This window comes from Lathyrus oleraceus, chromosome 3 (genome assembly GCF_024323335.1).
Source record: "Lathyrus oleraceus cultivar Zhongwan6 chromosome 3, CAAS_Psat_ZW6_1.0, whole genome shotgun sequence".
NCBI lineage: Eukaryota > Viridiplantae > Streptophyta > Magnoliopsida > Fabales > Fabaceae > Lathyrus > Lathyrus oleraceus.
Window position 1 is genome coordinate 130,594,883 of NC_066581.1, and position 72,089 is coordinate 130,666,971.

General features: G+C 35.2%; 4 protein-coding genes across 5 annotated transcripts; 3 read left to right on the top strand and 1 right to left on the bottom strand.

The window, feature by feature from the left end:
- Positions 1–8,463: 8,463 nt before the first annotated feature.
- Positions 8,464–12,334, top strand: LOC127125763 (E3 ubiquitin-protein ligase RZFP34). Its single transcript, XM_051054585.1, has 12 exons — positions 8,464–8,703; positions 8,806–8,893; positions 8,982–9,041; positions 10,431–10,463; positions 10,601–10,678; positions 10,768–10,811; positions 10,916–10,956; positions 11,093–11,175; positions 11,270–11,361; positions 11,456–11,525; positions 11,659–11,700; positions 11,789–12,334. The coding sequence occupies exons 1-12, from the start codon at positions 8,630–8,632 to the stop codon at positions 11,933–11,935; spliced, it is 852 nt and encodes a 283-aa protein (XP_050910542.1). The 5' UTR covers positions 8,464–8,629; the 3' UTR covers positions 11,936–12,334.
- Positions 12,335–21,210: 8,876 nt separating this feature from the next.
- LOC127125764 (tryptophan synthase alpha chain) lies at positions 21,211–25,676 on the bottom strand. 2 transcript variants are annotated; one of them, XM_051054586.1, is made up of 10 exons: positions 25,510–25,676; positions 24,946–25,159; positions 24,547–24,693; positions 24,403–24,468; positions 23,612–23,720; positions 23,167–23,243; positions 22,725–22,802; positions 21,958–22,035; positions 21,727–21,786; positions 21,211–21,643 (listed from the first exon to the last, which is right to left on the bottom strand). In XM_051054586.1, the coding sequence occupies exons 2-10, from the start codon at positions 25,129–25,131 to the stop codon at positions 21,509–21,511; spliced, it is 936 nt and encodes a 311-aa protein (XP_050910543.1). In that variant the 5' UTR covers positions 25,132–25,159; positions 25,510–25,676; the 3' UTR covers positions 21,211–21,508. The 2 variants fall into 2 exon arrangements, with proteins under 2 accessions (XP_050910543.1, XP_050910544.1); XM_051054587.1 differs by having other exon boundaries at positions 24,946–25,156; positions 25,510–25,674.
- A 17,567-nt stretch (positions 25,677–43,243) lies between these two features.
- On the top strand, positions 43,244–44,854 carry LOC127128984 (alpha carbonic anhydrase 7). The gene is made up of 7 exons (XM_051058324.1): positions 43,244–43,400; positions 43,496–43,698; positions 43,776–43,882; positions 43,969–44,083; positions 44,169–44,333; positions 44,445–44,501; positions 44,614–44,854. Exons 1-7 carry the CDS (start codon positions 43,304–43,306, stop codon positions 44,707–44,709), a joined length of 840 nt encoding a protein of 279 aa, XP_050914281.1. The 5' UTR covers positions 43,244–43,303; the 3' UTR covers positions 44,710–44,854.
- Positions 44,855–62,081: 17,227 nt separating this feature from the next.
- Positions 62,082–63,518, top strand: LOC127130031 (alpha carbonic anhydrase 7). Its single transcript, XM_051059113.1, has 7 exons — positions 62,082–62,175; positions 62,282–62,484; positions 62,572–62,678; positions 62,767–62,881; positions 62,967–63,131; positions 63,243–63,299; positions 63,420–63,518. Exons 1-7 carry the CDS (start codon positions 62,082–62,084, stop codon positions 63,516–63,518), a joined length of 840 nt encoding a protein of 279 aa, XP_050915070.1.
- The last annotated feature ends 8,571 nt before the right edge of the window (positions 63,519–72,089 follow it).

Genomic DNA, 72,089 nt, shown 5'->3' on the forward strand with positions numbered 1-72,089 from the left:
TTTAAGATGCCTCGGATGAGGATTCATGCAAGATGTGTGTTTAAGCCATATAAGAATTACATAACTTTGTTGAGTCTGTATCGAATACGCAGTCAGGCATGGAATGCATTTAAGTCATAACAGAACTGCATAAATGTGTTAAGTCTATAATGGATACACATTCATGCAAATAATGAATTTAAGCCATATCAGAATCGGAGAAATGCATTAAGTTTGTATCAGATACACATTCATGCATTTTATCTTTGTTACCTTTGTCTTGAGTATTATAAAAGAAAGAGAGACAAAAATCATTATATATATATATATATATATATATATATATATATATATATATATATATATATATATATATATATATATTATATGTTCTTATATTAATAAGTAATTGAATTCGTTACAAAGAAACAATGAGATGACTAGGTAGATAAACCTTCAATGGTGACTCCTATGTGAACACACGGTGTCTTAGGTCTTTGACCGTTGTCTTTGTTCGGGGCTTTGGGATGGGTGCACATTCTAGCTTCAAGGCGTATTCTTTGGTTGGACGGGGTGCCGAGGTACCTCGTTTTGTATTTTCCTGCCAACGTATAGTTGGATGGTCGACTTCTATGGAGATGTAGTTGTAGGGAGACCGTCGGAGTCTTAAGATCCCAAGACAACCTTTGTTTAATGCCCCTAAGAGGTTCTTTTTTGGTCACCTGGATGAAACTTCCCTGCTCCTTTCTTACTTCAAAGCGAGTACCTACCTTAAGTAGCTTATATGTGTCTGAAGGCCATTTTATGGGTGATCCAATCTAGTGATCAACTTTTCCTAGACATATGAGGAAGGTTGAATGTAGATGGTGTTCCTTGATAGGTCTGGCCCTCCAACATCGGTAGAAGAAGTAGGGGTTATTCTTCTCGTCCAGTCTTTCCTTTGGAACAGGGATGGCGAGTGGTGGTCGAAGGTAGTTCTCGAGCGATCTCCTTGCAACTAGAGTCCGGGGTGTATTTCTTAGGGGACTCTTGGCAAACCTCTTCTCTTTAATTCGGCCTGAGGAGACCCTGATGCATCAAGTGGAAATCTTTTTGTGCCTATAAGAAGCACTCTGATACTAGATTAATGTTCAACGTTAACTATGAGTTGTGGTATCTGAGCATCATTAACTATGAACTTGTAGTATCTTCTAGGTCGCCACGGTAGTACCCCGGTGATGGTGAAAAGTCCAGGTGATGTTAGATTGGAAGAAGGGATGACAATCTCCGGAATAACCTTCATATAAATTACCCCTAGACCCCGGTATAAACATAGATATGGATCTGAGATCCTTCCTTTTGCTACTTTATTGGGTTCTCTAGAGAACCATATATCCGGATTTCGAGGAATTCAAATCGATCGAATCATTTGCGAAGAATCTCTGTGTTTGCTTCAAAGCCACTACTCCAAATAAGGGAAAAGAGGGCGCTTTTTTTGGCCTATAACAGCGCTTTAAAGCGCCCTCTAATCTGGCGCTGGCATAGGTAAAGACAGCGCTTTTTTTCCTGGTGAAAGCGCTCTCTAAAGTGGCTCTTTAAGCCCTTTAAGGGCCACTTTAGAGGGCGCTTTTTAAAGAAAGCGCCCTCTAAAGTGGAAACTTTTAAGGGTTTAGAGGGCGCTTTTACTGGAAAGCGCCCTCTAAAGTGGAAACTTTTAAGGGTTTAGAGGACGCTTTTACTGGAAAGCGCCCTCTAAAGTGGAAATTTAAAGGGTTTAGAGGGCGCTTATTTTGGAAAGCGCCCTCTAAAGTGGGTGGTTATTTAATTTTTTTTTTTTAAAAAGCGCTATATTTTTTTATTTATTTTAGACAACCTGTATATTGAAGCAGTACACCTAAAACTGTATAATTTGAAGCCCTTTTTCACACATTGCATTCAACAAGCCTTATATACAACAATCCATACATATACAACAATCCACTGATATATAATCGTTTAACTTCTAAAGATTCTAAATATACAACCAATTCATAACTTAAAAAGAAATAAAACTAAATAGCAAAAGCATCTCTGAGATGTATGTTTTTTTTGCTAGCCGCAGTCTTCTTAGCAACAACCTCTTTTTGTTCAATATCAATAGCATGAACCTAAAATATCATAAAATTAGTTAGGTGAAGTATAAGATCAAGAATTAACATTTTCTATGCATAAATATCATATAATTGTGTTTATACCTTTTTTTTTATGCAACTGACTCGATTTGCTGTAATAAAAGCCATTTTACCTGTAATAAAGAAAACAATTAAAATCATTTGACCTGTACCTTTTTCACTAAGTTCTCTTTCTTTTCTTGGTTGGAATATGTTCTACATGTCTCTTAACAACACGGACGGTTGGATTGATCCAAACACCCTCATTATGATCATTTCTAATATATGAATCATTTGATATAATATTCTCATCTTGATCATTTCTGGTAAACGATTCAATCTCAACATCAATATCACCTTGATCTCCAGTGTTTTCATCAATTACTTTGTTGGAAAAAAGAACTATAGACCATTTCGTACTTTTCGGATCATTGACATAGAACACTTGTCTAGCTTGAGAGGCTAGAATAAAAGACTCATCTTTGTATCCCACCCTATTAAGATCCACTTGCAAAAATTCTGACTTATCCATTCGAATGCCGTTATTATTTTCAACCCACTTGAAACCAAATATAGGAATCTGAAACTTCTCATAATCAAACACCCAAATGCGCTCGATAACACCAAAATACGACAGATTTGCAAATTTGGGGTTTAAGTCCTTCACACTTGATATGTGCATTGCTTCAGCTACCACGGTGACACCACTATTCTGCATAGTACTTTTATCATCTTGTTCTTTGGTATAAAATGTGTATCCATTAATCGCGTATGCGCTATAAGAAAAAACATGGAAACTTGGACCATATGCTAAGCATCTCAACCTTTGTGTTATTGAAGCGGGATCTGAATAATACTTTGAATAAATATGATCCTTAAACCAAGGTATAAAACATCGATTGTGCTCTCGTACTATCCAATTTTCATTTCTATTGGGATTTAAACCTCGGAGAACATCCTTGTGAATTTCAACATACGGCTCAACCTCATTCTCATTGTGCAGAACATACAAATGCACTTGATCCCGTTCGACCCTTGATACTGCCACGATTTTATTTCCAATTAGATTTTTTCCTTCTTTACAAGCTGAGACTTGGGGAGTCCGATTGACTGAACATTAGACAAATATTCAGTACAAAACTCAATCGCTTCTTCAACAATGTATCTTTCAACCATACAACCTTCTGGTCGACTTCGGTTCTTCACGTACCCTTTTAATATTTTCATATAACGTTCAACAGGGTACATCCATCTCATATAAGCTGGTCCACACAATTGTGTCTCTTTCACAAGATGAACAACTAGATGTACCATTATGTCAAAAAATGATGGAGGAAAAAACATTTCAAGCTCACACAAAGTAATAACGATTTCTTTTTGCAACATTGGTAAGATCGCAGGATCAATCACCTTACTGCAAATTGACTTGAAGAAAGAACACAACTTAGTTATAGAGCTTCTTACTTTTTCTGGAAGAATAGAACGTATACCTATTGGGAGAAAATGTTCCATTATAACATGGCAATCATGGGTCTTTAAACTCTTTAACTTGAGGTCTTTCATAGACACAAGTCTTCTAATATCTGAAGAGTACCCTTCTGGAACTTTAACTTCACTTAGAAACTTACACAATGTTTGTTTCTCCTTTCTAGATAGAGTATAAGCAGCAGGCGGTAGATATGTTCGTTTTCCTTTCTTCAAGGGTCCTAATTCAGTTCTTATTCCCATCGCTATCAAGTCCTTTCTTGCCTTAAGGTCATCCTTAGACTTTCCTTGTATATTGAGTAACGTGCCAATAACACTTTCAAATACATTTTTTTCAATATGCATAACATCAAGAAAATGTCTCACATACAAGGACTTCCAATACGGCAATTCAAAAAAAACTGACCTCTTCTTCCACCCACTTTTGACAAGTGTGTAGGCAAAAGGCTTGCCAAACTGAGTATCCAAATCTTTCACCTTTTCAAAAATTTGATCACCCGTCAATATAGGTGGAGCTCTGCCTTGTTCTGTCTCTCCATTGAACGCCTTTCTCCATCCACGGTAGTGATGATTTGAATTTAAGAATCTCCGATGACCGAGAAAGACATTCTTCTGACCAAACTCCAAGCGCTTCCAATCTGTTATATCTTCACAAATAGGACACGCACATTGACCTTTTATGCTATACCCTGATAGATTTCCGTATGCTGGAAAATCATTAATTGTGCCAAACAACATCGCCCTCAAGTTGAAACTTTCTTTCCTATATCCATCATAAACCTCCACATCGGTCTCCCACAAAATCTTTAAATCTTCGATTAAGGGCTTCAAGTACACGTCTATGTCATTCCCTGGTTGTTTAGGTCCAGAAATCAACATAGACAACATCATGTACTTACGCTTCATACATAGCCATGGAGGTAGGTTATAAATCATAATAATCACAGGCCATGTACTGTGTGAGATACTCTGGATACCGTGTGGGTTCATTCCATCAGTAGATAATGCCAAGCGAAGGTTTCTTGATTCTTCTCCAAATTCAGGATAATCATTATCAATTTTCAACCACTGTGGTGAATCTGCCGGATGTCGATACTTTCCATCTATAATTCTTTCATCTGCATGCCAGGTCAAGTGTCTTGAATCGGTTTCACTACGAAACATGCGTCTAAATCTCGGAATAACAGGAAAATACCACAAGACTTTTGCTGGAGACAACTTGTTCTTATATCGCGAGACACCGCATTTAGGACACTCATTTAATGATGCATACTCATTTCAAAACAAAACGCAATCGTTTGGACATGCATGTATCTTATCATAGCTCATGCCAATAGAGCACAACATCTTTTTTGTCTCATATGTTCGATTGGGAAGAACATTATCCTCAGGAAGCATATCTTTCAAAAGGGCTAATAACTCTGTGAAACTTTTATCCGACCATCCATTGCCCGCCTTTAAGTTGTACAACTTTAATACCACAGACAATCTTGTGAATTTAGTGCAACCATCATACAAAGGTTTCTCTGCATCACTTACCAACCTCTCAAACATTTCGGGACAATCCTTAAGATCTCCTTCAAGTGCTTCTGCAATCTCTTTAACTCGATCACAATCGTACGTATCTGCGCCACTATAGTTTGAGGCATAGGTCGTACTATCCCCCGGTTCAACATTCTCGTTACTTTTCTCACCATGCAAATTCCAACATGTATAACTTCGATCAATTCCATGCCTCATTAGATGCGATGTCAACTGAACTGCGTCAACCCGTTTCCCATAACAACAACCCAAGCAAGGACATATCATTCTACTGGGGTCTTCGGCGTGCGTAACGCCAAACTTAACGAATTCTGATACCCCATTCTCGTACTCTCTCGACAATCGATTGGAAGACATCCATGTATTATCCATTACTAATTAGAATAAACAAAAAACAATTTCAGAAGAGAAACCAAAAATGGGATGAGACAAAACAATTTCGCTTTATTGAGTTAGTCTCTGTGCAGGGCATTCATGTCTCCAACAACAACCCAAAACCAAAACAATTTTGGTTTATTGAGTTAGTTTCTCAACATTTTCAGATATCTCTGACTTCAATAGCATGAGAATGTATGAACCATGCATTAAGCATTAGTGGTATGCACTAATTTGTAGCATAGTTATATATCATCATATAGTTTTTACAAAAGATAAACATTGACTAGAAAATATATATGTAGAATTGTATAATGGTCTAACTGAAAGCTAACAGAAGAATAGTCGACTCTAATTTACTCTATCAAATAACATCCATACCTAAACTTCTTAAGTTACTAGCTACGCTATGTATGCTAGAATAAATACACTCATAAGCTGCATAGTGTACCTTTGATTGGTAGAAGGTGTTTTAGATATTGCTGCCTCCTTTTTCTACATCGAGAAACAAATGGAACAGTTGGTGAAATTTAACCCATAATGCCTAGTCTCCATTGCTAGCATTGCAACACAATAATTATTGTTGAGAATACTCAATAAATGTATGAACCAAGAAAAATGAAACCAAAAATGAACAATAGCGAACGTCAGAAGAGAAACCAAGTAATATGAAGATTAGAAAAATACCTATGGTGTCAAAATCGAACAGCTAACAACGAATTAATAGAAGGAGGAAACGTCATAGATCTAACAGAGGTGGAAGGAGAACGCCTTAGAAGTAGCGAAAATCGTAGCAGTGAGAACCCTAACGTGAAAAAGAACGAAAATAACAGAGAGTGAAATAACAAAACGCGCAGTATGTTATAATTTTAATGTTTACTAAAGGGGACCTTAAAGGGCGCTTGTGGAAAAAAAGCGCCCTCTAAAGGGGGCCTAAGAGGGCGCTTATGAAAGCGCTCTCTAAGGCTTTCCAAAAGCGCTTTATAAACTGGAAATGCACATGGACTTATAGAGCGCTTTTTTAAAAGCGCCCTCTAAGGGTAACCTTAGAGGGCGCTTTCTAAAAAGCGCCCTGTATTGTTGTCCCTCTATCTCCTCCTTATTTTTTCGCTTCACCTTAGAGGGCGCTTTATTACAAAAGCGCCCTCTAAAGTGCGCTGTCTATTCCAGTTGTTCGCTCCTTATTTTTTCGCTTCACTTTAGAGTGCGCTTTTGTAATAAAGCGCCCTCTAAGGTGCGCTGTCTATTCCAGTTTTTGGCATAGTGAGCGCTTCTCGATTCGGAGATCTGAGGAGGCTGTGAATAATGGAGTTGGAAAGCGAATGCAAATTCGTGGAAAATGTATGAATCAAAGGTTGATTTGCTCTTGATTCAATGACCTAAGAAGGTTACGAATTGGTAAATCGGAGATTAATATATGAAATTAAAAGAATTCAGATCTAGAACTTTTATGCTCACTCGATGGTGTTGTGAAAAGAACATGTGTTTTGTGGAAATCGTAGGAATCAGAAGTCGATTCCCACAGACGGCGTCACTGCTCCGTTCAAGAACTAGAAATGGATGTAGTTAGAAAACTGGTGATCTTGAACGATGGCTCTCATCTCCTTTATGGTGGCGCATGGTGGACATGCATGTTTAGCACTTTAACGCCCAAGTCAGTTCAAGATTTAAGATGAGTGTAGTCAAAAGCGGAGATCAGATATTGTACTTTCCTCTTAGTGTGTGAACTGATTTTATACCTTGGGTCAAGTGGAATGGATTTGAGGTGGATTGGGCCTTAGTTATTTAGGCTTTTAGTCTATCTAAAACAGAAGGTTATTTGCTCAACTTTGTCTAAAAAAGGTATTGGTCTAGAAGATATTAAGACAATAAACAAAATTGGTTGTTGATCTCTTTGTTGGAAGTTATTGACGATTAATAAATCAATGGTATGCTTATTAGTAAATACTTCAGGAAAAAACCAATCATGTATCATATTTCTTCTTCAATATGACATGACATTAAGCATTTCTTTTCATTTCTTAAGGATCATAGTAGATGGCAGGTTGGTAATGGGAAGAACATTGACTTATGGACTAACAATTGGTTGGAAAAAAAATAAAGATTTACACATAGTATGGATATTCAATTTATACAAACTACTAAGGTCAATTCAATTATCCAATACATCAATTAGAATATTCCTCATGGGCTTATTCCTTTTGCCTCCTCAATTTTTTGAAAACATTTTGAATATTAACTTGTCATTTGATAATGTTATTGCTGATAAACCCATTTGCACAAGATCTCCAAATAATGATATATCTTTTAATGATGCCTACAATTGTATTATGAAGGATCATATTGAGTCTTATTGGGAAAATTTCATTTGACATCCCTACATACCACCTGCTTAGTCACTAGTGACTTAGAAACTAATGCACATGTTATTGCAATACAAGGCAACCTGATTCGAAGAGGAATGCATATGGTTTCGAGGTGCTCATTATGCAATCATGATGTGGAAACTACATACCACTTATTTCTTAAATGCATGTACACTTTACTTTTTTAGCATTGAACATTGATAGAACTAGTTACAAAAGCGTATTCAAATTTACTGGTAGAAGTTGAAGCTCTCAACTACAGAATCCGATCATGACTCTCATAATAATAATTATTTGGAAAATTTGACACATAATAAATGATATCATGTTTCAAAATGAAAAAATTGACTTTAATAGAAACATTATTTATGTTGAACAATTATTCTATATGACATCTACTTCTTTCAAGAACACATATACTCTTCAATTCATGAATTTAGAACTAGTAAATATCTTGACATCAAATATTGTTCTTCTCTCTTATTCAGAATCATATTATTTAATTAATATTTTTCTAATCATAATTGGGTTAAGTTTATCATTAGATAGTGAATGAAAGTATTAAAAAATTGTTAATTGTTGCATTGAAAATATGAATAAGTTTTATTTTCTGAATCCGATGGCGACGTGATGGCCATAGTTTATCTACTTTAACCGAACTTCCTCGTTATCAAATCAATTCAAAATCAATAGTCACTTTATTTCTTCTACCCACTCTCATCATTCTGAGCCATTCCATTTTCGAAGATCAAAATGGAACCTCATAACCACCATCTTCATGTTGATGTTGATGTCTCTTCATCTGAAATCGGTTCTGAGCATTACGGGTATTTCATAATTTCCTTCTCTTTTTTCGTAACAATCTATTTTATTTATCGAAATATCAACAAACCTGATTCATGAAATTATTATTATTGTTATGATTTGAGGTGCTCGCATTATAAAAGAAGATGCAAAATCTTAGCGCCGTGTTGCAATGAAATTTTCGATTGCAGACATTGCCATAACGAATCTAAGGTTCTTTAACATCTTCTCGTTATTATTATTCTTTCCTTTTCAATTATTCCAATACGACGTCGTTTTTAACTCTTTTCCTTTGCCGCAGAATTCGATTCATCTTCATTCTGAACATCGCCACGACATTCCTCGCCATCAAGTTAACAAGGTACGCACCTAACACTAGGAATTATTATTAACAACTACAAAATTTTCTCTAATCTTTCATTTAGTATCTACTTTTTTTAATTGTTTTGGATCATGATAAATATGCTTATATGAGTAAATGTTGTAAGTTTTTAAGATAAGAGGTGAAAATATTTAATTTTAAACAATGTCAAATACATACTATCGTCCTTTAATTTAAGTAGGTTGTTTTAAACAAATTAGTCATTTAAGTTTTTTTTTTTTTACAATTTAAATTTTTTGGTTATAAAAGTTTATATCAATAACTTTTAAGCACTTGTTACTAAAAAAAACTGACTTTTTTGTTATTTACCTTACATTAGAATTAGGGTCTCTCTTTGAGGGTCCAACATGGGATATATATAGCACATGGCTTTAAATTTTCACCGATTAAACGGCTGATAAAAAAGGTCTCTTAATAGATTTGTCATGGTCAGTGTAGTCAAGATTGAGTGTTGAGTCTTAAGATCTTACGTGTTTAAGTTGTCTTTTAGTGCTACGATTTAAAAAAAACTTTTTCGTGCACTTTGTAGTCAAGATCGAGTGATGGGTCTTAAGATCTTACGATCTTGACTATCATGATATGAGAATACATAATATCTTAGATGATTAGACTTGTTTGTTAGATTTATGTGTGTTTGTGTGTGTCAAATTACCATTTTACCCTTCGGTAAGATCTTAAGTGCCGTGCTACGATCCTAGTTTTACGATCTTTCACATGCCGTCTGATCCTAGTTAAGATCTCGTGCTTGACTACCTTGGTCACGGCTAAATAGGACCTCTAGTTATTTTGTTAAGGTTGAACGGTGGCTAACGGACCGCAAATTTTCTACAGATAAATTGTTGCTAATAAGGCTTCATAATAGATTTGTCTAACCTACGTAGGGCTTCCAAAAACTTAAGACGACTCTGGTAAGAATGATGTGTTTAACTCATCCTATGTGTACAAGCATTAAACTCTATGACTGAATTACATATTTCGAAACCCTTTTTACATTGATAAAGACACATAAATCCTTTCAAAGTTTGATAATAGATTAAGTCCTTACTTCACATTCTTCTTCTTCATGTATATCAATCACATAAATCCTTTCATAGGACTTGATGAATTAGATGTACATGAAGAATGATTAAACACATTGTTCTGGAAAAAATTAAAATAACAATTGCTTCAACTTTTTTGTAACAGAATTGCTTAAAAGGTTAACGACGTCTACTTTATACATGCTAAAAGGACTGACTTGTTATAAACGTCTAACTTAAAGGACCGCTTGATGTATCTGGTCTTTAAACAAACATGTCTGATCTTGAATGGAAAAGCTAGTATTTATTTACCACTGATGAGTATATTGTTTCTGCAATTCATTTTCAGGTCATCTGTTCCTTGTGTAGCACAGAGCAAGATGTAAGTGTTATACAAATGACGGTTTGCGATTGGTTCACACTATCAGTGCATCATAACTAATTTATTTTTGTATCAGCGCTGCAGCCATGAAACAGACACTTTTAATCCTTTTTTACATATATATTTGTACTTTGCAGGTTCAACAAGTTTGCATTCAATGCGGTGTTTGCATGGGTAGATACTTCTGCTCCAAATGCAAGTTCTTTGATGACGATGTTAGCTTCTTTTGTCTCACTTTATTCACAAGATCTTTAGTTTTTCCTTCTATGTTCTGCATAACTGAGTAGTTGTTTTTGTTTTCCAGGTATCGAAGAAACAATACCATTGTGATGAATGTGGCATATGCAGGTCTGAAATTTTCCTATTCTTTAATGCTAATTGTTACATTTTGGCAACCATAACTGCACTTTATCATTTGTATTTTGATGGTTTATGTTTTATAATAATCACAGAACTGGAGGCAAAGAGAACTTTTTCCACTGTAACAAATGTGGTAAGTTTTTCATTCAACATTACTTGTTGAAAACAACAAACCCTTTTATCTATGTCAATCCAGTGTTTAAACTTAGTGATTCTCTAACGAAATACCCTGGCAATTGTCATGAATCATGATCTCTTACTGTTGGTAGAATGTTGCTATTCATCGTCGATGAAGGATTCACACCATTGTATAGAAAAAGCAATGCATCACAATTGCCCGGTTTGCTTTGAGGTAATATTGGTAGAGCAAGATCCATGATTTTCTCATGGTAGATTTCTTTTTCAGATTGTAAAAGTCGATTAATCCATTATTTTCATCTGTGCAGTTTCTTTTCGATACAACAAAAGACATCACTGTATTGCCATGTGGTCACACCATACATTTGGGATGCGTGAGAGAAATGCAACAGCATTTCCAGTTAGTCTTATACACAACTAAAGGGTCTTCAATGGATATATGAATGTTGAGAATTACCATCTCTATCTTTATTTAAATATTCACAATTTTGCAGGTATTCATGCCCTGTTTGTTCAAAATCTTTTTGTGATATGTCGCGTGTGTGGGAGAAAATGGATGAGGAGGCAAGCCTTTATTTGCGTCATAATCTAGTTTACCAAGTTATCATAATTTACAATAATTTCATTTCTAAGTAGTTATTTGGTTCATTAATCAGATAAGCATAACCTTTAACCTATTTGCATCATAAAATTTCAGGTTGCATCAACACCTATGCCTGAAATGTATCAAAACAAAAAGGTATATGAATTTTACAAATGATATTTTCCTATTTCTGCCAAAGTGGTTAGCCTCCAAAACACTTAATGTATGTTATGTGTGACACAAGGTTTGGATTCTATGCAACGACTGCGGTGAAACATCTGAAGTAAGATATCATATTGTGGCACACAAGTGCCTTAGATGCAAGTCCTACAACACCAGAAAGACGCAATCTGCATCGTGCTTGTCAAGGATGGAGGAGATGGTTGAATGAACGACTCTTAAGATTAAGTTCGTGATGCTTATTTGAAACAGGTGTTGAATATTTCAATGTGATTTCGTTCTTGCGAGAACAAAAGCAATCGTGCAGAATAATCAGCCTCTAAGGATATATAAAACAGAGATGAAAGCTTATTGTTAAACTTGCATGAATGCAATTGCAAGGTTATCGTTTATGAGACGAGTGCTGACTGCACGAGGTTACTGCAGATTTGGGTCAAACTTAATGTACTTGACAAAATTCAAATTGTGATGATGTGCTAATTGCGTAGTGAATACAATTCACTGTCTCCTCAAATGCCTAATCCTAGCACAAAGAACTTAATCCTCGCGCGCACAATTTTTCTCAGACATGAGATTTGAATTTCTTTAAATAACAATTTGATTTTGGGCTTTTTTGGATATTTGATTTATTTTCGTCCAGAATATTAGTTGATATTGTTGGATTTGAGTTGTTTCATAAAAACCATCAACAAGAGCTATGATTTGTTGTATTTCAAATTCAAATTTAAATATCCAATTAAATCTGATTTGATCTTCAACAACTATTAAACAAATAACACAAACATTACTAAACAATATGCAATAAATATGATTGAATCTCAATCAAAAAATTTGCATCTAACAACATACATCATGGTTTGCTGTCAAAGGTCAGATGTTGCACTGCATACATCGTGGAACATCGTGTTCCACATGTTGCATAAGAATATTCAAGTTCTTTCTTCGTGAATGGTAAAAAAAATTTGAACAAAAACTGCAATAATATTTGTTGTTGTCAGAGACCGGATGTTGTAGCTCACATGTTGGAACATTATGTTTCACATATGTCCCTTCTGCACCAGAAACAACTTGATCATACTCCATATTATTTTGCATAATGCAGACAATCTAAAAGGAACAACAAACACCTAATATTTAAAGGTAAAATATTTATATCCACAAAATATTTTCAGATTTACAGTCATCTAATTATATTACATTTATTCATAATTGTGCTAAAGATATTTTAAAGATAAAAAAATATTTTGTAAAGAATTATGTTATTTTAAACATAAAAATATGGACCCAAATTTGTTAAAATATGGATCGAAGATGAATTTCTGATAATTTATAACGGTGATTCTGTATATGCATCTTTGGAATATCTCCTTAAAGCATTCGAGAGTTAATAACATTTGATAACAAGTGTCTCTAATTGATATTTTTTAGGTCATTTACACTAAAGATATATTAATACCATGCTAATTATAGTGATGTAATTCAAAAATGTCATATATAAATTCAAATTCAAACATTAATCAATTAATCAAAAATATTACCACGATACATAATTTGTTCAGAAAATACAATTGTTACCAAAATACATATAAAAATAAACTATCGTGTGTTTCTAACCCCTACTTCTCCTCTGCCACCGCTTGTACCCCCAAGGCATTTTGTGTCTCGAGTAAGATGGTTTGTAAAGCGGCCATACCAGGACTACCTTCTGCAATGTCTCCTCTCTCTATGGCATTTCTTGCAATCCTCGCAGTACAATACATATTAAAAATAGGTTTGATGTGTGGTCATCTCTAGTCTGCTTTTCTTCTAATATCTCCTGATGAGCAGGTTTAAGTGGTGCTCGTACGACATCTGGTGTCATGTAAGGATGTGACACTTGATAGAACCAATTGATGTAATTTTATGCATAAGCTCATGGATCAGGAACTGGCACACTGTGTGCCTCATCTGGTACCAGGTGACTATAGAAATCATCAAGTATGACATCAAGATCTCTGCGGCGGATTGTTAGAGGAGTAGACATGGAGGAATGTCTTAGAATAATCAGAAGAAACCCGAACTGGCGCATAACCTGCTCAGGCAGATGTGGATACATCAGACGCACCCACAAGCCAATCATTTAGAGTACAAAACTATGTCATCCAATGGACGCGCCTGACGGTGGCCTTCGTATGGACATATGTTGGGATATACGATCATGCATCAACCTGTTCTGGTTTTCAATCATTATTCCCACAAAACTGAAAATAATATCAAAATCAAGGCAAGTAAATTTCGAGATGCATCTCCATAAAAACAGAAAAGTAAAATCTAGGAAATTTCAGAGATGCATCTCCGTAAAACTGGAAAGGCAAAAAAATCCAGAAAAAATCGGAGATGTATCTTTGTAAAAATGTTCAATAGTAGAAAATCCAAAAGATGGAGACGATGCCCTAAACACCTACAAATTTGAATGCAACTGTAAGACTCCAATTTTGACCCTAAGATCCCTCATGCTATCTCTCATTTGCATTGGTTTTGGTATCACTTTGGTATCCTCCTTACTCCTTATTCATTGGATTTGCATTGGGAGAGATCACCAAGCACATTTGATTGTATCATACTTTATTTTTCTTTGTTTACTAACCAAAATACCAAAAATATGTCCATGTATAGCTTTGTTTCTTTTGTAGGTAGTGTGTGCATCCACCTATGCCTCATCAAGCTCACCACTAGGATTTGAGACCCTCATGACAAGAGATAAATTAAGGAATGATCCACAATGGTTCTAAACATCATATATGGATCCCCATGTTCTTAATTTATCATTTTGATCAAGAATTCATCAAGGGTTTGAAGCTTGTTTGTCTTGGAAGCCATAATTCATCTAGGTATCTTGTGTGACTTCCTCAACAAGAATATTTCAAGGAATACTTCATAATAAATCATCTTGTGCATATATGATTCTCCATGAGTCCCAAAGATCAAGATAACTTCAAGTTTGCAAGTTGATTCAAAGAGGTTAACCAGAGAAAGTCAACTGGTCAAAACTGGGGTTCCCTAGACCCTATCTCCTATACTATTTGTCATATGAAAATGATTCCAAGAGCATGGTTACTCTTTATGACATTCCAAACAACTTTCATGTTGACATCAAAAGCTAGTTTTGCTTGGAAAGTAATATTTTATGGGGAAATATTATAGATCATTTTGTTTGTGCCCTAGTTAGGAGGTCAACTTCCAAGGATAATAACTTGATCAATTTTTTTGAGATGAAGGTCATACAAGTTTCATGATCAAATTCAAAATGTCCTCTCCAACTTTGATTCTTTAAGAAATGTCAAAATCAACTTGCAAGGGCATGTGCCAAGAGGAAACATTATAGGTCATTTTGGGCCATCATCATTGAACAAGCAATTTTCCTCAACTTCTAAAATGCATAACTCCCTCTTGCCAAATCCAAATGATGTCAAATTTATGACCAGATTTAAAAGGGATGAAAGATCCACAACTTTGGTGAAGAAACCATTTTTATTTAGAGCTCATAGCAAAATTTATTCAAGGTGGAATAAATGGTCATTTGACTTGGTACTTAGAAGATTTTCAATTATGTTTGATTTCTCAAACTTCCACCTCAAAATTCATCATGATTCAAGTTCCAAATGGAAAAGTGTACAACATCAAAGTTGTTCCCCTTGATGTCACCTTTCCAAAAAGTCCAAGATCGCATAATTTGGACAAGGATTGAGGGACCTGCGTATGGTTCCTTTTACATAGGTTTGTTTTGGCAAGTTTTGAATTCAAATACCATTTCCTATTGCATGCTTACATGTTATTGTTTCAATACTCATTATGCACGAATTGGAGTGAGACTACATCATGAATTAGGCCCAAATCAATGCCCATGCATCCATGCATCAAGGTTGCTAAATTTGGCAAAATTTTCAAGTGTGTGAAAAGCAATGCATAACCCTATAAATACATGGCCATTGTGATCAGAATGGGGATCCCTTCTGCCCAAGCTTTGAAGCATTGCATCCCTAACCTCCATTAAAGGATAAACTTGAAGATTTCACTTGAAATCGAGTTTCAAATCTCCTTCTGTTTTGAGATTGAAACTCCAAGAATCCAAGCCTTTCTTTGATCCATTTCACTTCCTGCAAGCTTCTAGAGTCAAGCCAAGGCACATTAGAAGCAAGATCAAGCCAGATTCAAGCTACCCGAAGGTGAATTTTCAGAAACTTCGAGCCTTCGATTCTCTCTCAATTCTTCACCATTCTCTTTGAGTTTTGGTTGGTTGAAGTCCTACCAATGTAGGCTACACGATTGAGTTTCTTTGAGGTCAAATCGAAGCAATTAAGATCATGCACCTCAAATTTCAAATCCATGTATCTATTAATATACTTGGAATTGGATGAAATGGAGATCAGATTCGAGCTCCTGAGCATTTTTCCTTTAAAAACATGTCCTTACTTTTTATTTTGATGGTGGTTTGTGGTGGACCAGTCCGGTGAGGTCCACCGGAGAAGATGACCGGAGCTAGGGCCCCGGTGATGCGCTGGAACATCCCAGGCCATCTGTTCTCACATCCACGTTTTAATCCTAACCCTCCTTCCTGATTACCGCTCGTGTACACGCGTTGACTGTAAAACATGATGGAAGCACGCGCTTGGCCATCAGATCTGCCACCTCAACTAATGAGGGAGGTCTGATGACCCTTGTTTTTTCTCATTTATTTTAATTTCTAATTTTATTTTTAAATAGCCTTGTTTTGTTTAATTCATAATAAATCCACTTTTTATCCAAAAAAATATGGGACCTTCATCAAAAATCTTTAAATATTTTTCTCTTCCATATTTCGAATTGAAATTATTTTTTGGATTAATTTTGGTATTTTTCATGAATTAAATGTTTTTGTACATATTTTTAATTATTTTAAAATACTTCTGACTTTTCAGAAATTGTGAAATTTTTTGTCTAAGGTCCTTTGACCTTGTTTGACCTAGGATAAATCCCTTGGTCATTTATTCGGTGTTTTGAAGGGATTTGAGATTTTGTCCAAATTAAAATGCATTTTAATTCACTTTTAATTTGATTTTTAATTGATTAAATGTTTAAAAATTATGTTGAGCCATTTTTATGGCCTTGTGATGTTTGACTTTCTGTTTAGGTCTTGGTCATGGTTGATTTGACTTTTGTTTGATCAAAACCATTGGATTTAGGGGATTGATGAAATGTACATTTCATCTCCCAAAATGAATGGATGGTATTGATCAAATGAAATTCCTCTCACGGTCAATTTGTGTTTATATTTCCCCTTCCTTCTTCATCTACATCCCTATTCTTCCTCATTCCCTCATTTGACCAATGATTTCTCTAATGTCTAAATGCTAATTGAGTCATCAATGACCTTGTGTCAAATGAATCAATACAAGTCTGACTGAGATAGGTCTCTCCCATTTTCTTTTAGTGTGTGGTATGTTTTATGAGTTTGGTTCTTTGTACCAAATCTCTAACATGCATTAACACCTATATTTTTGTTGTCCGGTCTCAGATAGTTGTTACTTCTACATAAGTCCAATTACGATTGCTTAACATAAAGCTAAATTTGATCAAGAAGGCAGAGCATTCTAGTAAGTGAGATTGCAAGTCTCCCATTCTTCATGATATTGTGTGGAAACTTGACATTTTTTCCTTTCATGAGAGCTAGTGGCATACTTGTTGAATTATCCAAGTTGGATCCCTTCTCATGGAAGATGTCTTGGTTTAAGGATTCATACTTGTGAATGAATGGTTGAGTATTCTCCAAAGAATGACTTAATCAATTAAAACTCATCACTAACATTTGACTAACCATTGACTAACTTCTTAATTAATATTGCTTTACTTTCAAGTCATTTACTTTATACACTTTAAATTTCAAGTACCTTTACCATTCATTGTCATTTACATTTCATGCAATTTGTTTATGTTTCAAGTCATTTTCACTTTGCTCACTTGAGTCATATCTTGTGATTGTATATATTGTTTGCTTGCTTTTGTTTTGTTTGTGGTCTTGGGACCCTAAAACACCTAATAACAACAAAAACCCTAAAAAAAAATTGTTGGACTGTTGGGACTTGATCTGAACTTCTAGACTTAGGATTGGGCAACACTCCATATGCTAAAGGACTTGGCCAGTGCCAACATCTGAGACTGAACTATTCTTGACTGAGTCTTCATCTGATGCAAGACCTTGGATCTCTTTGATTCATTTGCTACTTTGTCTCTATGCTTAATTCTTATTTTGTTATTATCGTCTATGTCTAATATTTTGTTCTGAGTTGATCAAGGAATATTTCATTTGATACATTGGAAGACACTGAAGACTGCTAGCTATTGGAGTGCTTACTTGAATATGACTATCTTTATTTGATGTTTTGGTTTTCACTTGATGCTTGGATGTTGCTCATTGCTTATTTCTTATAGCATATCAAAGTCCAAAGGAAAATGAGTTTCTATATGACATTCTTCTCTGTTGGATTGCATCTCATTGGTCAGATCTTCTCAACTCTTAAACTTTTAATTTTTGCTTAGGGTAGTCTCTTCATCTCCTCCCACTTCTTAAATTTCAAAATATTTTTCCCCTTTCAAAAAACTTTATTTGCTTGTAATTTTAAACTTAGACATATTTTAATGATTAGAAACTTTGGCCTTATGTCATTCAATTTTCAAACATTTTCTTAAATCAAAACTTGTAAATGAACTTAACCATATTGACTTCAATTTCAAAAAGACAAAAAGAACTAACAACCCCATTCAAATCTTTGGTATTTTGTACCTCTTTTTCTTGTTAAACTTTTTGTTAAAATTAATTCACCAACTTCCTTGAAATTTTTACCACGAACTACGGGGTTTTGATCCCTCATTTTCATGTTGGTACGTAGGCATAAGACCGAAGGTCTTGTCAAACATAAAAATATAATTAATGAATTCTTTTCTCACCCCCACACTCTATATTTTATCAAACATCTTTTATATCTCAAAAACATATGCACACAAAAAGGACTTCCTAGGAGTACCTAGAACACTTTGGATGCTAACACCTTCCCTCTGTGTAACCAACCCCCTTACCTGTAATCTCTGACATTTTATTAGTTTTGATTCGAAAACTCCTTATCTTTGGATTTTTTTCGTACTTTTCCCTTTTCCTTTAGAGACACTAAAAGCGCAGTGGCGACTCTGATTTTATTGACGTCAAGTTTATCCATAGTTTGATGGTCGTGAATTTACCGCTATAGTAATTACAAATCAAAGCATTTTAAATAACCTATTTTACCTAATACATACAACACAACTCAAAAATAGAAATGAAATCAGAAACTTATAGATTGAGAGTTGTTGTGCGAAAGCTTGAATGGAGTGAATGGAATCTACTGTGATTGATTGAGATTGATTACAATGCAGTTGAAGTAGTGTTGAAGCTTGAAAAATGGCACACTTGAATTTTGCTCAGAGCTTTTACGAAAGAGTTTATGAAAATGTAATAAATGAAGAAGAAAGTGGGAAGGTTTTGGTACGAGGTATATGAATTAAAACTCGACCGGAGATGCATCTCCGTAAAACTCACCGAACCTAAAATTCAGTATTTTGAATTAAGGATAATTACGAAGATGCATCTCCAAAAATATTTTCGGACAAAATGGAGGTGGTTCACTCACTCAAACTTTGAGAGTGCGTAATTTGGATGAGTCCAAAAATATATTTCAAAATCTATTGATTTTTTTGAGAGTTTTCCCTATGATGGACTAGACCTCACGGTGGATAAAGTTAGGGGTGTTCGTGGTTCATGAATTGAATTGAACCGAACCATATTAATGGTTCAATCCAGTTTTTAAAAACCACTTTAGCAAAAAGTGGTTAATCTGTTTAATCAATTCAATTCGGTTTAAAACCAATTCAGAACTGGTTCATAATTTTAAACCAGTTTAATTTATTTAAACCAGTTTAAAACCAATTTTTTAAAAAATTAGATTAATTTTTTCACCAAATTCCAAACTGGTTTTTTTATATATTTAAAAAAACTGTTTCTTTTTTGTTTTTATAATAAAATTAAATTTAAAAATTGAATTCAAATCTGGATTTTTTAAAAATTGTTTCTTTTTTGTTTTTAAAAAAATTGAATTCATATTCATCACAGCGAATGCCACAGCCGACAACTTTTTCTGCTATGCACTTATATCATATCAGAACATTTGACTTCACATTTAAAAACACTACATAAACTTGTGATTACAAAAAGAATCAAAAATAAAAAGGTGTTATTGTATCAGTTTTAGTATATACTCCGTATTAGAAATCTTGGTACGTATTTGGATTCATAAGTCTTAATATAGAAACATTGATCTTGATATATTTAGAATTTTTCAATTAGAATTGACATTGATTATTTAATTTTATTTAACATTTAATAATCATTTATTAAACTATATATATAATGTGAAATTGATTTTGATATATATAAGCATTTAATAGAAGGTAAAATATATAGAAACAGTTATATATAAACATTTAATAGAAGGTAAAATATATAGAAACAGTTATGAATCATTTTGAAATCGATTCAAAACAAATAGAAGGTGAAATTGAAATTGATGTTGAGTTTGAATTGGAAAGAAGATGATTTAGGGTTCATATTTCATATTTGGGGAAGAACACGTAATGTGAAAATGAAAATGTTATGATAATAGTAACTGACTAAAAAATATTAAAAGATTATAATTAAAATATTTATCATTTTAATATAATGATTTATTAAGTTTATTGAATTTGAGAAATAATAGTATTTATATTTTAGATAAAATTGTGGAAAGAGTTTATAAGAGTTTAAACTGGTTTTTAAATTCAATTAGATTAACTGAATTGGTTAAAATAAACAATTCAATTTACTAACCATTTAAATGGTTTAAGTTTTTTATGGTTCAATTCAGTTCAGATTAAGTATTTGGATCAGTTAACTAAATTTTTGAACACCCCTAGATAAAGTAAATACCCAAATTTATTTTAGTAAGGAACATGTCAATTCTCATAATTTAAAATGCACAGAAACTTATCTTATAGGCACCTCCTCTTTAAATATGCTACGTACTCCAATTTCTTCTACACCAGCCATTTTCTAAGGTGACATTCCTAAAAACACACCACTGTTTTTTTTCTTCTACTTGTGCCCAGAAAAAATTCTTCAACTCTTTCTCCTTAGCCACCTATTCATAATCTGTATTTTATACATATTCAATTGACATATCACTAATAAACTTTGATGATAACTTTACCCATCTTAAAAGTTAGGTATTAATCCCTACAACTAATTCTTTAATGTCATATGAGGTATTTGTCTTATATGAACTTCTAAAGTCTAAATGAATTCAAACTTGCTACTACTATTTTTCTTTAGCTGCATAGTACCAAAATTTATTGAAATAACTTCATAGCTGAAATTTATGAATTATTCAAAACTAAACATGCAACTTGGTCAATATTTTATGTCATTTATCATCACTGTATTAACTCATCTTTGCAAGTTTTTCTAACAAATCATTGATATATAACCCTAGCAAAACACCACTTGCTAAACATCTTAAACTCGTTCCAACTTAAACTAAAATCATAAATTCTCCCCGCATATCTAGTTATTATATAGTTTGTCAAAACTGTATATAGGAATAAAAAAGAACAGATCCTTATTCAATCCATTATCTATGAAGACAACAACTACTAGAATGGATCAACAAAAATACTACAAGTCTGTGCTCATCCAGACATAATTTCAATCAAGTGCTGATTTTAAGGAGCGGGTGAAAATTTCCAGTTCTTTCAATCCTTCTTGGGGAGATTTGGCATCGCCGAGCACCTTCACAATAGCACTGCCAACAATCACGCCATCAGCTCCCCATCCCGCTAACTGTAACAAATTATTTGATTGATTAATTATTTAACCAAATTTAAGTAGAAGCATACTGAAATAAATATGGACAAAGTACTTGCCTGCTTCACATGTTCAGGTGTTGATATTCCAAAACCAACTGCCACGGGCTTTGTTGTTGCCTTAATTTAAAAAAATAAAAACAATTCAGTAAAGAGCAAATGAGTATTATTTTAACTTAATTTGAACCATTTAATCTTCATCTAGTAACTTCAATCTCATGGCTCTAGTAACTGCATTATATTTAGGCATCATTCAATCCAAAACCCTTCTCAGAATGAACAGAGACAAACCTCTTTGATGTCCCGCAGAAGGGCCTGAACTTTAGCACTAACTGACGCTCGGGCTCCAGTCACCCCCACGGAGCTCACCTATAAATTAAATCAACAAATGGTCAATGGCATTTAGCAGCGCCGCACATTGATTTAAGAAAGTTGTGCGAGATATTTTTGGTTTTCAGTGTATTCTATTTCTCAAAACTTGGCACTAAGGTGATTTGTAGTCACTGTCAATTTCCTAACCCAATTTTACATGTGAGCTAAATAATTTGTTTGAAAATAAATCTTTTGATTAATCTTAAAAAATAAAAATATATAAATTTTTTGAAGACTTCAACATTTAGTAAAATAAGCAAAGCTAAACAACTTTGTAAAAAGTTATTTAAACAAACCTAAACTATGTATGGCCATTTCACAAAAGAATGTAAAAGCGGACATCCATTTTAATGCTCGAGAACGAACAGAGAAGCTAGAAATTATTCTGATTTCATCGGACTAGAAGCAGAAGAAAATATGCTTTCTAGTAGCAGGATGGCAATCAGTTGGTGGTGAATAGCTCATTAATCTAGTACACACAATTAAACTAGTATCTGTTAAAAATTAGTGAAACACAAGTATGCAGATATCAAATTTTAACTGTTTTTGGAAATAGTGAGAAAGAAATCATGTAGAAAATCACGGACCATACACTAAAAATAAGACTGTAGCAGGTCCAAAGTTCATATAAGACCTAAGAAAAAGAACCAGAAAAAGAAGATAGTATGATTGACAAAAGCTCTTACAAGATACACAAATCCTTCTGCAGCGTCAACAATGGCTTTCATTCGGTTTGCTGGAGTGGTGGGTGTTGTGAGAAGTACCTTAATGACATCAAAGAAGCAAATATACAAAATCAACAAATTATAGACATGTGCACATAGATTAATTTAGCCCCACAAAAAAGAAACATATTTGAAAATGTTAAACAAAATATGCCACCATCATATTTTAATTGATTATGAAAGAATTCTGTTATGTTTCATAGCAAAAATTCATTGGTCCAATCATCACTATGCCTCCTTTGTTATGTCTAAGGACGTCTTAATTTCATGTTTATAAATTCATATTGCAAACCAGTAAAATAACGTGTACAGTTATTTCTCTATCATTATGATCAACAATATAAGAATATCCACCTGAAAAATCCATAAACAACGTACAAGAAAATTACAAAGGTAGGCATACCAGTTCAATTCCATTCTTCTTAGCTTCTTCCCTTAACATTTTTGTCTCCTCCAGAGGAACATCGGGGACTACAAGCCCTGTATATATATGGAAAAGAAAAAAAAATTATCTTGATGAAAGCAACACAAACAAAATTTTATTTTATTAGTAATACTAATATCAATGTGGACTTGACCAATAAAGAAACCTTAGCCAAGATTTGGCAGGAAAGTGTTGAGATGCTTGCTTTTTTTAAAATGATAGTATAATACCAAAACCAAAAAAATCAGATTTTAAGTATACCACATGGCATACGAATTTGGAACAGTTTCCAGATCCAGTCAATACATTTTACAACATTGTTTATCATACAGCATGTTTTGAAAATAGACCAAAACTAGTGAAGCACAATGTAATCTGAATATACTATGCTATTTGTCAAACCATTAATTCAGTTGAGTCTCACCATGTACACCGGTGTCTCTTACAGTGGCCATAAATTTCCCCGTACCACGCTTAAGTATAGGGTTGTAATATGTAAACAGTGCAATCGGAGTAGATAAATGCGGAATAACCTGCCAAATCAACCACTGAGAATGATAACCAGTTCATGAATCCAAGGGAAGATATGTTTCAAAAAGCAATAAAAAGGTTTCTGAACTCCTCCTAATTAGAATAATAGTTTCAACTAGATAATAATGCACACACAAAAATATCCTGCCAACTGTTCAAAATGGTAGAATATATCATGGTATCGTGAGTTCAAATATGATGAATGGAATGAAATGAACAGATGAAGTTCAGACAAAAGAAACAAACTGTCGTTAAAACATACGCATGCAGTGTGCACCCTCATTATGAACAATAAGTATTGGGTATTAATTATCTATCTATCCATCTTACTATCTTACATTATAAAAACTGACGCAATTTATATATGTTTACGAGACACAAGTGCATCATTACTGTTTGCAAAAGTAGGGTTTGTTCAAGTAATTTTTTCCTATAGGTGAGGGCGTAAAAGTGAGCCCTTCGACTTCAACTACAAGAACAATGATGGAGGATAGGCATTAGTGGCTCAATCTTGGTAACAAATTGGCAAATTATGATATTTGTGCAGCTAAAATGTAAATTAAGAAAATGAGAGGAAATTATAGTAAATGATCTGCGAACGAAAATCAATATTTGAAGCATATCCACCTCCTGGGAGTTTATGACAGTGATCATTAATAAATGGCAAACATTCCATCAAGTTACCTCCTTCAACATAGCAATAATTGAATCAAAATTAGTCCCCCTTGCTAAAGCTCGCGTAGCAGCAGCCTGAACAGAAAGACACATCAGTTTGATTTGAGAATAAGACAGTGCTAAATATCACTCAAATAGGAAGAAGAATCAAACCTGGATAACAGGTCCATCTGCCAAAGGATCAGAGTAAGGAACACCGAGCTCAATAATGTCACATCCACATGAATCAAGCACCTTGAGTGCTTCTGCTGTGGTTGAAAGATCGGGATCACCAGCTGTGACGTATGGGATTAAAGCCACCTTCACACAAACAAATATCCTTCTTAGAAAATAATCACTTCAATTCAAGAATTAAAAGTATTCCGATCCATTCATCTCTGTGCAATAAATTAAATTGGCATTGTACAAAGTATCTTTAAGACTATAACCATAGTTAGTAATCTATTATAAGCATTGAAAATGGACTAATTAAAACAATAAGCAAAGTACATTACTATATGCAAATTGAAGAGAGCCCAACTAGGGTTAAAGTGCATTACTATAAGCACTCACTTTTCCTTGTTCCTTCAGCCTTTTGAATGTTTCTGAGAGTCCAACTGTTTCCATGGTCTTGATAGCAGCGACCGGAGTGATTCTTTTAACTGAAACTATAGTTTTCTTGGAGGAAAAACTGACCCGGAAACTGTTCTCGGGTTTGTTCAATTGCAAGAAGCAAGATGATTTAAATGCAATGGCCATAAAAAAACCACCTTTCTTCCCAATTCTACTGAAAAAAACACAAAAATGTTATTACATTAGAATGAGAAAATGAATCTTTGTGATAAACAACTATCTAACCACAAATATCCTATTTTTGTTTGTATTGGATTGGAATTGCTACTGAATCAACTAAGAGTGCGTTTCATTTCACAATAGATTGAATCAAGAAATGTGAATGAATTATGTGAAAATACAATGATAGATTTTGTATTAGTTGAAAAATTGACACTAATTTTTGAATCAGACGAAAATCACTCGCGCGCCGCTATAGGGCGGAATGGTGGAAAGTGTGACTATGCTACGATGCAATGCTCTCGCGTGGCGCACCATGAGAGAGAAAGGGGAAAAGAGTTAAACCTGGACGACTGCCGGACTGTTTCTGGCCGCCGAGGACTTAGTTCAGCTGGGTTTTCCGGCGAGTTGAGTTGAGTGCGACTCCACCTTGTGTTTCAGACACTACAGTGACTGTATTTTGTTTTATACAATAAGATAAGCTCAAAAATTTGGTAGATTTAGGAAAGAATAAATAATAGAAATAAATTTTAGATTTATGGATTAAATAAATTTTTTATCTTTTAAACATATAAATAGCGATTTTAATTATTAATTCCTCTAAAAAATTATTTTTAAATATTAATTTTTTAAAAAAATTATCCATATAATTAGTTTCGGACACGCTAATGGATGTTTAGGTGATAAGACAAGTGAATTAGAAAATATTTTTTTTAACTAAAATATTTTTTATTTTTTCAGGATTACCATGTGGATGCTTACGTGTTTTCTATGTTAATAAAAACCTTAAAACTCAAAGAAAATTCCTAATTTTCTATATTTCACTCTCATCCATTTTCTTCACTCACATATTCTGAAGTTGTGGTCCCAAAACAAAACTCCATTGAAGACGCATTGAAGCACATGGTCCCAACAACTTTGACGTTCTTCGAATTTCATTACTTGTGGTCCCAACATTGATGAAACTTGCTTTGAATCAAAATTGTGTTTGTTGCGGTCCCAACATTAAGGTTAGTCTCACATGTGCTATTGTGTGTTATGCTTGGCTATATTATGATTTGATTATGTTCTCGAATATTTATGTCTTTACTACGCCTCAATTGCTTTGAAATCATTGCATGTTTGTTTTGTTGTGTTGACAGTAAACATTTATGGTTTTGTCTTTGACTATGAATGTAATGTCTAATTTACCCTCTTTCATATTTGTAATGTACAAGATATGGGGTTATTTAAGGTGGTATTTTACGCCAAAGATTCATTTGTAAAGGATGCAAGGTTAAGGTATGAGGGCGAGGATGTTTATGTTTTCAGTGGGTAAGGATCTGATTTTTGGTCCTTCTTTCAAGCCTGTGACTTAATTAAGCGGATTGACTCATCTTTTAACCTTGATGATATGAAATTATGGTGGAAACGTGAAAAGGATTGTCTTGAAAAAGATCTAAAACCCTTTAGTAATGATGAGGATGCAACAATGTTAGCTTTGTTTGTTGAGAAGAATAATTGTGATGTTGAAATGTATACAGAGCCAAGATTATCAATGAGTGAGAAGACTTATATGAAGAGGTTAATAGAGAAACAAAAAGGACATGAAAGTGTTGAGGAAAATGAAAGTCCTGAGGACAGCGAATCAAGTCTGCTGTCAGAACTTTCACTGGTGCAAAACCAAAAGTGCCTAAGTCTGCTGTCAGAACTTGCATTGGTCCAAGACAAAAATTGCCTAAGTCTACTGTCAAACCTATGCAAACTAATACCAACAAGGAAAAAGGCTAAGCATCTACGTACAAGCCAAGTATGAGTGATCCTATAAGTTACCAACTTATACCAACTGCACTTGTTTAGTGTTTTATGTTAATTAGTTTAGTAACATTATGTTGTCATAACAGGTGAAAATTATGATACCACCAAGGAAAAAGGCCAAGCATGTTGAAATTTCAAAAAGAAATAATGATAGACTTGGGACTCTGAAAACACGTGACATTGTAGGACCTAAGAAGCATGCAGAGGATCCATTTGTGATTCCTGAGGAAGACATAAGTGTTGGCAGTGCTAGGGGAAGAAGACTTGGAATGACATCCAAAAGAGTTTGACATCAGTGAATTTGTGTTATGAAACTTATGTATTATTTTGATTAGGACATCAATATTATGTCATATGAACCTTATGTACTATTTTGTTTGGAACACTTATCGTATGTAATATCAAACTTAAGTATTGTTTTGTTTGGAACATCAAACTTATGTATTGTGGTGACTTTCTGTTATGAGATTTGTAGTTTGGAACATCAATCTTGCCAATTACTATCATCAATGTTTTGTATTATTTCATAAGGTAATTAACATTATGTGCAATCAAGTTACAACCAATTTTTTCCAATTTATGCAAAATGTGTCAACTTGTTAACATTATGTACACCAATTTAGACTTTCATATGCAAATTAAAACAAACTATTTCAATACATTTAATTAATAATACAAGCCCAAAATACATCACATATATTAGCAAAACAAACCCAAAATGCACATTAATCAGTTCAGTACATTGTAAACTCTTCCTTAACCTTACAAATTCAAAAAAAAACACATCAAATTCAATTACATTTCAAAACCAAATACACATTAATCATAAAAGATATTGCAAAACACAACATCTTCAAATTTCCATGAAATTTCTCTGTTTTCAATTTGGTCTTCATAGTCTTGTTCTTCTTCCTTGATTCTTCATATAATGTCTTCATATATCTCATAGATACCATAACTTCCAACTCTGAGTTCATAATGCTTCCATCTTAATTTCCAGATTTTTCTCCAAGGTCTTCATATCATATGAACAAATTACACGTATCAGCACTCCTCCAATAGAGACATATCCAAAATAACCTTCATTTATTAGGTTCATTCTTGCATTGGTATGAAACCATACGAAGTTGACACCCATAAAACTTCTCAACTCGCGATTTTACAGAGGCATACAACATTAGGTTAAGTAAGAACATAACTTTTATGGTAATAAGAATGAAATAGGTAAAATTGGATGAAAGTGAATGAAGCTTTGAGGAAGATGAACGAATAAGCTGGACGAAGAAGATGAAACAAAAAACAAAACTTAGGGGTATGAAACAGACAAGAAGGAACGAAACAAGTGAACAAAGGATTTAGGTCAAAATGATAATGCATCAGTTTTAACTTATGGCATTTTCCACGCTGTCATTCATGAAAAAAAAATAATCCACATGTCTTGCCACGTAAGCATCCGTTAGTGGCATTTGACGTTAGAGACTAATTGTATGGACGAAAAAATTTGGAGGGACCATTACTTGAAGGAAATTTTTAGAGGGATTAAAAACGAAAACCGATATATTTATGAGGATCAATAACTTATTTAACCCTAAATTTATTACTAGTCAATTGTTAGTTTGTTACACTTAGTGGTTTGGTTTTTTGTAAGAAGACTAGGATACTCTTGCCTGTTTATAAAATATCAGAAATAATTTGGATAAAAGAAACATTCTCAACCAAGAACAATAACTTATGCTAGATAATTAATGAGATCCTTACAAAAATCATAGAAATTACAATTGGAATTAGGAATATCTCCTATGAGGAACCATTTCCACATCTTCAACTTAATAAACCAAACCAAGTTTGATACGTTGCAACTCGCTTCTTTGAACAAGATCTCATTCTTGTGGTTCCATATACACCAAACTACTGCCAACCACACTACTCATTCCTTTCCCTTTTTGATGCTCTTCTTCCTTAACTCTCTACTGCTATGTAAGAAAAACCTCCAAGACAACCCTTCCCTCCTCAAAGATATGTCTAACCAATCTTCCACTTTCTGCCACACCCTCTTTGCCACCTGATATTCGGAAAAAATGTGCTTCATATTTTCGGATACCTGTATACACAACACACAAGACATATCGATAGTGGAAGTTAAAATACATCTTCTAAATAGTTGATCCTTGCTTGCAATCCTGTTTAAAAAAACCCTCCAACCAAACACTCTTATTCTAAGAGGAACATGAGCTTTCCATATCTTTTCTAAAGCTTCTGATTTACCTTCCTCTTGTTCTTCACTATCTGATTTCTCACAAATCAAATCGTGACCAGATTTCACCATGAATTCCTTGATAGGTTCCAGTAACCAAACAATGTTGTCTTTATCTTATTTGAAAGGTCCAAACTCTTCCAAAAGCTTATGTAACTCTTGCAATCTTCCCGATAGCACATCATACATTCCTTCCATAATTCCAAAATCCCCCCACCTCTACTCATCTTCGCCCAAGCCACCCATGTCTTTCACCATCTTCTCCTTCTTGTTGCTCCTATTATATAAATCCATAAACAAATTTTTTAAATTGTTATTTCCAAACCACAGTCTAAAGAGGTGTGTTAATCTCATTTCCACTATTGTATTTAACATTTTCTGCAAAACCGAAAACATTTGAAATATTTCTCTTTCGAAGCTTAATTAAATCTTTCCACCAAGACGATTTCGGAACCTTGAAACTTCTGCTCTCACTGGTCAATATTTGACGAATTATGTTTCCATATCTTTCCCTTAAAAAATCTGACCAAATATTTCCTCTCTCCACCAAGATCCCCCATCTCTAGTTTATAATTAAAGCCAAGTTGAAATCTTCTATTCTCTTCACCCTCAAACCTCATAAACGCAATGATTTCATTCAACCCAATGAATTCTCCTACCATCCTCTATGTTTTCCTATAAGAATCTTTGTTGAATTTTCTCTATGTCCCTCCATATTTTCATCGGCGCTTTATAGAAAGAAAACTAGAAAATTGACAAGTTGCATAAAACAGATTTTAACAAAGTAATTCTTCCTCTGAAAAATAATTATTAAAATACTATTATTCTATTTCTCGTTTTAATTAAATAATCTAATTAAAATACTATTATTTAATTATTAAAATGGACTCCAATAATTCTAGTCCACCTCTATCAATCTCTAATCACTCTTTACACTTCCACCTCAAGGTCACACACCCCTAACACCCATTTTAACTCAATTATCGCACATAATAATTAACTTAAACCATAGTAATTTAAATAATTTATAAATCAAGAATTTGGATGTTACAACTCTCCCCCACTTAAAGAATTTTCACCCTAAAAAATTACCTTAAGCAAATAGAATCAGATACGACTCCCTCATTTGGCTCTATAGCTCCCAAGTCACATTTCCACCAGCAGGTCCTCCCTAAGCTACCTTCACCAAGGTAATCTCTTTACCACATAACTTCCTTACTTTGCGATCCTCTATCTGCATGGGTGATGTCTCAATAGTCAAGTTATGTCTCACCTGTACATCATCCACTTGGACCACATGAGACAGATCCATAATGTATCTCCTCAACTGAGATACATGAAACACACCGTGAAGGTTAGCAAGCAGAGATGGTAAAACAATATGATAGACCACCTCTCATATCCTCTGCAAAATCTGGTACAGACCAATGAAACACGAAGTGAGCCTTTGAGACTTCAAAACTTGACCAACACCAGTTATCCGAGTAACTCTAAAAAACACATGATCTCCCTCTTGGAACTCCGGTGCTTTCCTCCTCTTATCATGGTAACTCTTCTGGAGACTATGAAGCTATCACCTTCTCTTGAATCACTTTACTCTTTTCTGTCGTATATTGGATAATCTCAGGCCCGATTACAACACTCTCTCCCGATTCATACCAACACAAAGATGTCCTACACCTTCTACCATACAACGCCTCAAATGGTGCCATTTTAATACTTGAATGGAAATTTTTGTTATATGTAAACTCTATCAACAGTACAAATCCATCCCAAGCACCTCTCTTCTCGAGCACGCAAGCTCTCAACAAGTCATCTAAAGATTGGATAGTCTTCTCCGTCTGACCATCCGTCTGTGGGTGATAAGTGAAACTCAATCGCAACTTTATACCCAACGCTTTCTGCAAGCTCCCATAGAACCTTGAAGTAAACCTCGGGTCTCTATCAAATATGATATTGGAAGGAATACCATGCAGACTAACAATACTCTCAATATATATCTCCGCTAGTTTCTCCAATGGATAATTAAGTCTCATCGGAAGGAAATGAGCTGATTTAGTCAACCTATCAACGATGACCCAAATTGTATCACAACCTTTCGTTGTCCTAGGAAAACCAGACACAAAATCCATCAAAATTTTGTCCCATTTACACTTTGGAATAGGCAATGGTTGCCTCAAACCCAATAACTTCTGATACTCCACCTTTGAATTTTGACAATTCAAACACGCATACACAAAACTAGCAACCTCCTTCTTCATTCCTGGCCACCAAAAGATCCTCTTCAAATTTTGATACATCTTGGTAGCACTAGGATGAATACTCAAGCCACTTCTATGACCCTCGTCAAGAATACTCTGCTTAAGCTCTGGAACATCTAAAACACACACACACCCTCAGAACCTTATCACTCCATTCTTATCGATTCTGAAATCACCACTCTGACCTTTATTGATTAAAGTTAACTGGTCAATCAATTTCAAGTCCATCTTTTGACATTCTCTAATTTATTCAAGAATATCACTGGTAAGCTTCAACATACCTAACTCCACACTCTGTGGCATGAATTCACAAACCAAACTCAAATCTCTAAACTCTTCGATCAGATCCAACTCTCTAGACATCAATGTCGACATATGCAAATTCTTGTGACTCAATGCATCAGCTACGACATTGGTTTTACCAGGATGGTAACTCAAAACAAATTCATAATCCTTTAGAAACTCAAGCCATCTTATTTGTCTCATATTCAACTCTTTCTGGTCGAAAAGATACTTTAGACTCTTGTGATCACTATACAACTCGAATCTCGAACCAAACAAATAATATCTCCAAATCTTCAACACGAACACTATAACAACTAATTCAAGATCGTGTGTAGGATAATTCCTTTCATGAACCCTCAATTGTCGAAAAGCATAAGCCACAACCTAACCATTCTTCACCAACACGCCTCCCAGGCCTATCTTTGAAGCATCACAATATACAACAAAGGACTCATTTGGATTCGGCAAGATCAAAATTGGAGAAGACATTAACTTCTTCTTGAGTTCTTAGAAACTCTCTTCATAATGCATATCCCAAACATATGCTTAACCCTTTTGAGTCAACTGAGTCAAAGGTAACACAAACTTAGAAAAACCTTCAATGAACTTCATGTAGTAACCAACCAACCCAAGAAAACTTTGAATCTCAGTAATAGACTTCGGAGGCTCCCACTATAACACTACATAAACCTTTGAAGGGTCAACAACAATACCTCCACTAGAAATCATATGACCAAGGAAACTCACATCCTTCAACCAAAACTTGCACTTAGACAATTTAGCATATAACTTATTTTCTTGCAAAATCTCTACTACCAACCTTAGATGATTTGCATGCTCTTCATTTGTCTTCAAATAAATAAGGATGTCGTCGATAAACACAACCATAAACATGTCTAAATACTAATTAAAGGTCTTATTCATATACTCCATGAACACACCAGGAGTATTAGCCATACTAAACGACATAATTGAATACTCGTAATGACCATACCTCGTCTTGAAAGTAGTCTTTAGAATATCTTCAGCCTTTACATGAATCTGATGATAACCGGACCTCAAATCAATCTTGCTGAAAACATAAGAACCTACTAATTGGTCCATCAAATCATCAATCCTCAGAAGTGGATACTTATTCTTAATAGTTTCTTTGTTCAATTGGCGGTAGTCGACACACAACCTCATACTACCATCTTTCTTCCTGACTAATAACACTGGCGCACCCCATAACAAAACACTAGAACGAATAAACTTATCCTCAAGTAACTCCTCTAATTATTTCTTTAGCTTACCCAACTCTGAAGCAGACATCCTATAAGGAGCCATCGACATCGGACTAGTACATGGTACTAAGTCTATATCAAACTCAACCTCACGCTCTGGCAGAAAACCGTTGGTGTCATCTAGAAGCCAATATCATAAACACTACAACATCATCCTTTGCAAACTTATTTACTTGCTTGGTCGACACAAATAATTCTTCACTTGCATCAAAATCTTGAAATGACGTTAACTTATCGAAACAACAAATATGAACTTCGAATCTCCATCTTCAACAAACTCAGGAAACAACACTGACTTATGCAACAATCTTCACTCATTCAAACTGTGGCACGACGAACCAACTCTCCACACCTGAAATATCTCAGAGAAGCAGAAGCCTCTTCCTCACTTGTTTTAATCCCGCTCCTGCAGACAAGCGGTTAGGAAAACAAAAGAGTATCAATATTATTTCACACATATAACACATACTAGGGAACAAACAAAATTACAGAACCTGCCCGGACGAACCTACCTGTTCTGATACCAACTATGTAACACCCTATTTTCCTTGTGCATAAATATACGAAAACCAGAGTATTCATCAAAATAAAAATAGGATGTCACACATTCTCAAATCCAAACATACATGTCATGTAACACGTTAACAGATAGTAACAATAATCAACAACTTCTCTTAGGGTGTCTTCGCATGATCAACTTCACTTAGGGTATCATCACAACATAATTTCTCATCAATAAAGCATGAAATCAATAAATCATTTAATTTCAAAGACTTTATAACATAAACGAAAGCATAAATGCAATCTCTTCAAAACCTCAAAACATCAACCATAAGCGTATACTTTAACTCTCTACTTAACACAATAGAAGATAAATCACAAACGTTTCTCCAAGTGTTACATATCAGAGTACGTAAACTAAACGCATAAAGAAAAAGAAGAAACAACCTCATGTCATCCCCCACTCTAAGCAATAACTCAATTACCTACTTATATGTACCCAAAAGAGGAACACAAACCACAACAACAATAAAGGGGTGAGAAATCACAATCAATAATAACAAGAATTATTCTGTAAGGTAGGATATATATATATACATATATATATATATATATATGTATATATATATATATACATATTATACACAATATCATTCACAGTATATCACAATACATTCTCACACCCAAACTCATCAATCATTCACAACTCAATAAAAATGCATATAATTCATTATGCAACACAACTCGAACATGCAACCTCTATGCATATGCATGTGGTACCAACTCAACATTTGGTTCTTCATATGAACCAAGTTCCAATCTCTGTGAACCCTGAGCCCCCTCTCTGAGCTTATAATAAGCCACTAGTCCCCTCTCTGAACTAGCAGACATGCCTATTGACACAACTATTATTGCGCATGATCATATCATTAAATCAATGCTTTAAGACCCCTCTCTGATCCTAACATAAATTCGTTGACAACTCAAGTAATCCCCTTGCTGGATTACATCATACCAAAATCATAAAATGGACGTTATTAATCAATAGGGCAACACAAGCATGCTTATAATTCATCTCAACGGAATTATATTTCAAACATGTAATAATAGAACAAACATAACTCAAAATAATCCATATTCACAATAATAGCATATTTCATACTTATCCTCAACGCTTAACTTCTCGTCATAGGAGCATATTCAAATATTTCCATAACTCATAAAACATACTCTTTAAACTCTCATAACCCGATATTTATTCGATCAAATAATTTTTAATAATCATTCTCATCAATTACTCATGTTATCACAGCACAATAGCCATAAATATCATCTCAAAAAATTTCCAACATTCATAAAACACATTCATCAAGTAGTTTCATGAGGTAGCTCTACGCGTTAGCTTCCCAACACTTTGAACGACGTCTCATTTAGACTTATGAAACGAAAGTTACATCCAAAATTGTCGAACAATGCAATAAAAGACAAAACAGACATTTTGAAAGTTTGGAGTCGACTCCAAGTACGTATGAGTCGACTCTAAGTGTGAAGTTTTAAAAAAAAAACACTTCCTGTTGGTTTGGAGTCGACTCCAAACACGTATGAGTCGACTTCAACTGTTATTTTTGCCTAAAAACCAGTTTTTTACGTATTTTGAAAGTTGTTTACGTTATAAAACCATCCAAACATTTCTTAACACAAAAACCACTTATTTCAAACACTTGTTTTCTCAGATTAAAAACTCACTCTTATTAAGCTCTAATTTTACAAATTAAGATACAACTTCAATCATCAATTCATCAAATCATCATCAAATCACATCTTTAAAACCTTCCATATTGCAACAATGGTGGAAAACACACATACATACACAATACAAAATTTCAAACATCAATTCATACGAAATTCACATCAATAGAATAAGAAGAATATTACTTCTCAAGAACACACACAAAAATTATCACAATCATCATCCCTATTGAAGGTTAAAGACTCATCTACCCCACCCCTCAAGCATAAGCCCTTACTGAAGGTTATTCTCCCCCTTTACCTCAGATTATTTTTCAGCAATTTTTTTTAAAACTCTGTCAATGGATGCTCTCCCTATGCCCTAGTCCTTGTTTCTTCATCTCTAATTTTATTTTAATAAATACACTACTAATACTCCTTATTTTTCTAATATTCTATTTCTCATTTTAATTAAATAATTCAATTAAATTATTATTATTTAATTATTAGAAATGGACTCTAATAATTCTAGCTCACTTCTACCAATCTCTAATCACTCTCTACACTTTCACTAGCACACATATTAAATCAACTATCACATGATAATTAACTTAAATCATAATAATTCAAATGATTCGATAAATCAAGAATTGAGATGTTATAAAGATTCTAAAGTATATAAGGTTTCAGGAACTTCCATCATCTACGAGGATTCCTAAGACATAATAATTAGCAATGGTAGTAGTAATGATCAAAGAAAGTATCACATTTAAAGTTCCATCCACATTATCATGGTCTTGGAATCCAAGGATTTTTCTGTCATATTTTTGTTTCCCACTTAGTGATGGTGGTTTAAGAGAATCTGATGACGAAGATTCCTCTTGCTTTAATGGATCTCCATCGATCATGTCTATGGTGAGGACTGAAGATGATATTGATTTGGAGGAATTGAAGAATCTTCATGAATGAAATTTGAAGTAGCTTCCATCTTAGTATATTTGTCAAAGTGGTTGAGGTTTGAATTGTAGGAGATCTGATTGAGTCATGCAAGATCTGATTGCGGAAATTTATAGGAATCAAAAGTCAATTCACATTAGCGGCGCCGCTATTGTGTTCAAGAACCATTATTGTTGATGTGGATTCTTGATGTGGTGGTGCAGACTACTCCAACATGGTTGTGTGAAGTAGATATGTAAAACTATAACTTCAACGCCCAAGTCAGTCTATAAATAAAGAGGTAGAGTGAATTATGAATAGAATCGTACCTTTTTCCTACATAGGTAGTGGTTTATAGGGGTTTACATTGGTCGGTTTGGATTGAATTTAGCTAAAATCATGACCCAACCCATACAGGGTACACTAGTTTGGATGAGATAAAACAACCACCCACAACATTATTGGGTCGGGTTGAGTAAAACCACAAATTTGTGGGTTGGATTGAGTTGGGTAGTGGGTTACATAATTTTTTTTCTTCATTTTTTTCTACCTTATATAATTATAAATAATTTGTCACATTTTTTTATTAATAATTTAATCTATTACCGTTATTTTTTTAAAATATCAACTGTTTAAATGAATAATAAAATTCATCATAAACATATTTACAAGAAACCAAAGTTACATTAGAGTAATACCTATAATTTATAAAATACTTACAACTTACAAGAATTAGCATAAAAATAATCAAAGTGGAGCATCTTAAATAAGTTAAAATCATTCCTTATAAAATAAAAAGTCTTCAAAAGATTGGAATTAAGCAACCAAGATTAAAGACAATAAAATCATCACTCTTTAAATTATAAAAAATAATTAAAAAATAGTTATTCAATATCCTATGAATTTTGCGGATTGAGTGTGAGTTTATCCATAATCCAATTATTTTGAATGATTTTTTATTTTTGAAAACCGTGTTCACTCAATGATCCGAACTAACCTAATCCATTTTTATGAATCAGTTTGAATGGATTTGTTGGATTTATCCAACCTATATACACCCTAATGGTTTATATACAATGGACGACCATAAAATCTATGCGACATTGGACTTGTGGCTGGCAATAACAGACTGTTGAATTGTAGTTCCTTGTGTTGAAGCAGGTTACTCGACAGAGTAAGGAAGTGTCGAACCACCTAGTATGTTAAGTTGTGTTAGTGTGTCGAAGTGTCGAAGCATGTTGCTTCACACATAATTTCGACTTAGGCCTATTTTACTAGTGTTAGCTATTTTGGGCCTTTATAGTTTTGAGCTTTGGCTTGAGGTCCAAGTTAACCTAAATCTATAAATAGAGGGAGTAACCCTTATTTTTGTAATGAAGTGAATAGAGCATTCATAACATTGTATTCACAGTATTTTGCAGTTGCAAAGTGAATAAGAAGTTTTCCACAGTTTGTGGGCAGAGAGAAACTCTGCAGAATTATATTTCTCTTCTCCTTCATTGTTTTTTAATTTCTTTCTTTCTCCATTGTTCTTATTTTTTCATTGCTATTGTGTGGGTAATAGCAATCTTGTTTATCAAGATTGATTGAAATTCTCCATAGGTTTTGGGGGATTTCCAACTTCTGGTATCAAGAGCTCCATTTTAATCGATTCATGGGAAGAAAAACACCATGGCAACGAATCATCCAAACAGGCATTTTCCAGAAAATCTTCTGATTCTCAAGAACAACAATTATGAGAATTAGTGCAAGCAAATAAAGGTTGTGTTCTGTTATCAAGATCTTTGGGATCTTGTGAAGGAAGGAGTAGCAACGCTTGCAGAAGCCGCGGCGGATCAAGAAAAGACTACACATAAAGAATTGAAGAAGAAAGATTATAAAGCTCTCTTTATAATCCATCAATGTTTTGATGCAGATAACTTTGAAAAGGTTGGTGATGCAGAGTCAGCGAAAGAAGCATGGGAAATTCTGGAGAAATCGTTTGGAGGCACGAAGAAGGTGAAAGAGGTGAGGTTACAAACTCACAAAAGAACGTATGAATTGCTTCAGATAGAAGACAATGAAAGCATAACTAATTTCTTCACAAAGGTTACGAAACTAGTGAATCAAATCAAGGTATATTGAGAAATATTGACATCAAGATTTGTTGTTGGAAAGATCTTAAGGTCGTTGGCTCCAAAGTTCGACCACGTGGTAGTAGCCATAGAAGAGTCGAAAGATTTGTCAAAATTGACAAAGGAAGAGCTTCAAGGGACGCTTGAATCCCATGAACAAAGAATGGCTGAAAGAGCTGCAAGAAAGTTGAAGAGTGATATGGCTTTGCAGGCTCAATCAACAAAAAAAAAGGCAAAGGAAGTTGGAATGGCAACAAAGGCACAAGAGGCTACAACAATTCGACTGGTCGAAATCAGTAAGAAGGAAAATGGTAGAATCAGAGAAAACCCTGGAACCAAGGCAACCAAAGAGGTGGTATTGCAGGTAGAGGAAGAGGTGGCGGTCAAAATCCAGACAAGAGTCACATTTAATGTTACAGTTGTCAAAGGTATGGTCATTATTCTAGTGATTGTCCAGAAAAGCAGAAGAATTAAGAAACTTATGCAAAACTGGCAAAACACGAAGAAGAAGAGACGTTACTGGTGGTTACAACAAGAGAAGAATAGAGATTCAAGGACCAGTGGTACTTAGACTCAGGATGCTCATCACACATGTCTGGAAGGAAAGATTGGTTTGTCAATATAAATCCCTCAATGAAGAACATGGTGAAATTTGCAAATGACAACACTTTAGCAGCTGAAGGTGTTGGTGATGTTTTGATTATGAGGAAAGATGGGAAGAGGTCACTAATTTAAAATATGTTGTACATACCAGGCATGAAAATCAATTTGCTCAGCATAGGGAAGTTAGTCGAAAAGAACTATAAGGTGTCGATCAAATAAAAGATGATGAGAGTTCTCGACTCAAACGGAAGGTTGATCTTGAAAGCTCCAATGTCTCAGAATAAAATCTTCAAGATTGAGCTTAATATGATAGAGCATAAGTGCCTTATAACAGCAGCCAACAGAGATGAATGGATATGGTATGATAGACTCGGTTATATCAATTTCAAAGACATCATAGATTTGAAGAGAAGAAATATGGTTTCAGGATTACCAGAAATCGACATTCCAAACGAAGTGTGTGAAGAATGTATGCAGGCAAAGCAGCATAAGAACAACTTCAGTAAGGATGCAGGAAGCAGGTCGAAGGCAATTCTTGAAGTCATATACTCTGATGTATGTGGTCCTCCCCAGGTGGATTCGATTGGAGGTAACAAATACTTTGTTACATTCATAGATGATTTCAGTCGAAAACTGTGGTCTTACCTGATCTAGAAGAAGAGTGAAGTGATCGAGGTATTTTCCAAGTTTAAATATATGGTCGAAAGACAGAGCGGTCGAAAGATCAAGATTTTGAGGATTGATGGTGGTGGAGAATATGTGTAAAAAGACTTCAACGCATTATATGTGAAAGAAGGGATTGTGCATGAGGTGGTGCCACCCTACACTCCACAGCAGAATGGAGTCGCAGAAAGGAATACTAGAACTATTATGAATATGGTTAGAAGTATGTCGAAAGGCAGGCATCTACCCAAAGAATTATGGGGTGAAGCTGTGTCGACTGCGACATATATCCTGAACAAATGTCTGACGAAGAAGCTAGAAGGAATCACGCCAGAAGAATGTTGGTATGGTGTCAAGCCTAGCTTGAGTCATCTGAGGGTGTTTGGATTTATAGCACATAGACATGTGCCAGATCAGTTAAGAAGAAAACTTGATGACAAGTCGAGTAAGATGATCCTGATAGGATATCATTCGACTGGAGGATACAAGTTATTCAACCCAGTGAATAAGCAAGTGGTGATCAGCAGGGACGTGATCATAGATGAGCTTAAGGAGTGGGATTGGATTGAGAATGTTAAGAAAGATTTAGTGAGAATCTTTTATGATGAACCAGCTAGTGAAGTTGAAAGAGAAGTTCAACAGGAAGAAGTCAGAGGTGAAGCAAGTACAAGCAGACCTCAAAGAACAAGACACATGCTTGCAAGGTTGCAAGAATGTGTGATTACATCAGATGATGTGGTCGATGAAGAAGGTGAGCTGGTACGTTATGCTTTCTACGCAGATGTTGAACCTATCAATGCAGCTGAGGCATTGAAAGATTCGAAGTGGATGAAAGTAATGGACGAAGAGCTAAAGTCAATCGAAGTCAACAACACTTGGTCACTTGTCGAATTGCCCCAAGACAAGAAGGAAATCGATGTGAAGTGGGTATACAAGGTGAAGTTGAATCCCAAAGGAGAAGTGACTCGACACAAGGCGAGACTTGTAGCGAAAAGATTTCTTCAGAAAAAAGGAATCGACTTCGATGAAGTTTTTTCACTTGTTGCTAGGATCGAAACAATCAGGTTGGTTGTTGGTCTAGAAAACATGAATAACTGGCAGATGTGTCAGATGGATGTGAAATGTGCATTCTTTAATGTCCCCTTAGAAGAAAAAGTTTATGTTGCATAACCAGTTGGGTTTGTGAAACATGGCGAAGAAAGAAAGGTGTACATGTTGCATAAAGCCTTGTACGAACTTAAACAAGCTCCAAGAGCTTGGAACAAGAAGATAGATGGTTTTCTAAGGGAGAAAGAATTTGTGAAGTGCAAATCTGAATATGGAGTATATGTAAGAAGAAGCAATAGTGAATTGCTTATACTATGCCTCTATGTCGATGACCTGTTGATAACAGGTAGTTGCAAGAAGGAGATCGAAGACTTCAAAGGTGATCTCAACAAGGAATTCAAAATGTCAGATCTGGGTGACATTTCATATTTCCTTGGCATCGAATTCTACAAGAGTGGTAGAGGTTTGATGATGATTCAAAGAAGGTATGCATGCGAAATTCTTAAGAGATTTGAGATGCAAGATTGCAACCTAACTTCGACTCCAGCTGATCTCAGATTACAACTATCGAAAGATTCAAATTCAGATGATGTCGACCCAACCCAATATAGAAGACTTATTGGGTTACTTTGATACATTTGTCACACAAGGCCTGACTTAGCATACAGTGTAGGTATGGTGAGTAGGTTCATGCAGAAGCCAAAGGTATCACATCTAGCAGCGGCGAAGAGGATACTAAGGTATCTGAAGGGAACTCTTGACTATGGCATTTTGTTTCTTGCAGTTGATGAAGGAAATGAATGCAAACTAGTGGGATACACCGACTCAAGTTGGTGTAGTGATGCTGAGGATCGAAAATCCATAGCTGGCTATGTGTTTATGTTAGGTGGTGCACCAGTTGCTTGGAGTTCGAGAAAGGAGCCAGTAGTGGCATTATCGTCATGCGAAGCTGAATACGTAGTTTTTTCTCTTTGTGCATGTCAAGCAACGTGGATGGTGAATCTGGTCGAAGAGATAACAACGAAGAGTCATGGAGCAATTACCATGAGGATCGACAACATGTCAGCTATCAATCTGACGAAGAATCTGATAACACATGGTCGAAGCAAGCACATCAAAATGAGGTTCCATTATCCTTGAGAGCAGGTAGAAGATGAGAAGATGAATGTGAAACACTGCAGAATTGAGAATCAGATTGCAGACATCATGACGAAGGGAATGCAGGTCGAAGTGTTCAGAAGACTAAGAGCTATGATGAATGTAGATAGCTTAGATACAATAAATTAGGTGGTGTGTTGAATTGTAATTCCTTGTGTTAAAGCAGGTTGCTCGACAGAGTAAGGAAGTGTCAAACCACCTAGTATGTTAAGTTGTGTTAGTGTGTCGAAGTGTCGAAGCATGTTGCTTCACACAAAATTTCGACTTAGGCCTATTTTAGTAGTATTAGCTATTTTTGGCTTTTATAGTTTTGGGTTTTAACTTGAGGTCCAAGTGAACCTAAATCTATAAATAGAGGGAGTAACCCTTATTTTTGTAATGAAGTGAATAGAGCATTCATAACATTGTATTCACAGTATTTTGTGGGCAGAGAGAAATTCTACAGAATTATATTTATCTTCTCCTTCATCGTTCTTTACTTTATTTCTTTCTCCATTGTTCTTCTCTTTTCATTGCTATTGTATGGGTAATAACAATCTTGTTCATCAAAATTGATTGAAATTCTCCATAGATTTTAGGGGATTTTGCTCACCCTCAAGAGTTTTAATATTGCTGCATGCTGATATATAGATTCAAATCTACTGGTTAGATTCGAAAATACCCTTTCTATCTCGTCCAAATGCTTTTAATAAAATAACTGAAGTTTATGTACACTAAACTATTTGAATTTTTTATAACTATCTGGTCATGGAGTTTCTCCGTAAGAAAATTTCTAGAAGTGGTTAGTGTCTGCGGAAGTATATGAGTGGATAATTTCTACCCCATTTGGTGATGCCAATAATATAATACACACATACTCGTTCTAGAATTAATTATGAAGATTTAAACCGTGAATATACCATGTAGATTTATTTATTATGCTTTTAACAATATGAAACCTTCAACATACATATGCATGTACATCAATTGGTTAATTAACATATCAATATTTTAAACTCTACATTACATCAACACCTAACGCAGTTGTTTTGTTCTCAAAATGAAAATCAAAGTCAATAACTTTTAACCTGCACTCTTGAGATCATCATGACCATTTCCACAACAACCATGAAATAAACAAATTGAAAAAAAAACACACACCAAAACCCTCCAATTCTTTTGGACTAATTCTTTCTATCAGTAATATTTTGACAAAGTTAAACATGAAAATGGTAGAGTGGCTCAATTGATGAATTAGAAGCTGACATGAGATGAAAAAATCAATTAAAATGAGTAATATATATTATAAAATGTTGGTCATGTTTGAAACAAAAAATATTATAAAACATGTTGGTCTAGAAACATTCAATCAAATAATTAATTCTTCTTGACCAAATCTACCAGCATTATTATATATGCTGCTATGTTTGGAAGTTGCAATCTATAAAAACCAGTGTGTACCAAATATTTCCACAATCATATTTCATAGCAGATAGAACTATAATTATCAATCTTTGAATATTCTGAAACATGCATCTCAAAAACCACTTTTCGATTTCAATTCTACTAGCAATATCACTAACCATTCTATTTTATTCGACATTAACAACTGCTCTTGATGAACCTGGTATAATAAAATAATCTCTCTTATTGTATTTTTTTTGTATAAATATTTTCATTAGTTCAATAGTTTTATAACCTTCATATATTGGTGCACTGTAGAGTACGGTTACAATGAAGAAAGTGCAGATGGACCTAAACATTGGGGTGATCTAAAAAGAGAATGGGCAGCATGTAAAGGAGACATGCAATCTCCTATTGATTTGTCAAATGAAAGAGTGACTCTCATCCCAAATTTGGGAAGGCTAACGAGTTACTATAAGCCTCAATATGCTACTGTATCGAACCGGGGTCACGATGTTGCGGTAAGTGTACTATTGATTTATAATCATAAAAGAAATTCGAATGTATAGTAATTTATGTTTGATTATAACGGTTATAGATCACTTGGAAAGGAGATGCCGGCTCGATAAACATCAATGGAAATGAATATTTTCTTCAACAAAGCCATTGGCACTGGCCATCTGAACATACCATCAATGGCAGGAGGTTAATTTCGCTTCCTCGAAATCCTTTTGTTCATCCTTTTATACATTTCATGACAAATCCTAATTTTGGTCTTAAATGATTTATAGGTATGACTTAGAGTTACATATGGTTCATGTTAGCCCTCAACAAGATGGAACGAACAAGACAGCTGTTGTTGGTATTTTGTACAAATTTGGTTTACCTGATCCATTTTTGTCTGAGGTAAAATATAACGCAGTCTAATTTATTGTCGGTTTGTCTTTTATTATTTTATATACTTAATATTATAAATTTAAAAATATTTCAGCTAGTAAAATATATAGTTGAAGTTCCTGATGAAGATGAAGAAACAAACATAGGTGTTATTGATCCATCAAATATATTCAAGGATTCAAACATGTATTATAGATACATGGGATCACTCACTGCACCTCCATGCACGGAAGGTATCATTTGGACCATTAATACCAAGGTATAATAATGTTATTTTTTTCTTTTCTTAAATATTTCATTCTTATTGATTACTAATAATCTCATACCATATGATTATCTTTTAATTTGAATCTGTTTTTTTTTTCATTAGATACGAACTGTTTCAAGAGGACAAGTGAAGTTATTGAAGAATTCCGTACTTAAATATGTAAGTAGTAAATTAATAATGATGTTTATTAATTCTAAATATGTAGTTAAGTATGATTAATAATTCTAATGAAATGTTGAACTTCAATTAATGTGTGATTTAATTGTCACAGTATGCAAACAAGAATGCAAGGCCAGTTCAGATTCTGAATCAGCGAGAGATTGGAGTTTATGATTCAATAATGGCAGACAATATACCTCATTATTGATTGATGTGTTCATACTGTATTTGTTTTTCTTTTGAATTAATTTGATTATATGCTTTTATTTTCAATTCATTAATATGTATAATGATATTAGTTTTTAGTATTTTTGTATAATAATCTTTTACCTAATAAATTATTATCTTCTTAATGTTAAGAGAATTGTAGAAGTGTATGGATGTTTGGCGATCACTATTTTTTTCTTTAAGTTTATAATTTTTTTAATGTTGATAAAAAAAATTTAAGGAGAAAATAATCTATTAATAAAATCTAATAATAATGATGGCAGTACAATTATAGTAATATTAGAAACAACAAGAAGTATTTAATTGAACTTGAAACACAAGATACAATAAAAACAATAAATTTTTTGAAAATACAATAAAAACAATAAAAAAAATGGAAAAGACAAAGCAAAATAAGATCAAAAAATTTCAACTCAATAGAGAAACAAGTTAGATCTGAGACGATCAATATCAACAAAGCAAAGACTCTTGAGATAGATATTAGGATCACTAACCAATCTCAGAATTAAAACAAAACTCTCAATCTGCTATTGATTAAAGTAGAAGATAAGATTTTAAAGGAAATCAAAGAAAGTACATGAATTCACCACAAATCTACCTAAAAATCATTTTCAAGGCAGAAATATATGTGTTTTCCTCGATTTCTTTCACATTTGATGAAGTGCAAAAAAAATTATTTCATTCTAAATAATCCAAATAAACCATATAAGTACATGCCAAATCATAGCATAATCACCTCAACTCCTAGTATAACCACCTCAAGAGAGAATAAACTCAAAAAGAATCCTAGGGTCACTAGGGAGAACCATCTCTGCCAGTCCAACCACTTAAAGATCCTATACACAACCAAAGCTAAACTGCATGTGATAAATAAATGAGAAATCTACTCAATCAAACCCTCACACATACGAAAAGAAACTCCATTTAGGTCAATAATCAGCCTTCACTTAAACAAGTTCTCTCTAGAGAGGAACCTATTTTGGAAAAGGCAAGAAAGCACTACCACCTTAGTGGGGGTCCAACTGACCCAGATAAGTGGCAACACCATATTCTCAATTGGAAGAAAATAATAAGAAGAATTAATAATTCTTACTTGAGCTTGATAAACAGAAGCAACTGAGAAAATACCATCTCTAGCATATTTTCAAAAATCCATTTATTTCTCTCTCCGAATTTAGAGTCAGACCTTGTATGACTAAAAAGGAACTGTCAATAATAGGTTGCATATGCTCAAAGAAAGGTGACATCCACCTAAGTTCCCAATAATAGTCTCACCTACCAAATGACCTAACTCCCCTACACACCCATTTGGAAGATTGAATATGGTAAAAAGTCTAGGGAACCTAACCATGAGTTATATTTCCTACCCAATTACTTGACCAAAAATAAGTATAAAGACCTGAATCCACTCTCTTGAGATAATCATCCACAAACCAATCAGAGATATCATCATCAACTTTGGACCCAAGGAGAGACACTCCTTTCCACCAAGAGGATGAAGAGAGTAAATCTGAATCCCTACCATCCTTTAAAGAGGAAATGGAAAGAGGATCATATCTAGTTTCCTGAATATAAACCCAAAGGTAAGAAGCTTTGGAGATCAGTCTCCACCTCTATTTTCCAAAAAGAGATAAATTAACCAAACGAAGATCTCTAACTTGCAAACCACCTTTACCCTTTGGCTTACGGACATTAGCCCACTTAACCAAGAGATATTATAACTTCCTTTCACACATCCTCCCAGAAACCTTCTTTGGATCCTAATGATTTTCTTCCATACCTTCACAAGCATTTTTCAGGAAAGATAATAAAGAAATAGGAATAACATTAAGCACAAAATTGAGAAGAACCACACGAACCCAAGCTAACAAATCCATGCTTCCAAGAATTGAGCCTCTCACATGAAACCATATATATTTTAAAGGAAGGGAATTAATATTATAATGAAGAAACTCGCTAGGTGAATCTAAAAGTCAGGATCCATATTAGCTCATATTAGTTAGCTCTTAAAAAATTAACCCAAAGCCCTAAAGCCTGCCAAAACCCCTTAAGGATAACCTTAATACTCTAGAGATTCTCAACTGAAGGGCCATCCAAGATAAAAGTATCATCTTCATACTGAAGTTGTGACACAACTGAATTGTAATATCCCACTATAAATTCACAAAGAAGGTCCATATCAACAACTTCACTAATGAAACTACTGGTCCCCTCTTCCAAAAGTAGGGAAAAAATTAGCCAAAGGATCACCTTCTTTTAAACCCCTTTGAATATTGATCTCTTGGGTTGGAAAACAATTCAATAACACCACCACTACTATAAATAATATATTTTATGACAATGATTTCACCTCAAGTAACAAAAACCCGAGGGGTAAACTAGTTTAGGGTACAAGCTTCGAATCCCAGCAACAACAACTTTTGTTTTTATTTTTTTTAAAGTGACACTTTTCTTTTTATTTAATTGTTGAATAATATATTCCAATGGTTTCCTTAATAACTTAGTGGTATGCTACCCAGATTAAACTATAAAAGGATTCATCCACTAAGTTTTTTCCTAAACCTAACTCATATATACAGTTGCTCCATACTTGTAAACACCATTCTTTAGAATGGATATCAAGACATAAAAATTCTCTGTTTAGGTGTTGTTGTTCTTCTAACTCCCACCTTTAACAAATCATTTTATGCTCTTGGTATCCATCTCACATAACGTTATTGTTTTTGTTGATGTTGTTTTTGTTGTTGTTGTTGCTTTGGTTGTTATTGTTGTTGTTGTTGTTGTGATTGTGGTTGTTGTTTTGGTTGTTATTGTTATTGTTGTACCTCTTGCCAATGTTTAATTTGTAAAAGGAAACATTGTTATATTATGGATATATTTCATGTTTTATTAATATACAAAGTTACTTATATTACCTCGATTTATTTAGTAACCGATGGGATACGTCTCTACTTTAGATTATTTTTTATTTAAAAAGAAATAATATTAGACCTCGATTTATTACAAAACTGAGGGAAAAAATAATTCATCTTTGTCTCAATATATCTTTTTTCGTCCATTTATAAAGTAACATTGCTCAAGATATTATCAACACATCAATCCACAAGAAACCATCTACGTCCAATCAGATGACAAACACTACCCATGTATATCTGGACGCTACGTTGTGAAACCCAAACATTGTTATGAAACTCAAATGTTGTTGTGAAATCCTCTATATCCAATCAGAGTGCAATGAGATTGTACATAAGTAAAAGTATCACTGTGGTAGATTGCAATAGCTGAAAAAATAGGCTTATTTAATGTGGTTGGCGTAGGTGTATTTACTTTGCCAAAGATCTTTGTGATAGATTGTAAGAGCAGGAAAAAAATTGGTTCAAGGTTGATTTTCTAACATAATCTCTGATCATGAAACTGCAAATTTATTTTATTTATCTAGTCCTTTTTATATTTTATATCAGGAACAAATGCATGCAATACCCAACATTTATTCTTCCAAAATGTTCAAATGGAGCAGGATACCAATATTTGCCACCCCAGATATATAATGATGAAGATGATTCGAACTATCATGAAGATGATTCAAATTCAGAATTTGTCATACATTTGTATTTTTAGATTGAAACGGTAAAAAATATAAAATAAGTAACTTTGTATATTAATAAAAGATAAAATATATGTTTCTTTCATATATTAACAATACATGTTTCTAATAGTTTTTTCAAAATGTAAATAAGAAACTGTGTATATTAATAAAAAGTGATATATATATATATATATATATATATATATATATATATATATATATATATATATATATATATATATATATATATATATATATATATATATATATATATATATATATATATATATATATATATATATACATTTTGAAAAAACTATTAGAAACATGTATTGTTAATATATGAAAGAAACATATATTTTATCTTTTATTAATATACAAAGTTACTTATTTTATATTTTTTACCGTTTCAATCTAAAAATACAAATGTATGACAAATTCTGAATTTGAATCATCTTCATGATAGTTCGAATCATCTTCATCATTATATATATGGGGTGGCAAATATTGGTATCCTGCTCCATTTGAACATTTTGGAAGAATAAATGTTGGGTATTGCATGCATATATATATATATATATATATATAGCCTCGGTTATAGAAATAATTGAGAGGTAAAGTGGCTCCTTTAAAAAAAATAAAAATATCCAGTTGCTTCTGGTGGATATGCAGGATTTCACGTGTATACCTGCAAGCACATAGATCCATATTTGAGAGTTTTCTTCTGATGGATTCATCAACATCGTGAACTTTCATACATGTACTTGTCAAAAAGTACAAGTGTGTGTGCTCCCTTTGCAATGGCAGAGAGACTCAAATGTCTTAGTAGATTTATATCACGATATGGTGGTTAGGACTTTCCCCTCGGTTATTGAAATAATTAGGAGGTAAATTGGCGTCTTTTAATAAAAAAGTGAATATGCAGTTGCTTTTGATGGATATGCAGGATTTCCAGTTTATACCTGCAAGCGCATAGATCCATATTTGAGAGATTGCTTCTAGTGGATTCACCAACATAGTGAACTTTCATACATGTACTTGTCAAAAAGTACAAGTGTGTGTGTTGTCCATGTAATGGTAGAGAGACTCAGAGACCTTAGTAGATTTATAACACAATATGGTGGTTAGGACTTTCCGACGATGGAGAGAAGCCTTGTACAATTATGTTTTGAGGTAGTATAATTGTCCTGCTCACTTGAGGTGAAAGGCTTTACAGGTGAGTGGTGAGGCTTGAGAGAAAGCATATGGTTATGGTTAGTCGTGGTGTTGTGACTTTAGTAAGCGTTATACTCTTTTGGAGTGTAAAGAATGAGTTTGTATAACTTAAGTTCTATCACCTCCTCTCTTTGGGGGAGAAATATTAGGCTCTCTTAGGCTTAGGGTTGTAAACTTAGTAGGAATTTATGTCCTAGTTCCATGAATAGGAACATGGTCAAGGGAAGACGTGTTCTTCCTATAATCATGGAGGTAGTGGTCCTCCTTTGACTTGCTCTTTTGACTAGGTATCTTAACCTAAGTACAATATGGGGCCTTCTGCCTAGTGGGCGACCAAGTGTTAGCCTATGAGACTAGATTCTAGCTAGTGGGCGACCACTTTAAGGCTAGCATATGCTAGCGTGTGGGTAACCATGTAAGAACAAAAATTGTTCTACAACAGATTCCTTGATTTTGATGATAACAAAGGATGAAACCAAAAATGGCACCCTAACGAAAAGTTTCTAAGTGTGCAAGGTTCTAAAGAAAGAAGAAATAAATCTGATGATGTCATCAGATGCACAACAAGATCAGATACAAATTCTCTAGTATCAGAAGCATCTGAAGTGGAATCTCGTTTCAAGAAGCTCTGACTCTGGACAAAACTGCAAAGTATCAGAAGCATCTGAACATGAACCAGATCCCAAGAATCTCCAGATACACGAAGACTCTAATCAGATTTCTTAATCATGATGAAGTAACGTTTAAGCCAAGTTAAAGTTCTGCAAATGGATTTCCTCAATTAGAAAGAGACGTTAATCTCCTCTTCCAAGAGAGAAGATACTACTTGTGGTAAGTAGTCACTTCTAAAAGAAAAAAGTCTCTTGCAGAAGCTATTTATGGAATGGCGTAATTACATCTCATTATCCACCAGATTCAACTCTATTTCAACACTACTTCAACTCCTATATAAATAGAGAAGAAATCAACTTTCAGTAAGCAAGAAATCAACTAGCCAAAACTATACTGAATTAATTCACGCTCAAGAAAATCATCTTTGCTCTCAAGGAATTTCACTAAGCTTTTGCTTATTAAGTGAAAAATCTGTTCTTAAGTTTGTAATACTTGCTTAACTAGAAGCACTCTAGATTACATATCTTGTATCTTTTATTTGTTTGATTTCCTCAAGTGACTCTTTGTAGTCTGTAGACTTGAGAGGACTAAGAGATTTTCTTCTCTCTTAGGGGTTGTTTGTAATCTTTCAAGATTAGTGGATTAAGTCCTTGTTGAAGGCGAAATCACCTTGGCCGGGTGGACTGGAGTAGCTTTGTGTTATAAGCGAACCAGTATAAAATCATTGTGTGATTTTCATTTTGGAAAATCGCTTATTTTTCAAACAATTCAAACCCCCCCTTTCTTGTTTTTCTCACCTTCAATTGGTATCAGAGCTCCGGCTCTGTTATTGATTTTCAAATCAAACACTTAACCGTGTAGAGAGATCCAGTGCGAGAAAAACAAATGGCTCACTCAAATGAAAGAGATTCTTACAATGCTAAACCTCCTGTTTTTGATGGAGAAAAATTTGATTACTGGAAAGACAGAATCGAAAGTTTCTTTCTGGGTTATGATGCTGACCTCTGGGACATTGTCACAGATGGATACAAACCTCCAGTCTCAAATGGAGCTGAAGTTCCCAGAAGCAAAATGTCAGAAGATCAGAAACGTGATTTCAAAAATCATCACAAGGCCAGAACAATACTTCTAAATGCTATATCATACAACGAATACGAAAAGATCACCAACAGAGAGACGGCTAAAGATATACTTGACTCTCTGAAGATGACCCATGAAGGAAACTCCCAAGTCAAGGAGACGAAGGCTCTGGCGCTGATCCAGAAATATGAAGCCTTCAAGATGGAAGATGACGAAGCTATAGAAGCTATGTTTTCCAGATTCCAAACTCTTATTGCAGGTCTTAAAGTGCTAGACAAAGGATACACGACTGCAGATCATGTTAAGAAGATTGTCAGAAGTCTGCCAAAGAAATGGAGACCAATGGTTACTGCTCTGAAGTTATCAAAGGATCTGAACAATATCAGCCTTGAAGAACTTGTTAGTTCTCTCAGAAGCCATGAGATAGAACTAGAGGAGGATGAGCCTCAGAAAAGGAACAAGTCAGTGGCGCTGAAGTCCAGACCTGAAAGACGGAAGTCAGACAGAACCAAAGCCCTTCAAGCAGAAACTGCAGACACTGATGACTCTGAATCTGAAGACTCTGATGATGAAGAAGAACTGTCCCTACTAACCAGAAGAGTTAAGCAACTCTGGAAAAGGAGGAACAACAACAACTTCAGAAGATCAAGACCCAGAGGGGATCGATCAGAGTCAACTTCAAAAGGTAAACCTAACAAAGATATTACCTGTTTTGAATGTAAAGAAACAGGTCATTACAGAAATGAATGCCCCAAGCTGAAGAAAGATAACTCTAAGAAAGAAAGCTTCAAGAAAAATACCTTCAGAACAAAGAAGGGATTAATGGCCACCTGGGACGACAGTGAATCCGAATCATCAGAATCTGACTCTGATGAACAGGCCAACGTAGCTCTTATGGCTACCACATCCAGCAGCTCAGATGAAGAATCTGAAGAGGTATTTTCTGAACTTTCTAGATCTGACTTAGAATCATGTTTATCAGAAACTCTTACCTCTCTTCAGAAATTAAAACAAAAAGTTAAAGACATTAAAGGCCTTCTTAAAGCAAAATCTGAAGTATGTAGTAGACTTGAGACAACAATTCTAGCACGAGATGATACTATCAGATCTCTAACGATAGAAAGAGATGGAGCTAAAACAAAAAGCTTAGAATTAGAAGAAACGTTGTCTCAAGCACCACAAACTTCAAATGAAATTATTTATAAATATGAAGAAGCCTTTCAACAATTTCTGAAGAATGGGATAGATAGGAGTATTATGGCATCCATGATTTATGGAGTAGGTCAGAATAATAAAAGGGGAATTGGGTATGATTCTGAGGAAAATAAAACCTCTACCAGTAACCAGCTTAAATCTCCGTTTTCATATCATTACACACACACACAAGAACAAAAATTTAAGAATGATAGAAGACCCAAAGTTATAAGAAACTCTGGGAAGACTAATCTAAAAGGACCCAAGAGATTCTGGGTACCGAAAGATAAGATTATCTATGTTGCAGATATCCTATGCAGCAAAGTTCAGACACCAGTCATGGTACCTGGACTCTGGATGCTCGCGACATCTGACGGGAAGAAAGTCTATGTTCCAAAGCCTGGAACTTAAAGACGCTGGATTTGTAGGCTTCGGAGGAGATCAGAAAGGAAGGATCAGAGGCTCCGGAACTATTGGTAATGGTACTCTTCCCTCTATATCTGATGTTCTTTATGTAGAAGGATTAATGCATAACTTGTTATCCATAAGTCAATTAAGTGATAACGGTTATGATGTAATCTTTAATCAAAAAACGTGTAAAGCCATTAGTCAGAACGATGGCTCTGTCCTTTTCACAGGCAAGAGGAAAAACAACATTTATAAAATAAATCTTTCTGATTTAAAAGATCAAAATGTTAAATGTTTAATGTCAGTTCACGAAGAGCAATGGGTATGGCATAGACGCTTAGGCCACATTAGCATGAGAAAACTTTCTCAGCTAACTAAACTTGAGTTAGTCAGAGGCTTACCTAAACTGAAGTTCTCTTCAGATGCTCTGTGTGAAGCTTGTCAGAAAGGAAAGTTTTCAAAAACATCTTTTAAAAAGAAAAATGTTGTTTCTACCTCTAAGCCTCTGGAGCTTCTTCACATTGACTTATTTGGTCCTGTGAAAACAGCATCAGTCAATGGAAAGAAGTATGGACTAGTAATCGTTGATGATTACAGCCGCTGGACATGGGTAAAATTCCTAAAGCACAAGAGTGAGTCTCACTCTGTATTCACCAGTTTCTGTTCTAAAGTGCAAAAAGAATTTGACTCTAAAATTGTTAGAGTCAGAAGTGATCATGGTGGAGAATTTGAAAATAAAGATTTTGAAGAATTATTTGACTCTAATGGAATATCCCATGATTTCTCCTGCCCTAGAACTCCACAACAAAATGGAGTTGTAGAGAGGAAGAATAGGACACTCCAAGAAATGGCCAGAACCATGATCAATGAAACAAATGTAGCAAAGCACTTTTGGGCAGAAGCTGTAAATACAGCGTGTTATATTCAGAATAGAATCTCTATTAGACCTATTCTGGAAAAGACTCCCTATGAACTGTGTAAGGGAAGAAAACCCAACATCTCATATTTTCATCCTTTTGGATGCATTTGTTTTATATTAAATACTAAAGAACATCTGAACAAGTTTGATTCCAAAGCACAGAAAGGTATTATGTTAGGATACTCAGAACGCTCTAAAGGCTATAGAGTATACAACACAGAAACCAAAATTGTGGAGGAATCAATTCATGTTAGATTTGATGATAAGCTTGACCCTGAAAAGTCAAAGCTAGTTGAAAAGTTTGCAGATTTAGAGATCACTCTGGTAGAATCTGAGAAAACTCCAGAAGCAACTGTCACTCCAGACTCTGAAGAAATTAAATCTCCAGAAATTCCAAGGAAAGTTAAAAGTCGTATTAACGTATCTGAAGATTTGATTTTGGGAAACAAAGATGAACCTGTTAGAACCAGATCTACCTTCAGAACTTCTGAAGATATTCCTCTGGGACTAGTGTCTCTGATTGAGCCTATGTCCTGTGATGAAGCTCTTCAAGATAACGATTGGGTGGCAGCTATGCAAGAAGAGTTAGATCAATTCTCCAAGAATGATGTCTGGGATCTCGTTCCTAAACCCAGAGGCACTCATGTCATTGGAACCAGATGGGTTTTCAGAAACAAACTGAACGAGAAAGGAGAAGTTGTCAGAAACAAAGCACGACTGGTAGCTCAAGGTTATAGTCAACAAGAAGGTATTGATTATAATGAAACCTTTGCTCCAGTCGCAAGGTTAGAATCTATTCGTCTTCTTGTATCTTTTGCTATTAATCACTCTATCAAATTATACCAAATGGATGTCAAGAGTGCATTTCTAAATGGTTATATTTCAGAAGAAGTGTATGTAAATCAACCTCCAGGTTTTGAAAATTCAAACTTTCCAGAACATGTTTTCAAACTTAAAAAATCTTTATATGGACTAAAACAAGCCCCCAGAGCTTGGTATGAACGTCTAAGCAATTTTCTTCTGGAACAAAATTTTATCAGAGGGAAAGTTGATTCTACACTCTTCTGTAAAAATCATAAAAATGATCTCATGATATGCCAAATTTATGTTGATGATATTATTTTTGGTTCTGCTAATATCTCTGTTTGCCAAGAATTTTCTAAGTTAATGCAGGCAGAATTTGAAATGAGTCTAATGCAAGAACTAAAGTTCTTTCTGGGAATTCAAATCAATCAAACTCCAGAAGTCACGTACATTCATCAAAGCAAGTACATTAAAGATGTTCTGAAGAAGTTTGACATGACTGAATGCAACTCTGCAAAGACTCCTATGCACCCAACTTGCATTCTAGAAAAGGAAGAGGTAAGCAACAAGGTTTGTCAGAAGCTCTATCGAGGTATGATAGGCTCTCTTCTCTATCTGACTGCTACTCGTCCTGATATTCTCTTTAGCGTCTGTCTTTGTGCCAGATTCCAATCAGATCCTAGAGAATCTCATTTAACAGCTGTTAAGATAATTCTTAAGTATCTGAAAGGAACTCCTAACCTGGGCATGATGTATGAGAAAACATCAGAGTATAGGCTTTCTGGTTATTGTGATGCAGATTATGCAGGAGATAGAATAGAACGAAAAAGCACATCTGGAAATTGCCAGCTTCTGGGAAACAATTTGATCTCCTGGGCTAGCAAAAGACAGTCAACTATCGCTCTATCAACTGCAGAAGCAGAGTATATCTCAGCATCACTGTGCACAACTCAGATGCTCTGGATGAAACATCAGCTAGAAGATCTTCAGATATTTGAGAGTAACATTCCTATCTTTTGTGATAATACTGCTGCTATTTGTTTAAGTAAGAATCCTATTCTACATTCCAGAGCCAAACACATAGAAATTAAACATCATTTTATTAGAGACTATGTTCAGAAAGGGATAGTAACGCTGAAGTTCATTGATACAGAACATCAATGGGCAGATATTTTTACTAAGCCTCTAGCTGAAGATAGATTTCTTTTCATCTTAGAAAATCTGAACATTAAAAATTGTCCTGAATGAAGTATGGCTCTGAAAAATATAAAATAAGATTCTGATAAAAACAAATATGATTCTGCCTCTGACTCTGATACTTCTACAAGTTAAGAAGATATCTGAATCAGAAATCTTCAGAAACCAATCTCTTGGTATTCCTGAAGATCAGATACATTAAACACGTGGAGCTCTGAGCGTCAAACCTTAGAACTTCTAGACAGCTGTCAAGAAATTCAAAAGGCAGACGTTTGAGTTTTCCTCGAGCAGTGTGCAAACTGTGGGATTAGACATTCATTTATTAGCTGTAATCATTTTTCCCCCAAACGTGCTATTTTGGTTCTTGTGCTAACGCTGGTATGTGTGTCATTTTGCATGTGTTTTTACTTAGGTATATAAACACTATTCTCACATTTCACACACTTATCACTCTCACTCACTCTAAAACCCTAAACCCTTCTCTGCAAGTTCTCTGCAAGTTCTTCACCTTCTTCATCAATTTTCTTCATGGATGCTCAACAGCAAGAAGTTTTTAACTTCTCCCAACAGATGGAATCCGCTTCTAATCCCCAAACCTCAAACACTCAAACACCCACTGTTACAGGCGTCACCATAACCCCTGTTTATCAAGAACCCCACATTCTTGACCGAGAAAGCCACATAAACCTTTCAACTCCCTTTGAAGGTTTGGATGTTTTGTGTGAATCCTTGGTTGATTTTGACAACCTAAGAAGAAATGGCGTTGATCTCACTAGGGAACTTCGTCAACAAGGATGGGAAACCTACTTCGACAGGCTTTATGGTCCAATCTACCCTCTTCTGGTCAAGGAATTCTGGAGACATGCTGATGCAGATGACCAATTCATTGTCTCTTTTGTTCTAGGGGTAAAAATTGTCATCACTGAAGCATCAATTGCCTCCTTGCTGAATATGGAGGAAAGTGGAGGAAAAAGGATTTACAACATTCCTCCAAGGTCAAAGCGCATCACTGAAGTCATCAACCCAACAATCTTCAAACCTAATGTTGAAGGAAACCCCTCTAAGAACAAGGAGCTTCACCAGAACCTCCGAGTTTGGCTGAAGATTATTCTGGGAACAATCCATCACCGTCCAGCCTCTAACTCTTCAGATTATATCAATGCAGACCAGAAATGCATTCTGTACTGCATTCAGAAGGGTATCAAGATCAACCTCCCTACTCTCCTGTTCAGATATCTGAGGGATTCAGTCAGAGAAACCAGGAATAACATGAAGCCCAGATCCTACATTCCTCTGGGCAGATTGCTCTCTGACATCTTCATTGAGCATGGACTGGTAGACGCTCTGGAAAAGACCAGATGTATGGATGATCTGGCAATTGATGTGGGAAAGCCTCTGAATGCCAAAAACCTGAAGAGTATGGGAATCATCAAAGAGATTAGAGTCAAGCCCACTCTGGATGTATCCTGGGAATCTCTAAAAGATCAGAGGAAGATGCCTCATGGCCTGGCCAGATTCTTCAAGAATGAGCCCAGAGACGCTGTTGCCCTCTATCTTCATCGTCTGCTGGAAGAAGGTGTTGATGTCTCTGATTTCAGCATCGATGACTGTCTGGATTCAGAAGAAGATCTAGTCAGATACAAGAGAGGTGTCTCTGAGAGACAGATAGCTGCTGAGGCAAGGAAAGCAAAGAAAGCCAGACTTGGAGAATCTTCTGGAACTAAATCTTCTGCTCCTCTGCAAACTTCTTCTTCTGGTATGTCTATTCCTCTTGCTACTTCTGTTCCTATGATGGCTTCTTCTCATCCTCTCACAACACCTCCCTTATATACTACCTCTGACATCCCACCCTCAATCACCAGAACCTCCCAACCTACACCAGTTCTAAACATAGCCAGAACCTTCATTCCTCCCTCTCAACCTATACAAACCCACCAAAGCACTTATTCTTCTTCATCATCTGAATATGAATCACCTCTTTACCTTTCCCCTTCTTCTGACCAAGAGTCCTCTGACCAAGAACACTCTGACCCAAACTCCCCAACCATAGCAACACTCTATGCCCATAGACTTGCTTCACAACGAACACAAACCACAGAACCTGAAATAACTTCACAACGAACACAAACCACAGAACCTGAAATAACTTCACCACTACAACAAACAACAACTCTCCCCTCTGAAACTCAACCATCTGATCCCTTCACCTCTAATATCACTCCACCAATTATTCCCGCTGTACCTGGACCAGACTCTGACCCATTAGACCTAAATCCACTATATGCTTCATCCCCTAGTCTTCAACCAGACGCAGATTCTGAACTTCAACCAGAAGCAGAATCTGAACCTCAACCTCTAAATCTTAGCCCTTCAAACTCTCCACCTCTTTCACCTGAACCTGAACCTGAACTTACCATACCTACCCTTGAGGAGGCCATTATACAGGTTGCAGAAGCTTCAGTCCAGAAGGTCAAGTCTCTGGCTAAAAACTCTGAAGTTAGTGATGATCCTAAATCTGTTAGGACACACTGGAACAGAGTCATTAGTTGGATGACCTCTGAGTCTTATAGGCTGAAGAGTGTCTCTGAACAAGTCAGAAATGGCTACATCAGAGATGCTGAGGAAAGACTCCAGGAGAGATTGGCCAGAGAAGCAGAAGCCAAAAGGCTAGAAGAGGAGAGGTTGGCTAAGGAAGCTGAGGAAGAAGCAAGAAGGTTAGAAGAAGAAAGACTGGCAAAGGAAGCAGAACTTCTAAGGATTAAGGAAGCTGAAGCCAAGGCTCAGGCGGATGCAGAAGCCCAAGCTGCTGCTGAAGCTGAAGCTCAGCAGGCTCTGACTCAGGGGGAGTCTTCCTCTGCGATCCCTATGATTCTTCATGCTCTGAAAGAGATCAAGCAAGATCAGAAAGAAATCAAGCAAGATCAGAATGAGCTCCGTGCCAGGATGGACAAGCAAGATGCTTTGAATGAAAACATCCAGAACATGTTTGCCATGTTGCTTCAGAAACTTCCTCAACCTCCAAACCCTTAGGCACTTAGGATTTCTTTTGTTTGCTTGCCTAGTGTTTTTTTTTGCTTCTGTCTTTTTTAGCTCTGATATTCTCTTGAATCTGATGTTTTGAATGCCTTTGTGCCTTTGTGCTTCTGATTAATGAAATGTTTTTCTCTTTATTATCTTGTTATTTTTTTTATATCTACCTTTTTGATTCTGACAAAAAGGGGGAGAAATCATTAAATAGCTCTGATGAAAATTGTCTAAAACCTTAAGCACTCTGCAACATTTGTAGATATAGCTCTGATAAAAATAGCTCTGATTAAATAGCTCTAACATTAAATTTAAGAAATTGCAGAAAGTTTTTCAGAAATCTTATTACTTGGAAAGCTCTGGTAAGAACTTCTGAACTCCCTAGCTCTGACTCAGGGGGAGCTTCTGTCTATCTGATCTTATTTTATTCATGTTTCATCTGCTATTTTAAGTTGTTTTGTCATCATCAAAAAGGGGGAGATTGTAAGAACAAAAATTGTTCTACAACAGATTCCTTGATTTTGATGATAACAAAGGATGAAACCAAAAATGGCACCCTAACGAAAAGTTTCTAAGTGTGCAAGGTTCTAAAGAAAGAAGAAATAAATCTGATGATGTCATCAGATGCACAACAAGATCAGATACAAATTCTCTAGTATCAGAAGCATCTGAAGTGGAATCTCGTTTCAAGAAGCTCTGACTCTGGACAAAACTGTAAAGTATCAGAAGCATCTGAACATGAACCAGATCCCAAGAATCTCCAGATACACGAAGACTCTAATCAGATTTGTTAATCATGATGAAGTAACGTTTAAGCCAAGTTAAAGTTCTGCAAATGGATTTCCTCAATTAGAAAGAGACGTTAATCTCCTCTTCCAAGAGAGAAGATACTACTTGTGGTAAGTAGTCACTTCTAAAAGAAAAAAGTCTCATGCAGAAGCTATTTATGGAATGGCGTAATTACATCTCATTATCCACCAGATTCAACTCTATTTCAACACTACTTCAACTCCTATATAAATAGAGAAGAAATCAACTTTCAGTAAGCAAGAAATCAACTAGCCAAAACTATACTGAATTAATTCACGCTCAAGAAAATCATCTTTGCTCTCAAGGAATTTCACTAAGCTTTTGCTTATTAAGTGAAAAATCTGTTCTTAAGTTTGTAATACTTGCTTAACTAGAAGCACTCTAGATTACATATCTTGTATCTTTTATTTGTTTGATTTCCTCAAGTGACTCTTTGTAGTCTGTAGACTTGAGAGGACTAAGAGATTTTCTTCTCTCTTAGGGGTTGTTTGTAATCTTTCAAGATTAGTGGATTAAGTCCTTGTTGAAGGCGAAATCACCTTGGCCGGGTGGACTGGAGTAGCTTTGTGTTATAAGCGAACCAGTATAAAATCATTGTGTGATTTTCATTTTGGAAAAGCGCTTATTTTTCAAACAATTCAAACCCCCCCTTTCTTGTTTTTCTCACCTTCAAACCAATGATAGCCCGTGGTACACCAGATGCTAGCCTATGGGCGAAAAAATGGGACTCACGTCCTTCTTTGGGTTCTAGCCTTCTTTTGGGCGCTAGGCCTTTTTTGGTACTCCTTATTAGGGTCTCAAAAAATAAAAACTACATAGTCTTTAAAGCACGAGGACTTGGTAAAGGACATAGTGATTAATAGTAGTGCTCACATCTTCTAAGACTCCCATTATAAGGCTTTATCCTAGGTGGAATTTTCTTGATGGGGTTCTACAGTGAGCCCCTCGAGCATAACTTGGGACGAGTCCCTCCGACGAGACTTAATCTTCGAGTCTCTTAGGCGAGACTTAGTAGTCAAGTCTTTTATACTATACATTTATTTTTCCTTCATCATAATATGCCTATAAAGTTTGTTTAAATAATAATAACAAATAATTAAATATTTTTCTACCGTACAGGATCAGCCGTTCATGCAAAATCCATTACCCTTCTATTAAAAAACACAACAAATGTCCAATACAATGTTTATAAGAGAATTGTTTTTGTATAGGTGTTTTCATGATACGTTATCAAAACAAGGCAATGCATGTAATCTCACTTCTCCCTAACTAAGATTGATAAGAATCAAAATACATATACTTTCCTTTCGTACAAATGGTTTCTCTATTTCGAAATATTGACTTAATTTAGAACATATAAAAAGATATAATTGCTTACAGTACAATATTAATTAATTCAAAATACTTTTGAATCATTATAGAAAAATCATAACATCCCTAACTATGCTCTCATATTAATGGATAGAAAATTTTAATGTTTTGGATATTTATATTATAATTTTTACATTATTTTAATTTTTATAAAAAAACAATAAAATATATATGGATTTTTTATTTTTAATCTTTGATTTGAAATGTTTTCTCCTTTCTTTCTTATTTTTGTATATATCTTTGATGATTAATATATTTTTATTGAAAATAAAAATTCTATTGACATAATTATCTACTAACCCAAATAAAATCATTCCATTAAGATTTTTTTTTTGAAATAATCAACTTTTTCAAATTATATATTAAAGTAATCATGTTTTTGATTTATTTATCAAACTAACATGTTTCATGTAAGATGCAGGGCCGGTCCCGTGCATGTGCAACATGTGCTGCAGCACAGGCCCCAAATGTAAGATGTAAAAGCATGTGTGATTGCAATTGATGCACACATATAAAATGTAAGAACATGCGTCAATACAATTCGCGCATGCATGTAAAATGTAGGAGTATACGTCATTATAATTGACGCATGCATGTAAAATGTAGGAGTATACGTCATTATAATTGAAGCATGCATGTAAAATGTAGGAACATACGTCACTGCAATTGACACATGCATGTAAAAAATAAAAGAGTACAATTTTATCAATGCATGCATACGCCACTCCTAATGACGCTTGAATACAACTTGAACAATAGATGCGACATAGCAAATGACACATTGGTTATTTTAAAAAAAAAATTATATTGATAACTATTTTGAAATTATGGTTATTTTAGAATTAACTAAAAATATTGATCATGTATAAAAAATGTGGTTATGTATACTCTTAGAAATAGAATTTCAAATAACTAATTAATTCTATGTTTGGAAGTTACAATTTATAAAAAGCAAGGTGTGTATCAAATATTTCCAGAATCATATGGTTTTGATTCTCTCTTCCCTCATTTTATTTTAACAGGGATTCTCCCTTCTAAGAAGGGTTAGAATACCCCTATTACTCTTTATATCTAAAAAAAAAGTTTCATAACACATAGAACCATAATTATTAATCTTTGAATATTCTGTAACATGCATAGCCAAAACCATTTTCCGATTTCAATTCTACTGATATCAATAACCATTCTATTATATTCGACATCAACAAGTGCTCTGGATGAACTTGGTATAATAAAATAATCTCTCTTATTGTTTTTTTCTTCAAATTTTGTATAAATATTTTCATTAGTTCAATATTTGCATTAAAACCTTCATATATTGGTGCATTGTAGAGTACAGTTACAATGAAGAAAGTGCAGATGGACCTAAACATTGGGGTGATCTAAAAAGAGAATGGGCAGCATGTAAAGGAGACATGCAATCTCCTATTGATTTATCAAATGAAAGAGTAACTCTCATCCCAAATTTGGGAAAGCTAACGAGTTTCTACAAACCTCAAAATGCTACTGTATTGAACCGGGGTCACGATGTTGTGGTAAGTGTATTATTGATTTTACAATCGTAAAAATAACTTGAATGTAATTGTAAAAATAATTTATATTTGATTATGCAATGGTTACAGGTCACTTGGAAAGGAGATGCCGGCTCGATAAACATCAATGGAAATGAATATTTTCTTCAACAAAGCCATTGGCACTGGCCATCTGAACATACCATTAATGGCAGGAGGTTGATTTTCCTTCCTCTAAATCCTTTTTTCGTCCTTTTATGCATTATTTCATGACAAACCCTATCTTTGGTCTTAATTGATTTTTAGGTATGAATTAGAGTTACATATGGTTCACGTTAGCCCTCAACAAGATGGAACGAACAAGACAGCTGTTGTTGGTATTTTATATAAATATGGTTTACCTGATCCATTTTTGTCTAAGGTAAAATATATCGCAGTTTAGTTTATTATCTGTTTGTCTTCTATCATTTTATATGTATAATATTATATTTTTAAATATATTTCAGCTAGAAAAATATATAGTTGAAGTTCCTGATGAAGATGAAGAAACAAGCATAGGTGTTATTGATCCATCAAAAATATTCAAGGATTCAAATATGTATTACAGATACATGGGATCACTCACTACACCTCCATGCACTGAAGGTATCATTTGGACCATTAATACCAAGGTATAGTAACGCTATTTTTTTCTTTTCATAAATATTTCATTCTTATTGATCATTAAATTATTAATCATATCATATGATTATTTTTAATTTGAATATGTTTTTTTTCATTAGATAAGAACTGTTTCAAAAGGACAAGTCATGTTACTCAAGAATTCCGTACTTAAATATGTAAGTAATGAACTAATAATGATATTTATTAGTTTTAATTATATACTTAAGTATGATTAATAATTTTATAAAAGGTTAAACTTCAATTAATCATTATTGTGTTCGATTTAATTGCCACAGTATGCAAAAAAGAATGCAAGGCCAGTGCAGATTCTGAATCAGCGAGAGATTGGACTTTATGATTCAATAATGGCACAAAATGTACCTCACTACTATTGATGTATTCATTCATATTGTATTTATTCTTTTATTTTTTATAATTAATTTGATTATTCATATATTTTGAATTTATTTAGTGTATTAATGATATGTTTTCGTTGGTGGAAACTCCCAATTGTATTCATGATTTTTTGTATGTCTAAGAAGTACTTCACATATACAATAATTAATGTATTTTTATTTTTTCGTGGAGGATATGGAGATCGAATGGTCTTGAAGGGATGGTCTTTAAGGGAGGGGTTGAAAAGACGATTTTCTTAAAATCATTTTCAAAAATATTTCCTTTTATAAAATTAGTGTTTTACCAATAGATGCGCAAATTACATCTAACACCCCGGTTCATTTAAATTAATTTATTTTAATTATTCGAGTCAATATGTGATTATGTGAGTAATCATGTGATATCTATGTTTTTGTGAGATTTTTGATGGATGGGTTGAATTAGCACTTTAGTAATATTTTTATTTAATTTAAATGAGGAGAAACTAAATTAAAATAAAAGAATAAAAGAAATAAGAGAGAATAGAGTTTTGAGGGTAAAAACATAATTAAGGGTAAAATGGTGGGACTTTTATGTGATATGTATCCTTTTGTGGGATTTTTGGTGGATGGGTTGAATCACACCATTGTCGTCAATTTTGAAATCGTCTCCTTTACTCTAGTTGATTAGTGTAACACCTCAAAATTTGCCCTCCTCTTCTTGAGACTAGTTTGACACATTGCATTTCATATTTTAGAGCATTAGGCATTGCATTTTGCATATCATATGAAAATGAGAAGGTCATCCTCCAAGGTCTTTTCAAAAGATGGAGAAGTTAGGAGATTCAAGCTTGGGGGTCTCTATGAATTGATCATCAACCATCTGAGGGTATGGGCTTCAATTAGGGTTTCTTGATTCTTCAAAGGTCTTGAGCATCATCTTGTTTTCAAGGATATATTACCATCATCATGGTTCTATCATCATCAAGGGTTTCATAGTTCATTCTCAAGTTCCTTTGGATTAGGGTTGTGACCTCTGGTCAACCTTAATCAATGCCATTCTTCCAACTAGGGTTTCTCAAAGAGATGGGGTATTTTCTTGGGATGAAGATCACATGATTATCATAAGGGGCTTACATTAGCTAGGGTTTCATTTTTGAGCAATTTCCCCAAGTGGTAGAGGCTCAAGTTGATCAAGGCATTTCAAGGTCGTCTGAGGACCAAAAAGTCAACTGTGCAGTCAACTGAGGGCTATGAGGTGGGGAAATGAGTTGAGACACCTCAATCATGTCGAAATGGGGTCCATTCATCATTTTAAACATTCATCTTGAAGATTCAAAGGTCATGGCAAAAGTTACTAAAAATGGAAATGACCTATAATTCAAAGTTTCTAAATTTGGCAAGTTTTTGGTCCACTTTCAACTTGACTTTTCAATATCAAAGAAGTTTCAAATGGATTTTTGGTGAACATGAAAGGTGTAGATCTTTCTCTCCCCTTTCCAAAAAGTCCTAATTCATGTCCATATTATGAGTGGTGGAGGAGTTATGGTCATTTGATCACAAGGTGTGCATGGAAATTCAAAATGGCATAACTTTTGATACAATGCTCCAATTTGGTTCATTCTTTTTGCAAAATGCTTCTCATGTTCAAGGCATCTCAAAATGACATCATTTGACTCACTTGTGCAAAGGAATCATGGTCAAAATATTCATTATTTCACATTTGTTCAAAGGATGGTATCATGCAACAAGTCAATATTCACAAAGAACCAAGGCAAGGCTTCAATTCAGCATGCTTCATGGACCATATTTGAGTGGAAATAAGCCATTGCCATGCATGAGGGAGGCATGTATACTCATTTTTTCACACATGTTCATTTTGAAGCCAATCTCCATCATTCATTTTTGGCTTAAGATACAAGCCAAATAACATTTCAATCATAGCCCTTGGTTGTTCATGAGTGGATTGAAGCCTTAGCATGGGATGTCTCACGTGTATTATGGCCATGAAGTGTCAATTTTTATTTTTTGCAAATGGCTTCACAACTCACTAATCATGTTTAGTGAATGGCTAAATTGGTTTTCAGTGTGATTAGCATGAAGTATAAATTCCAAAACCCTAGCCATAACTGCCATAACTAACTTTTGAGATCAAAATTCAAGAAACTCTCCAAACTTTCTCTCTCTTCGATTTGCATTTTTCTCCACATAACTCTCAAAGATTATCACATATTCTTGATCCTCATGCTTCACTGATCAAGAATCATCATTCATTTGGTGCAATTCAATCAGAAATCGAGCAGTGCAAGAGCAATGTCATATTGATGGAATTTGGAAATTGAAGTAGATTCAAGGAGTTTCATCCAATTCTTTTTGCTTAAAGCTTCAGAGGAAGATCATAGGAGTGGATCTGGAGCTTCATAGCTTGTGAGGACGTGATTTCAAGAAGCTTCAATTTCAGGTAGGTCGAATTTCATTTTGATCTTTTGTTGTTTTCATGATATAGAATTGTAGAGCTTGATGTGTAGATCACGAATATATAAGTAGAATTGAAAATGAGTGAGAATTGAGGATGATATGGTGAATGTAAGTTTGGATCTCAGATCTTCTTCGCTTCGATTTGCAAAACCTAGTGAGAATTAGGATGATCAAAGGTGATATTTGGAATCCTCGTGGAGAGACGGTTCGAACGGTACCAGTTTGGTGAAGTTCTGGAAAATCTCACGGCGGCGCCACCGTGCGTCTCGCCGGAGAAGACGAGAGGAGTTGTAGCTCCGGCGTCTGTAAGTTGTTAGGGTTTTGGTGACGTGTGTTCCATGTGTGCTCTTGCGTGGATGTTTGATTGGATAAGCTTCCTTTGACCATAGCCACGCATGCTTTGACCGATGATTGGGCATGCTGACGCATTAAATGAAGCACTGCGTTTCACTTATTTGAATGAGAGCCATTGATCACAAGCGCACCATATCCAACGGCTGATGTATTTTCTGGATTTAATTCAAATTAATTGTTTCCCTCCATTTTGTTTGTTAATTCAATTATTTTAGTCATTTTGTAAAATCCATAAAAAATCCAAAAATGGTCCAAATGAGTCCCAATTTTTTATCATAGATTTTTATTGATGTTTAAATTTTTATGATGTTAATTTCATGAATTTTTGCTGGCTGGATTTTTATTTGTGAATTTTTGAATTAATGTTGTGTTAAATTGACCTATTGCATTCAATGCATTGTGAAATTCTCATTTTTGAGCCATTTGATCCAATTTTTTGCATAAGTGATATTCACACATGATATGAATTATTGGTCACTGGTTTGAAATTTTTCTCATATGTTATCATTGTTTTTGACACATAGAGAGTAATGTGACAATTTGTGTCACATTTTTGACATTGAATTGGTGCATTTTTATTCACATATCATTTGAATTATTCTGGACTTAATATTTTGCATGTTGAACATTTATGACATGAGGAACTTGTACAAAAAATCTCAAAGTCATTATATGCATTTCTGTTTTGATATGAATTTTCTAAGTTGGAAGTTCATTTTGTGCATACTTTTGGTCATGACATGGCATAGGCCTTTTGAGGCATTTGATTATTGATTTGATGCTGGTCCTTTTGAGGACATTTAATGGAGTGTTTGAAGGTGTAATGTGTAGAAGATTGGGTTCTGGTTTGGTTATTTGGTTAGGTTTTGAATCTTGTCTTTGCACTAGGGTTTTGTACATAAACTAACTTTGTTTTGTGTTTCCGGTTTGGATACTCATCATTGATGATTGTGAGATACAAAATGAATTGAGTGCTAACCTATGTTTGTTTTGTAGGGTTTGGATTGATGTGATGAGCTCATGAGCTTATTTGAGTGCTTGGGCATTATGTATTGAATTGTGTAACTGTTGGAGAGTTTCACTATTTGTTTTCTGGTTTTATGACTGAAGTACTGACTGTTTAGTTTTTGTACAGGTACCTTAGTTGCTTGCTTGCTTTTGCTCTTGCTTGAGCATTGGATTATGGTTGACACACCACTCAGGTAGTTAGCTTCTTACTTCATGTAGTCTGGAAGTCCTGTCACCTTTATGGCAGGCATTTTGCTGGCAAGTCCTCCTTCAAAGGCTCTGTTTGTGTTTGTTTACAATTGTGCCAAAGACCTCCAAGGAGAGGCATGGATATTTGATAAGACCTCCAAGAGATGAGGCAATTGACGGGTAAAAGGGATTAGTAGCCAATCCCCCGTTATTCAGTGTGTCGTTCTTTATGCTCGCACTACGTGCTGATGCTTCTGAACATGTGCCCCAGATCTTTTGTCCAGAGTCTGTCAAGTAGAATAGGATCCCACTTTCTGGATCCCCACGCTTTCTTTGTCATGAGCTCACCCTGGCCAGGGTTAAGAGCTATGAGGTCTCATCCTCATTACCATTTTGATCTGCTCACCCTGACGTTCAATGTCAGTGGTTAAGAGCCCAGTTGATTACCCTTACAGTTTGACTTGTTTGTCGAGGTTGATATGACCCCTTTTGACTAAAGCCCACTCATTGTTTGGGCCTCTTGTATGGATATAGTGTGTGATGCTTGTTCACTTGTGCTGGTGTGTTTATCTGCTTTCCTCTTCTCATCTCCATTTCTGTAGGAGTTGTATGATTGATTTTTGAGGAAGTTGAATGCATGTTAGAGAGCTCAACTTAGGGATATTGATTGCATGACAACTATTAGGCTCGAGTCTTAGTCTCCCTATTAGTTTGTTGTCTCCCTGGTCTCTGGTTAGGAGATTGTTTTACCCCTGTTAAGGGGAACTACGTCGCCCTGATTCTCATACCAGATGAGATACGTAGGCAGGAGGTTGCGAGCAATCTCTCCGGGCACCCTTTTTCTTTTTTGTTGTGTTGTCTTGTGTGTGTTCACCCTCTTCTTTGTTTTGGTGTGAGTATTTGTTTGTTCAACGTGGACATATGTGGTATGTTTATACCTTGGGGAATTTCTTCTGTTATTACTTGGGGTTCATATTGGGGTTTACCTGTATCACTTGGGGTTCATATTGGGGTTTACCTGTATCATTCGGGGTTCATTTATGACGATGGTCATTCATATTGGGGTTCATCTTTGGGGTTTATTTGTGGTGATTGGCTGGATAGTTAGTTGCTTTGTTGGGGTTTGTTCTGATAACCTTTTCTTTGGTATTCGCTGGTTAGCGTCTGTTATTTTTAGGAGTCAGATATAAGTCCATGTATTGGCATTCTGTTTCCTTTTGTGGGTTATTATCAGGAGTCGGGTGTAAGTCCATGTATTGGCATTTTGTTTCCTTTTGTTTGTTGTTGTTAGGAGTCGGATATAAGTCCATGTATTGGCATTCTGTTTCCTTTTGTTTGTTGATTGTTGGGAGTCAGGCGTAAGTCCATGTATTGGCATTCTGTTTCCTTTTGAGTGTTTCTTTTGACGTCTCAGCGTCTCTTTTTGGTGTCTTGTTTCGGCGTGTGTTAACCGAGCTACAAGTGCTCTGATTCTCCTCTGGATAGAGAAGATACGTAGGCATAGGACGCGATGTCTTAGCGAGCATGTCTCCCTTTTCCCGAACTACGTCGACTCTGATGTTTGTTTCTGACAAACTACGTAGACCCAGGATGTAACATCCTGCCGAGTCCTCTTCCTCCGTTTTCTTTCTCTCCCTCACCTATTTATCATTCCAGTTTGTGTAGTTTCTTTGAGCAGTTTATTAGCAGCAACCCTTTTCCTTTCCTTTGAGCTATCTTTTGAGCGTGGATCCCGTCGAGTACGGCGGACATGAGGGGTGCTAATACCTTCCCCTTGCATAACCGACTCCCGTACCTTGTAATCTATGGTCGTAAGACCATTCCATTCCCTTTCCTAGGTTAGTCCTGCGCTCCCTTTCCGTCATAGGATGAATAGCATCGGTGGCGGCTCTGTATTTTTTCCGCCGATAATTTTTCGCGTTGCGACAGCTGGCGACTCTGCTGGGGACACAAAATAGTTGACCTCTTGCTGGTCCATCTTCCCTAAGCGAGTCAATCCTAGCGCTCTCTAGCGTAGTTTTTAGGGTAGTTGGGGTTGCTTTTTACTGCTTTATTTATTGCATGTGTGATTATTATACTGTGATTGTATATTTGCATATATGTTTGCATGCATCATGTTATCACCGTGCTGGATTCTGGACAGGTGTGGTTTCTCTGATTTTAGGGTGTGTGTTCTGAGTGGGGCTAAAACCCAAAGCCCGAGTATACACCTAGGATTAGCGTGGTCTCATGTCTCTGCTTATGTTGGATCAACATGATGTTGAGATGTGACATACCACAGCTGAACGAGGTTCTTCTGAGAGAGCCCCTCCTTGTGGAGTTTCCACTATGGTTGGGTTACCTCTTTTGAGCTATTGACTTCGGTGACCGTTCTTTCCCGGATCTTTGGTTTATATGATCTTATGAGAGCTGCACGGCACACCCAAAAGGGCAAACCCGTTGAGTATATTGTCCGATTGTCGAGACCATTATCCGCCTTAGGATGACCTTATTAGAATTCACCTGTGAGGGGAGGGGTTTGATTCCTACAGATACAGGTTCTGTTGGCGACTCTTTAATGGTGACTTTGGTTCGGTCTGTAATTTGGGTTCTATTTATAAGTTGGATTTATGGATTTATTTCTGAGACGCCGGAGTTCTGTCCGTGGTATTTATGAGCGGGTTCCGTTAATTTCGGATCCCCTGAGTTGGATTTGAGGTTACTTGTTCAAATGATCTGGTTGATATCCGTTCAGTGACTTTCTTGTGATGGTGGTGATGTATCCTCCGGTTCCGTTTATTTCGGAACCCCCGAGTTGGATTTGTGGTTACTTAGTCCCTTGGATGGTTGTGATCAGTTCAGAGACCGGAATTTCCGTACAGTTGGTGTTCAGATGTCTTGGAGGATGGCACTATGCATTGCATTCATGCATCTGCATCATTCCCATTTTGCATTTATCCGCATCTAACTCATGTTTATCCATATGCAGGGTACATTCTTGATTGAGATCCTGGTTGAGAGACATCTTTGTTCCAGATATGAGGACCGACTTAAAAGATGATGTTGTATACAGTTTCTTTGATCCAGAGATTGGCGTGTTGAAGGGTATGATAGCATTGATTACACCTGACCATGTGGGGATGTTCCGTGAGGCTTATGGAAGTATTATGAAGATGGTTTTCAGGCTCACAGATGGGGATAGGAGTGCCCTCCATACTCTTCTCCAGTTTTATGATCCGGGTTTGAGGTGTTTTGTCTTCCCAGATTATTTGTTAGGGCCTTTGATGGAGGATTATGCCAGTATTCTGGGCATCCGGGTCAGAAATCAGATTCCTTTTTATGCTACTAAGGAAGAACCTGACACTGTTGAGATTTCTCGTGCTCTTTATTTGAGCCCGAAAGTGATTAAGAAAGGTTTGAAGGAGAAAGGAAAGTTGCCCGGTTTTCATCTGAGTTTCTTGGAGCCAAGGCAAAGGAACATGTTGTTTTGGATAATTGGAAGACTGTTTGTGCTTTGCTTGCCGTAAGCATTTATGGAGTTATTCTGTTCCCTAATCAGAAGAATTTTATGGATATTAATGCCATCCAGGTGTTTGCTCAGAGTAATCCCATTCCTACCTTGATCGGGGATGTTTATTATTCGGTCCATAATCAGAACGAGAAGCGGCGTGGTGGTTTGGTCAGATGTTGTGCTCAATTGTTATATGAGTGGTTCATGGGATATTTGCCTTCCAAGGGTGCCTTTGTCTTTCTTGATCATACTGTAAATTGGGCAACCAAGTTGATGGGTTTGTGAGCCAAGGACATAGTTTGGACCCACATTGATGTGGCTGGACGAGACTTTATTTGCAGTTGCGGGAGTTGTCCCAATGTGCCCCTTATAGGAGTACAAGGGTGTATTAATTATAACCCGACGCTTCTTAAGAGACAAATGGGGTTTACTATGGAGGTTCCTCCTCTCGAGTGTGAGATTCAGGAGTCTTTTTACTTCCCGGTTGAGGGTAATCAGTCATTGTTGAGGCAAGTGTCCGATGCATGGCGCAACATTCAAAGGAAAGGCAAGATTCCTTTTGGTAGAGCTAATAACAGGTCTTTTCCTCCGTTTGATGATTGGCTCAGAGAGAGGGTTGAGCTCACTCGTTTGCCATTTCCTGTGGGCGATCTTTGGTATCCGTTGATTGAGGAGCCATGTTCTTCTGTCAGTATGGAACAATTTCTTGAGATGAGGAAGGCAAGAGATCAACTGCAAGCAGAGAAGACTGAGATAGAAATGAGTGTTGCTGGAATTCAACTGGCTAATCAGGAAATCAGGGGGAAAGCAGAAGACCAGGCTAGGAAACATGCTCAGGAGGTGAAGTGTTTTGAGAAAGACACCGCCTACTACTGTAAGATCAGCCAAGCTTTAGAGTCATCTACGAAGGAGCACGACCTTACCAAGGAGAAGTTGGCTAGAGCTTTGAAAGTCATTGAAGATGAAAAGAGGAGACAAGTCCTTATGAAGACTCAGAGGGAAGCTTGAGCCAAAGCCCTTACCATCGAGTGGGAAGCGAAGCTGAGGGTAAAGGAAGAAGAGAAAGCGAAGAT

Excerpts from the sequence above, each read along its gene's own strand:
- LOC127125763 (XM_051054585.1), top strand. The coding sequence starts at position 8,630 with ATGGAACCTCATAACCACCATCTTCATGTTGATGTTGATGTCTCTTCA. Across the intron at positions 8,704-8,805 it reads ATCGGTTCTGAGCATTACGG|GTGCTCGCATTATAAAAGAA; the intron begins GTATTTCATAAT and ends TTATGATTTGAG. Across the intron at positions 10,679-10,767 it reads GCAAGTTCTTTGATGACGAT|GTATCGAAGAAACAATACCA; the intron begins GTTAGCTTCTTT and ends TTTGTTTTCCAG.
- LOC127130031 (XM_051059113.1), top strand. The coding sequence starts at position 62,082 with ATGCATAGCCAAAACCATTTTCCGATTTCAATTCTACTGATATCAATA. Across the intron at positions 62,679-62,766 it reads CATACCATTAATGGCAGGAG|GTATGAATTAGAGTTACATA; the intron begins GTTGATTTTCCT and ends ATTGATTTTTAG. Across the intron at positions 63,132-63,242 it reads TTTGGACCATTAATACCAAG|ATAAGAACTGTTTCAAAAGG; the intron begins GTATAGTAACGC and ends TTTTTTCATTAG.
- LOC127128984 (XM_051058324.1), top strand. The coding sequence starts at position 43,304 with ATGCATCTCAAAAACCACTTTTCGATTTCAATTCTACTAGCAATATCA. Across the intron at positions 44,084-44,168 it reads CTGATCCATTTTTGTCTGAG|CTAGTAAAATATATAGTTGA; the intron begins GTAAAATATAAC and ends AAAATATTTCAG. Across the intron at positions 44,502-44,613 it reads AGAATTCCGTACTTAAATAT|TATGCAAACAAGAATGCAAG; the intron begins GTAAGTAGTAAA and ends TAATTGTCACAG.
- LOC127125764 (XM_051054586.1), bottom strand. The coding sequence starts at position 25,131 with ATGGCCATTGCATTTAAATCATCTTGCTTCTTGCAATTGAACAAACCC. Across the intron at positions 22,036-22,724 it reads CAGAAGGATTTGTGTATCTT|GTGAGCTCCGTGGGGGTGAC; the intron begins GTAAGAGCTTTT and ends TTTAATTTATAG. Across the intron at positions 21,644-21,726 it reads CACCTGAACATGTGAAGCAG|TTAGCGGGATGGGGAGCTGA; the intron begins GCAAGTACTTTG and ends AATTTGTTACAG.